Genomic DNA, 72089 nt, shown 5'->3' with positions numbered 1-72089 from the left:
GGCACTGAAGAGCCGGGAGATGGGAGGCTGAGAGGGCCGGACGAATTCTGTCCCGAATTACCGGTACTTTCTCTTCGGGTAATGAGATGGTGCCCTTCACTGTGTTGAAGAGTGCGCCTAGGAATACAAGAGACTGAGAAGGAATTAACTGACTCTTTTCTAGATTCAGGATCCAACCGAATTCTTGAAGAGTGGAAATAACCTGATCCTTGTGCAATAACAGACGGTCTCTGTCCTGGACTAGCAGCAGAAGATCGTCCAAATAGTGGTGAAGACGAATCCCCTTGGATCTCAATAGAGCCACTACGGCCAACAACACCTTTGAAAGACTCGGGGGGATGTCGAAAGCCCGAACGGAAGACATACGAACTGAAGATGTGGTTTTCCTACTGAAAATCGCAGAAACTGCTGAAAATCTTCTGCCACAGGGACATGAAAGTAAGTGTCCTTTAGGTTTATTGAAAACATCCAGAGGCCTGACTGTTGTATTGTTGACAAGGTTTCCATCTTGAACCTTTTCCTTTTTGATAAAATGATTCAGATGTGTAAGGTCTATGACTGGCCTCCAAGAACCGTTTTTCTTTTGGACCATAAAAAGAGGAGAATAAATTCCTCTCCCTCGTTGATCATCTGGCACGGGAACGGCAGCGCCTTGAGCCAGTAAAGATTTCATGTAGGCCAACAGGATCTGCCTTTTTTCTTCTGAGGTCGGAAGGGAGGTGGGTACATACTTTAGTCTTGGGGACCTGCTGAAGGTCCAAGAATGACCTGAAGAGACCGTTCTGACGGTTCAGAAGTCCTGGACTGAGGCTGCCCAGACATGCCGAAAAAGTAGAAGATGAGCCCCCACCTGGCCTATCTGAGCGGGCCCAATCTCAAAAAGATTTGGTTGGTTCCCTCTCTCCTGTCGCACTGCTCTTGGCGGATTTCTTGAAAGGAGGACTGCCTTGACTTCCATGACCTGGAATATTTTCGACCCGGTCTATAGCTACGGGCCTCCCTGGCCTGCTCTTGATATTGCTTTTTAGGAAAAAATCTCCTCTGGCTTTCTAAACGTCTATCCTGAGGGAGAAACTCCGACTTCCCACCAGAGGCCCGGGTTATGGCATTATCCAACTTATTCCCAAAAAGGGAAGAACCCTCGAAAGGGATATGGCACCACACCTGTTTAGATGCTGGATCAGCCAGCCAGGGACGGAGCCCAAGAGCCCGTTTGGCGGTTACAGCTGAAAGCATAACCCGAGACACTAAGCGGATGATGTCAATCGAAGCCTCCCCCAGAAAAGCCGATACAAGCCGTAACTCCTGGATAGGAGAGTTTTTGCGACTTCATCCGAAATGTTTCTGAGGGTATCATCCACCCTGTCCGTCCAGACTTCCATGGCCTTAGACATTGCCGCTAAAGCCAATGCTGGCTTGCATGCCAAACCAGCAGTGAGGTAGACTCTCTTTAAATCGGAATCAATCCGCCTATCTAAGGCATCCTTAAATGAAACTGTATCTTCCAATGGAAGGGTTACATGTTTTACTAGTCTCATCACCGCTGCATCCACGAGAGGAGCTGAAACCAGATACTTGACCTCATCCTCCTTAAAGGGATATAACCTTAGGACTTTTGAGAGCATACTATTCTTTTTCTCAACTTTTAGTCCATTCATCCGTGATGACCTCACCAAGTTCAGACAGGAATGGAAAGTTAAGACGCTCCCTTTTAAGTTGCTTAAAATACTTCCTTTGTTTGGAAGGATTAGCCAAGTTCACAGCCTCTCTGATAGCCTCTCTGATAGCCTTCACCAAGGGGGAGAGTAAGGCAAAGTCAAACCCCACACAGGTACTATCTTCCTCAGAAGCTCTTGAGCATGCGACTCCCTGACTGGAGACTGAGGTGACTCTGACTGAGGCACAGGAGCCTGACTGGCACCGATCCCCTTGAGGGATTCTTCACCACATTTTCCACAAGGGACCTTAGATGCTGGTCCGTACCCCCTCTCTCACTAGAGGCTTTGGAAAAGCAGAGGTCACACAGGGATTTCCCAGTAGGAACTTGCGATCTGCATCCCCAGCAAGTATTAATAACTGAACGGCTGGATGAGCCTTGGAGGAGCGAGATCGATCCTCGCTACGGCGCCCGGATCTTGAGGGTGAGCCGTGATGTTTAGACTTAGAATATGAATGCCGGTGGTAAGACTTAGAAGAATCGCTTCCTCTATGCGTTGAGCTGCGTTGCTGTTCTGAACTAGATGGGTTAAGACAGAGATAGAAGAGACACACAGATAAGGAAAGATAACAGACTGACTAATACTGGACCCCCCCCCAGACAGTACCTATTATGAGAGGGCTGGCCAAATACAGGCAGAGGTGAGTCCATATCTCTAGGGGTTTCCATAAATGCTGCAAAGACATATAAGTAAGGCTGAGAGCACCATACACACACACGCCCACCCCCCTCTTCCCAGAAGGCCACCTACCTCCACAGAAGAAATCCTGGACAAGGGGAAGTCATATAATAGCCTACAAGCAATCCCAAAGCTTGCAGGCTATTTCCTATATTTAAATAGGGCACCTTAGTGACGCCATCATCGTATCCTGTGCGCCGCTACTGCGCATGCGCGAATAGCGTCATTTTGCCACTATCGCGCATGCGCGAACCAAGCCTCGTTCCTGTGCCGCACTCGCGCATGCGCAGAACGAACGTATCTAACGAAAAACCAGGAAGTGAGCGGCGGCCGGAACGCAGGCTAATCCAGCCGCCATGCCTATACCCTTATACATGAAAACACAAAAAACGAACGGAAATGAAGGAAAAGCAAGGAACAAACACAAACTGCTGCCATGAAAAAGAGGAACAATCTTACCGCTCCCACACGATCGTCTCCAGGCCGAAGGTAAGAACAAAACATACCGGACTTCTCAGGGCAAAATAGGTCACCTGCTATTTAGCTGGGCTATCCGACCAAATGCGCAGCCTGCCTGCCAGTGGCTAGGTTCCTGGCTTCCTCCAGTGCTTATATCCAATGCCCACTCCATACCCCGCTAGTAGCTAGGGCTTAACGGAGTCATGCGACAATTCCATCCAGTCGCAATTTGGCCAAACCAACAATGGAACCGTGTGGGAGCAATCTTCAGGTAGAAAGACCATAACGTCTGGTCCTACGGAGGAGGACAAAAAAAGAACACGGCCATGGGCAGGGAGCAAAGATTTATGGGAGTGGTGTCCTATAGGGTAGTGGAGGCGGGACTTAACCCCCACGTTGCTGCCATGGAGTCTGTCAGGAAAAGGATGTTTGGAGAATATTCTGTACACACAGATCAAATGTTGGGCTTTTTTCCAAAATCACCCCCAGATTTTTTTTTTACATTACATTTGGACTGATGTTAACAACTTTAGCCCCAGAAGAATTTAGCCCCTTCAAGACCAGAGCACTTTTTGTGATTCGGCACTGCGTCGTTTTAACTGACAATTGTGCAGTCATGTGACGTGGCTCCCAAACAAAATTGACGTCCTTTTTTTCCACAAATAGAGCTTTCTTTTTTTGATATTTGATCACCCCTGATGTTTTTATTTTTTGGCTATAATAAATATCCTCCAAAAAAAATAAAAAAATATTTTTTTCCTCAGTTAAGACCGATCCGTATTCTTCTACATATTTTTGGTAAAAAAAAATGCAATTAGCTATTATTGATTGGTTTGCACAAAAGTTATAGCGTTTACAAAATAGGGGATAGTTTTATGGCATTTTTATTAATATATATTTTTTTTAAATGACGGCGATCTGCGACTTTTATCATGACTACAACATTATGTCAGACACATCGGACATTTTTGACACATTTTTGGGACCATTGTCATTCATACAGCAATCAGTGCTATAAAAATGCACTGGTTCCTGTTTAAATGACACTGGCACTGAAGGGGTTAACCACTAGGTGGCAGTGTAGGGGTTAAGTGTGTCCTAGGGGCATATTGCTAACTGTGGGGGGCATGGCTGTGTTTTACAGATCACTGATCTCTGCTCCAATCACAGGGAGCAGAGATCAGTGTCACTGTTGCTAGGCAGAACAGGTAGATGCTTGTTTACTTTAGCATCTCCCCGTTATTCTTCTCTGTGAGGTGATTGCGGGTATCCCCGCGGCGATCTGGTCCACGGAATCCGTGACAGTACTCAGGGAGCTTCCCGTGGGCGCGCCGCCAGCGATGCACGCGCGCACGCCCCCGCCGCCTCTTAAAGGGTAATGTACAGGTATGTGATTCTGCCTGTGTGTGCCCTTCTGCCGACGTATATCGGCGTGAGGTGGTCGGGAAGCAGTTAAAGTACACTACCATCAATATATAGAGTTAAAGCGGAGTTCCACCCAAAAATTGAACTTCCGCTGCTCCCCACTGCTCCCACTTCCAGCAAAGATCTACACCATATCCGGCCCCTCCTCCACCTCCTGCTGTCTTTTGGAAAACACACAGGCCCCAAAAGACAGCAGGGACCAGTCAGAGCGCGCAGCGCAACTCAAGCATACACAGTAGAGAACCAGGCTGTGCAAAGGAGGATGTGCCAGGAATACATTTTGCAGCTCCTCAACAAGGGGGTGAAGGGACAAATTTCCTCAAAAACACATATTTCAGATTTGGATGCCCTACCTCCACCACCTCCACAGCAACCACAGCAACCCCACCCACCACAGAAGCATGCCGGACATTGCCCGTTTCAGCCCCAAGATCCACAACAAGCCCACTGGGCTGGGGATTTTCACCCATACAATTATTAATTTCCTTTTCTTTTGTTTTTTAAATTACGATTTTAGTTGTTATAGTTTATTTATTTTTGTATGCAGAGAATACACTTTTGGTTTTAGTTATTGAATTTTGAGCTTTATGGCAGATAACATGTCTAATTTATCTAAGTTTATTTTTGTAATAAAGCACAAGAAAAAAAATGGCCTCAGCTGATGTGGAAGGGAGCGTTGACAGCGATGGCCTGGGTTTGGTCTGGTCTGTCATAAACTGCAGGCTGTGGTAACACCACAGCCTGGGGACATACCAGTCACCTGCTGCTGCTCCCAATCTCTTGGAGTCCAGGACATTCTTATGCTCCCTTTAAATGTACTCCTCAGGTTCCCAATTTCTCTTCACAGAATTGAGGTCTGCTCTGGGGTACAAAGGCTTCACCAATTTCAACAGTTTTTCTCCATCTCTGCCTTCCTCTTGATTTTTATAGGACCTTCTTGTGATCCCCATTAACCACTTGCCGCCCGCCATGTAGCAAAATGACGGCGGCAAAGTGGTGTTAATATCCTGACCGGACGTCATGTGACGTGATCAGGATATTAAGCTGCTGCGCATTGTGGAGATCATTGTTGTGGTGTGTCAGTCTGACACACCACAACTACGATCTCAGTAAAGAGTCTCTGATGGAGACTCTTTACAATATGATCAGCCGTGTCCAATCACAGCTGATCACAGTGTAAATAGGAAGAGCCGGTGATCGGCTTCTCCTCACTCGCGTCTGTCAGACGCGTGTAGAGGAGAGCCGATCGGCTGCTCTTCTGATGGGGGGGTCTGTGCTGATCGATTATCAGCACAGCCCCCCCAAGGATGCCCACACTGGACCACCAGGCACGCCATCAGACCACCAGGGATGCCCAGCACCAGGTATGCCCCCCTAGACCAACAGGGATGCCAGTCAGTGCCCACAATGGATGCCAATCAGTGGCCATAATGGATGCCAATCAGTGCCCACAATAGGTATCACTGATTGCCATGCATTATTGTTTGGCACTGATTGGCATCCATCCCTACAATACTGTACACTACAATGCCGCCTCTCAGTGCCCATCTGTGCCACCTATCAGTGCCCATCCATGCCACCTATCAGTGCCCATCCATGCCGCCTATCCATGCCAATCCATGCGACCTATCCATGACAATCCGTGCCACATATCAGTGCCTATTTGTGCCACCTATCAGTGTCTATCTGTGTTGCATATCAGTGCCATCCATCAGTGCCCCCTTATCAGTGCCTGTCACTGCAGCCCCGTCAGTGCCCATCAGTGAAGGAGAAAACTTACTTATTTACAAAGTTTTGTAACTGAAACAAAAAAAACATGTTTTTTTTCAATTTTTTACATTTGTTTAGCAGAAAATAAATATCCCAGAGGTAATCAAATACCACCAAAAGAAAGCTCTATTTGTGGGAACAAAATGATCAAAATTTAGTTTGGGTACAGTGTAGCATGACCGCGCAATTGTCATTCAAAGTGCGACAGCGCTGAAAGCTCAAAATGCATCTGGGCAGGAAGGTGTATAAGTGCCCGGTATTGAAGAAAAAAATATTAATTTGAAAAATACTTGGCTGTGTTTTACTTAAAATGACAGTTTGGGAGTATGCAGGTACATTTAAAAAATACAATGTAAAATTAACAAGGGACATCAACATAGTTGTATCTTTTTGATATGAAAAACTATGGGATAATGGTGTTGTGGTAAGTTAACCCCCCCAAAAAAAATTCTTCTTGATATCACTATAAAAAAAAGCCTTTTTAGATACGTTTGGTAGGACTCCGTCAGTGTTACCAGCAAAGCAGCTTCATTATTATCTCATTATAAAGAAGAGATTGTGCGCTGTATTTCTAGATTTCATACTTTGCCGCATCACGAATGTGAATTCTCCATTACGAACACCAATTTTACAAGATCGACCGCTTCCAGCTCGTCCTTGCTTTCCGAGACAGCATGTTTGTACTTTGGACTTTTGTGCGACGGACTTTTGTTCACACGCTCAGAAAATACAACAACAGACATTTGTCTGCGGAAAATTTTAAAGCCTGCCATCCAACATTTGTTCATGGAAAATCCGACAACAATTGTCCGATGGAGTCAGATTTTCCGCCAACAGCCTGTCATCACACATTTCCCATTAGAAAATCCGTTCGTGTGTACGCGACTTTACATTGGAAGTTGCAGTCTGTCCAAACTGAGGTGTCCTCTCATACACCGAAAGACAATGTAGTCATCAGGGAAAAAAAAAACAGTTGGCAGCTCCATACCGTCAAAAAAAAAAAAAAATTCTTGTAAAGCCTTCACAGTGAGTACAGTACTGCCACTGACTGTACTCACTATGAAGGCTTTACAATAAATATATATTTTTAGATGGTATATAGCTGGGATGGTATAGAGCTGCCAGAGGCTTCAAAAATTGTGGGCTCACCCAGTTGTGTTACATTAGCAAATTAATATTCATTCATGTCTTCCTGTTCCTCCTCTCGGCCATATAGAAAGCGCATCCTGAGTCCCGATTGTCCGGGAGTCCTGGGACCCAATTGGCCACGAGTCCTAACTCCTAATTGGCCAGGAAGAGAAGCGACCACCAGGACTTGGGAGGACATGCAGAGGGAGAAGCCGCAACCTAGATGGGGTAACTGGATGGGATGGTAGGGGGCCCTGGCGGGCGGCGGGCGACCGATCGAGCGATGGGGGGAAGCGAAAATCGAGCGAGCATGGGGGGTGGGTTATGTGGTTGGCCGCCCCCCCCCAAATAAAATTGAGCACCAGCCGCCACTGTAATGAATACACAGGTCCTTCAATCTCCCTCAAAAATATACATTCCTCTCTGAAGTCATGCAGGCTTACCCTCACATATGTCAGAACTCAATAAACAATGTGCCCACCTAAATTAGTATTTTCAGAGTCATATCTTGCATTTGAGAATTGTAGTTTTATTAAAAAGAGTTATCCCAAATAAGATCACATTAACTGTGTACAAATCACAGCTAAAGAGAATTATCTTATTTTTGACACAAGACTTTTCAAATAACTAGATCATTTTGCATACACAGTTCCAGCAGTGGTAAAAATATTTAGTTACATGGAGCAAGCTCTGATATCTATACAGTGAAGAAGTTCATAGGAAAAAGTTATGTAGCTTTGCAGTTTCTGTCTCTTCTTTCAAAGCTTGAACTGTCAAAAAGCCCCTTGTTCAAAGCCTGGCAAGGGTAATAGAAGCCTAATGAAGCTACAGTACAGGTTATCTAAAAGGATGGTCAGCGGGGGAAACACAGCTGGCATACAATTCTAGAACTGTGACATTTTCTCAGTTTGGATAGCAGTAGTGAATGTGCCTTTCTCATATTCCATATTCCATGCCGATCTCTGAGTTATCCTCCAGAGCTGGAATCTTATAAGCTTGTGAGTCTTCCAGCATCATGTATACTTGCCAATATCTTAATGCCATTTGCAGTTACACTTTACTGCTTGGCAGCCTTATCTTAAACGGTCTTTAACTGATGAAGTGAAGGTCAAAAATAATTCTGGAATAATTTTGACTGAAGAATAGAACAGTTTTAAGAATAGATGCCTAAAAGCAACCACACATTTTCTAGTTATGGATGGAGTGGGAAAGAAATGTCTTTGCTACTTTTAGGGAGATTTTTTGCTTCCTGTCCCTGTCACACATAAGGCCTAAAGGCTATGACACCAATTTATAAAGCTACTCAGACCCTTCTCACAACCTTAAACAGATATTTTCAGCATAAAATGTATGATCTCTTATTCGGTATTAGTATTCATAAACCTATCGCTTATATCCAGTAACTTATAGTTACAGTAAATCTTTAGCAACATTTTTTCTTTCATTTTGAACAGGGTAGCCACAGCTATCTGTTTCTCATATAAGAGATTTCCCCTCACTTCCTGTCCTGTAGCCTCCATAGGAAGTGCAAGGAAATCTTTCCATCATGAGGGATATCCTCGCTTAGGGCACTTTCACACAGTGCAGCTCTATTCCATTCAGATCGATGTCAGTTTTTTGATATCCATGCTCGTTCAGTTTGTGTCTGCATTTACACAATGGACAGGGACGGACCTGTGAAGGCTCTGTGGGTGCCTGAATGTAAATGGACTTGTGTCCGTTTACATCAGGCTACCTCCAACCCTCATAGGTCCGTTCAGGAAAACGGAAAAAGGATGCAGTTATTTTCCCCCATACAATATCCATCTTTTATTATTTGCCTTTCTTCTATATTGCTATGCTACCAGTTTTTAGGAATGATCATATGGAATGTGCCAACTAATCCTTATTAAAGTGGATGTAAACCCAATTTTTTTTAAAGATTAAGATTTCCTATCATTTGAGCCCAGTCTTGCCACAAAGAGTTATTCCATCTTTGAGCAATCCTCTTTTATTGTTCAGTGAGATAAATCTTGACAAACAGAGAAAAACTTTGCCAAATCCTCCCCCTTGCTGTGAGTGACAGGTGATGTACATATCTCGTGCACTAGCCTAAGAGACAGGCATTATTTTTGAATTCCCTCCCACTCCTTTCTTCTGCTGCTCTGCCAGAATTGGATGTTCCCCACCTCAGCATGATTTGGCATGCTGAAGTCATGTGGTTACTTTCCTGTCTTTTCACTGGATGTTAGAGATCATAGCAGAAGTTCAGTGTAAGAAATATACAGGAGAAAATGCATAATGACAAGGGGAGTGTAGAGGTGGGTGGGGAGTCTACTGACATCACGACTCCACCCACCGAGCTCCAGACAACAGACCCACCCACAGAATATGCAAAGATACATGCGGGAGACATGTATATCCTTATAGATAAACCCATATGGTAGTAGTTTGGAAAGGATGACATTGGGTTTACATCCATTTTAAAGCTTGCCAGCCATTACAATCCATTATCTATAAAAAACAAGTCACTTTTATAATCTAAATAAAAATAAACACCAGAAAAACAACCAAATTAAGAGATACCTCCTTGGATATCCCTGTCACATATTCCAAGAGGCTGAAAGAGTGGGTGCATCATTGGGGGGCTGGCTGTGAGAACCCAGAAGAATTAGCTGGCTCCCAATGACATGGAAAGGAAGGGTGGTGGCATTGGTACTGCCAAAATGGGGAGGTGACAGCTGGGTTGAAATTCCATTTTAAAGTAGAACTTTACTCTGCAAAATTTACTAAGGGGCCATGGCTCCACCCCTAGTAATAATATTAGCCTTTTTTTTTTTCTTTTTTTGGGAGGGGAGGGATTTTTTTCAGTTTTTTTTATTTATTTGTTTTACTTTTTTCGAGGGCACCCTGCCCCCCGCTGCTATTTTTTATAATGATCATTGAAAAAGTCCAAAAAGGTGTTTAAACACAGATTTCTTGTTTTTTTGCATATCCAACTTTTTGCAGATCAAATTTAAAAGCCTCCTAGCAATAGGTTCCTATCTAGAGAACTGGTTTTAATTAATTGGTCTCTGATTATGTATTACATTAAAATGCAGTTCTAGGAATTAAATAAACCTACCCTTGCGGTGAACCCATCCCAACCTGCAAGGGTTAAATGCTCAATAACTTTAGAGGATGAGGAATAAAGTACTTGATTTAGGGAATGAGGAATAATTGTACTTGATCACATTACCATTCAATTGCAGTTTAGAACGTTTTATAGAGGAGGCTTCAGGGGACGGGTTGCACAGGTAGAGGAAACCTGTCAGAGTGAGGAGTAAGGGAAGTATTTCACCTTATTCCTCATCCCCTACAGTTAATGAGCACTTAACCACTGCAGTGTAAGCAGGCCCAACCTGTATTTTTTTTTATTTGTCAGAATTGGACTTAAACTCAGCCTATTGTCACACTTGCAAATTTACTCAAAGAACTAAACATTTATTGTTATGTTTTTGATTATAAAGTGAACATTTCTGTAACACTATATACTGAATACATTTACTTGATTTTAGCTACAAACAGCAAAGCAGAAATGAAATATATTTTTATCTACCTTTTACTTTGATTCCAAACATTTTGCTAAACTCTATTAAAGGATTGGTCCTTTAGCAAAGGAAGCAATGTTACCTATTCTCCATTGGTTGCATACCAGCAATTAAAAGAGAAGTAAAGGAGTTTTTCCCCCCTATTAATACTTGCCTAGGTGGATGCAGCATGGGTCCGATGCTGCATCTGTCTTCCGGCCACTCTACACTGAGAACCAAGCGATCAAACATCACCGATCATTCAGTATTCATAGCTCCGTGAGCAGAGAGCTGCAGACTGTCAGTCACAGCTCTCTGCTCTGCTTCCTCCTCGCTCACTGGAGCGCTGAGTTGTGTTGGGGCAGAGCTTCTGTCTCAGGCTCTCAGCGGCTTGCTGAGAGGCTGAGCTGGGTGTAAGTCCAGGAACCTGGCGGATCCAGACTCTGTGGTCGGGATGATGCAGTGCCTGGACAGACATTGGTGACATCAGCAGAGAGCGGACTTCAGTCCGCTCTCTGCTGAAAATGGTCACAGGACTGCAAAACAAATTGCACTCCTGTGATCCATAGGAGAAGTAGAGCAAAACAAGCTTTTGCTGGACTTCTCCTTTCAGATGTTGAAACTCTTACATTTATTGGAAACATTGCATGTAAAGGTGTAGCTCAGTACCCCATGCCATCTACGTCTTTTGATTGCAAAGCCTGGCTGCAAAACACTTTCTCTGTGTGCAGATTATTTCAAAGATGTAGAAAGCATAATGTGAGTTGAGTGACACAATTGATTTTATTTACTAAAACTGGAGAGCGCAAACTCTGGTGCAGTTCTGCATGTCAACCAATCGGCTTACAAGTTTTATTGTCAAAGCTTAATTGAACAAGCTGAAATTAGAAGCCGATTGGCTACCATACCCAGCTGTAACAGATTTTGCACTCTTCAGTTTTAGTAAAGCAAGCCCAATGAGTTGCATGGTGCTGCTGATAAATGGCTGGAAGTTTTGTTTGTTGTTTGCTGGACAACCAGAGCGCAGAAAGAACTCAAACATGCTGCTATGCATTTATCAAGGTATACATGGTATAAGGCTGTTTAGTATTTATAGAATAATTCAAGGGTCAACTTCCAATTTTATTTAAACATGTCATGTTCCTTATGAAAAGACAGGGTTATTAGCTTTCAATACAAGTGCATGGACCTAGAAACAGAACAAGTATGGTGCTGAGATGCTGATGCCAACAACTGAGATGTTGTAGTATAAATGTATTTATACCACACAATATTTTCTCACAAAGTGTTTTGCAACATGAGATATCTAAAAACTGCCATCTCTGCATTTTATTGCATTGGTTTATATTTCAGAACACTTATTTAGGGTGTTGGTTACAAAGGGCCAATTGGGGAACTCGGTGAACTTTTAAAATGGACCATAGATCTCCATGCTAGTTCACTTCTCATTTCAAAGCAGTGGGCCCCCTTCCAGTCAGTGATAGAATGGGAAAGTAGGTAAGCTTGTAGTATCATGGAAATGGAAATAATGGCATTATTCATCATCATGATATACGTGATCTTATTGGATTTTACAAAGTGTTTATTTGAGAGGTTAGTGAAGATAGGCCGACCCCAGTAAGACTTAGTAATCGAAGGCTAAACAAGGCCATTTGCTCCATGAACTTCCATTTCATAGCTTGCTGTGTTCCCTGTATCATGTATCATTTATGCAAACCTACAGGTCTATTCACATAGTAAACTTTTTAACTTGTTTACGAAGTGGATTGATTTGCTTGGCAGAGCTAATAGATTTGTAGAAAACAAAATTGTGCCATGGAGCAGCACTGTATCCTGTAAATCTGGGTTATGGCACTTTCTCCTAGTAAAGCTTACATTCTTCGGAAGAGGCCTGTAGCTAAGCAGATATTTTACTAGCAAATCAGTGCAATGCCCTCATCATAATATTGTAAATGCCCTTATTAGGACTTTACAAAATCATTACTCTTATTATCTCGGCAGTAAATACAAATAAAGTCACCTGACTTTGGTTTTCCAGTGCAACCATTGGGCAGTGTGCCACATTTCCGCATATACAGTACTATACACTTATTCATTGGCTCTATTTTCTTACTGACCATAAGGGGACTTTTGCACACCCTACAATGAGGGAGATGCAGATACAGGGTCTGGCTTATCCCTTTACAAGTTTATGGGGATGATCAGTTCTCTCAGAAGAGCTAATAAATGGTCTGACGCTAACATCCATTTGCTGAAGATTAGTCCAATTTCCTGTAAACCAATTTGCACAACACTTAGTGCAATGTCATCCTTTATTATTATTTTTTTAATTCAAAAATTTAGAAATCAGAAAAAAAAAACTTTCTTCATGTAAGGGGAACTAAAGTTTGTCCCTCAGGCTTAAAGTGTACATCATTCCATTACAAAATAAACATAGTCACTGCTTGGAGAATTGGTTTTCGTTTAACCCTATTTATATAAGGTATAATGAAACAACTTGATTTATATCTGGACTCTGCAGGGTTTTCGTTCATTTTTTGTTTCATGCTTGGCTTTGATACAAGTTGGATGACATGGAGGAACAATGGCTCACTGACAGCATGATGTCATTCCCTCACAGAACACACATGAAAACATGTAAGCAGCAAAAAACACCAGGGATTCTGCTGGGGGTACTCATTACCCAGCAAATAACTTAATGAGACTGAGTACAATGATTAATTCAAGTATAACAGCACAGTTAAATCAACATATATGGAAATTAAATACATGTGTTGTTTTGTATATAAAAGTAGACTAAAATACATAAATATGTTACAGTTCAAAATATGCTATTTCACAAGTCTATAAAGAAAAAAGTCTTTCAACTGAACCAGAGTAAACATATTGCTAGAACATCATCTTAAAAAAATGTACTTTCCTAAAATGAATCTGTTGTAGATACAGTTGTATCATAATATATCAGATAAAACAATATATAATCTATGAAACTGTATCATAATTAGGCTGGCAACAGTCAGATGTTAAATCCAATCAACAAAATGTTTTACTTATTGGGGGGGGGGGGGGCGTGGCGAACGAGCTCCAAGATGGACGCTTGATTCCGGAGCTCCGTTCGTCCTCCAGAGAGACCTCGCCGCATCAGAACGCATCGGCCAACAAAACACCTCCGAACCTACGGAACGATCGGCGGAACGGCGGAGGCATGTCTAGGCGACGGAAGAACGTAATCCAACCACAGAAAATGGCTCAGTTCTTCGCTGCGAAAACCCGCGGATCTCCACAAAATGGCGGCGGATGGCGCCCTCACGACGCGGAGCCACAGGCCGCACACAGCAGCAACACGATCGGAGGAGGCTCCCTCATGTCCAAAGGACACGCAGAGATCCACAGTGATCCATCTTCAGGGACGCCGAGTCCCACGACAAGGAGCCCGGCCAAATCTAAGCCTAGACTGCTCTCCCCTGACAGACAACAGGACATGGAGGTAAGCGCTACCTCAGGCACCAAGGCTGCACAGGCCTCACATACGCAGGCCCCAGATCCCATAGCTAACTTTCCCACAAGTGACCAGCCAATTTCTGACACAGTACTGAAAGAAATGTTGATTTCCCTTCGGTCAACTCTTCACAGTGATATGGTACAAGGCATTAATCAATGTCACAGGGAAGTGCAAGCTATGGGAGTCAGAGTGGACAGAGTTGAGAGCAGGATGGAGGATTTCTCCACAACATATAACGTAATGGTGGACGCACATTCAGCACAGGGGGAGGACATAGCTTGGTTAAAGGATAAGGTCGCTGACCTTGAAGACCGCAGTAGACGCAACAATATTACATTGCGTGGTATACCCGAATCGGTCCCTGCACAGCAACTTTTACAATACACTCAAACGCTATTTTCCTCTCTACTGCCTAACCTGACTGCACAAGACTTAATAGTGGACCGCATACACAGGATCCCTAAACCCTCCTTTTTACCAGAAGGTACGCCTAGAGACACTCTCCTGCGGATTCACTTTTACCACGTTAAGGAACAGATCTTTCAAGTAGCTCGCAACCCTGACAATATACCTCCTCAGTATGCTGACTTGATAATCCTTCCGGATCTCTCAAGACACACTCTGCAGAGAAGGCGCAATCTAGCTACCATCACCAAAGCTTTAAGGAACCACAAAATTCCACATAAGTGGAAATATCCGGCCACACTGGTAATCACGTACAATGGGTTTACAAGATCCGTCAACACCTTGGAGGATGGCATAGCAACCCTGACACAATGGGGAATCCTGCATGACCCACATCCAGTTTCAACTCACCCACCACAACCTTCCCCCCTCAGGGAGGAATGGCAGTTAGTCACGCGTAGACGTCACGGCAAACATCAGGCCGGGAGCAGTTCCTGAACAACTTCTGACTTTCAAGTTATTTCTCTCTGGCTGACGGAGTCATTTCTCAGTCTCCGATCACCCTAATGTTCAGTTCAGCAGACATGTCTGCACGCGGATCAGTTGTAAGATCCTTTTTTACTATGCAACAGTTACTTGTTTTTGCCTCATGTGTTTGTTTTTTCTTTTCGTTCTCCCTATCTGGACACGGTGGACCACACGCCTGGAACTTGACTACACATACAAATGAACCGCTGGCACCATTTCTTGCTTTGACAAAGGAAGACGCAGTGAGTACCCTGCATCTGTTACATTACAAACTTTTCCCGCACCACCCCAATGACCATTAAGTGTCTATCCCTTAACGTGCGCGGTTTGAATCACCCTGCCAAACGCTTTTCATTATGGCGGGAGGCTCAAACCCAGAAGGCAGACATTCTCCTCATTCAAGAGACTCATTTCCAACAAATGAAAACACCTACTTGTACGCATAAGGATTTCCCGCACATTTTTCTAGCATGTACTCCTAACAAAAAAACTGGCGGGGTCATGATAGCCATCAAAAACACAGTGTCTTTCCTTCCTAAGGACTCATTCATCGATGCCAAAGGCAGATTTATCATTCTTACAGGTGACTTTGATTCCCAGCCCCTCACCTTAGTGACGTTGTACGCTCCTAACCTTCACCAATTGAGATTTATCAAGCGGGTTCTCAAAAAGGCTGATTCCATGTTATATGGAAACCTCCTCATTGGAGGGGACTTTAACCTCATTGCGGATCACAATCTGGATACCACAGCAACTCACCAACGCAGGGCTTCACTTCTACCTAATCTTTTTCACACCAAAGACCTTTTCGATGTCTGGAGATGTCATCACGCTATGGAACGGGACTATACTTTTTTTTCCACAAGACATTGCTCCTATTCACGTATTGATATGTTCCTGACTGACAAATGGCTTTTGCAGAGGGTTAGATCCACTAAGATACATGATATTTCATGGTCAGACCATGCTGCAATTTCCTTGTCCTTTGCCACCCATGGCGCCGCCTCCTCACCACCTATCTGGCGTTGCAATACTCGGCTCCTTCAGGAACCTAAGCTTGCACCACTTATTTCTCAGCATCTCAGGGATTTCTTTCAAACCAATTCTACCCCCGATATTGACCCATTTCTTCTTTGGAACACTCACAAAGCTTTCATGCGAGGCATTCTTATACAATTAGGGGCCAGGGAAAAGAAAAAATACAATGCACTACTTCAGGGAGTCCTGAAGGAGATACACGAGTTAGACTTACGCAACAAGGCCTTCCCTTCACCCGCTACAACGACTATGCTCGCTGATCTTCGGAATAAATTAAAAAACATACTAACTCAAAAATTTGATAGACACCTCCGTAAGTTACAACTTAATTCCTATGCAAATGCTAATCGTGCGGGAAAATACCTAGCACATAGAATCAAAGCGGCGCGCACCCGTTCTAAAATCGCTCACCTACTACACCCTCTCACCAGCCACAAAATAGTAAACCCCCAAGAGATAGCAGACCAATTTGCAGAATACTATGGAGCCCTCTACAACCTCTGCGATGACATGAACACTCCCCAACCGTCCATGCAGGGCATTCAATCCTTCTTACAGCATATCAATCTCCCTTCCCTATCCGCAGATCATATCACCTACTTAAATGCTCCGTTTACGTGTCGGGAGATACAGAAAATAATTAGTTCAATGCCTTCCGGCAAATCCCCAGGCCCAGACGGCTTTGGGAATGAATATTATAAAGTCTTCCAAGATTTGCTATCTCCATACCTTTTAGAAGTTTTCACAAAAGCTGAACAGACCTCCTCTTTCCCCCCTGAGATGCTGAGAGCCCACATAGTTTCTACCAAAACCGGGCAAAGACCCTACCACTCCCTCCAATTTTTGGCCGATTTCTCTCCTAAACTCTGACACGAAAATGTACGCAAAAGTACTAGCCAATAGGTTGATGACTATCATACCACATCTCATTTCTAAAGACCAGATGGGCTTTGTGAGGGGGCGGCAAACTTCGGATGCCACCAGGCGAATTGTTAATATTATTCACCATGCGAGGTCCTCGCGAACGCCTTCTCTGCTTCTCTCTGTGGATGCGGAGAAGGTGTTCGATAGGGTGCATTGGACCTATATGAAGGCTGTGTTGGATAAGTTTGGTTTCCAGGGTCCAATACTTAATGCCATCTTGGCACTTTATTCCGGCCCATCTGCACAGGTGTACACAGCAGGTCTATTGTCCAAATCCTTTACCATTACCAACGGCACTCGCCAAGGGTGCCCTCTTTCCCCCACCATATTCAACCTTATTATAGAACCATTGGCAGAATCTATACGGGCAAACGACCTCATCAAGGGCTTTACGTTTAATAAATCCAAACATGTTATAAACCTGTTTGCTGATGACATTACACTAACAAAATGTCAATACTGCCACAAATACTCTACATCTTCCGCTCCTTACCAATCCCGATACCCGCTCAATACATTAAAGCATTGTCCAAAAGTATGTGGAAATTCACATGGGGGGTAAGAGAGCCAGATGTCCTCATCGGGTTCTTCTACCCCACAAGGCGTTCGGGGGGGCTGGATATGTAGATCTTACAGATTACATGTGGGCCACTAGACTTGATCAACTCAAATACTGGTTCCGCTCTGCAGAAAGTCCACAATGGGTGGACATCGAATCTTCTTTGCTTCCTGTAGACAGGCCTGCGGACTTTCTGCTCAGCGATGCCTGGGACCCCTGGGTGACCAGTCATATGTCTCCGACTATACAGGTGTCATTACAAGCATGACGCTATCTCTTCAAATGTAAGAGTGTGGCAGCGACTAGGTTACAATACGACCTACCTATAGAACTTCTATCCGCCAAACTCCCCTCGCTACAGACATCGCGCCTTAAAGCGAAAAATATATGCTATGTCCAGGACTTGTTCCAGGGCACAGTGCCTATGTCGGTAGACCACATTGTCTCAAAATTCGAACTATCGAACTCCCTGTGGTTCTCATGCGCTCGTGCTCATTACTTTTTGAATTCACGCCCAATACCCCTCATTTCAATACCCACAAAAGCCTGGGATTTCTACTCAAATTCGAAACCACCATTCAAAAACTAGCGTAACCAAGTATTTTTCGCAGTAATTTTCTTTCTGTGCTATGCTAATGAAACCTGAAAACTATTTGACATAGAAAGTGATATGGTCGCTATCACTATTTTTAAATTTTTAAAAAAAGGCCTCTGTTTAATAAAAATAATGATTATTTACATGTTCATTAGCTGCATCACAGATTTTTGGTGTTTTAGAGATACACTTGCTGATAAATCTTCAGCATCTGACGCACATCTGTCCAGGTCTGCCAAATGCCTGCTTTCCCTCTGTGCTCTGAAGTTCCTTATGCCAGTCCTACATCTCTACTGTGTCCTGTAGGGGTGTAGGGACCAATGGAGGAACCACTGAGCACAGCTAGGGGCCTGGCACACGTCTCTCCTTGAAGTATTGGCTGTCAAAACATTCTTCAACACACTTACAATCTCAATACAGTAAAGATCAGTAGTCTGGGTTGCAGGGCAGGTATTCATTCTTTCCTTTACAGGGAGGCATTTTTTAATAGAGACTAAGCTTTCTAATAGAGGTATAGCCAACGTTTTGTTTTTTTGGATAGAGTGAGGAAGGATGTGCTCATATTTAAAAGATTTGTTCTTATTTCTTATTATTGACTATTGACACCTGGGACACCTGGCAACAGGGACCTAACCAGCAAAAGAAACCCATTTTTTAAGAGAAGTGGGGGAAGAGTCTGTGTCTCTATGTGGACATCTCATTTAATTTTCGGTCTCTGCAACCACTGCTATCTCTGGAGCAAAATATATTGGCCATTACACAATAGAGAGATCAATGAAATGGCATAGCATTCATACAGGTCTGAATGTAGGCTGGAAGGACAGTTCCTTCCAAAGTGAATACATCAATGCAGATGGGAGGGGCATCAAAAGTAGGTGCCATTTATTTCTTGAAATATAGTGATTAGGCTTTTCTATTCATTTATTTTTTATTTTTTTATAATTTGTCACCAATGGTAATGAGCTTCCCGAAAAGACACATTAAACTGTGATCCTGTATCTTTGAGATGCTTAAAGAACACATTCCTTCTTAACAATGACCTGTATGACGTGTGGAGATGCCTTCATTCTTCACCTGATTTTCTACCGCAGATAACGCATACTCATGAATAGACTACTTCTTGGTTGACAATTGGCTCTTGCAGCAGATTTCCGATTCTAACATTGACCCTATCACGTGGTCAGACGATGCTCCAATCTGTCTTACAGTGGACTCTACCAGACCGCACGTTACTGCAAAACTGTGAAGAGCCAACACTTATGTTATTAATTCAACCCCTTATGCAGACATGCTGCAACAACAACTAGATTACTTTTTTATGCATAATGCTGGTTCGGTGGATAGCCCAGCCACCTTATGTATTGCCCACACAGCGTTCATGAGGAGGGGAGCACTAATAAAAATGGGGTCAATGCAGAAAAAGAGGAAGATGCTGCTAATTGAAGAGATCCTCCCACAAATAGAATCCACTGAATCACTTAATAAAAGTTAGTAAACAGGTCCCAAGGCTAATGTGCAGGCATTTCTCAGTGTCCGTTCACTGACAAGGATCCCAGAACACATGCTAAACCCCCTTATATTCCTCTTGCATGCTGTAAAGTAGCTTCAGAGTTCTGAAAGTGAGTGTTACTACCTGGATACTCTTGGAGTGGCACAGCAGCAACACTCCATCTTCAGAGCAAATACAATTGACAACTGTTATGCCATGGACACACGATCGAACTTTCCGGCAGACTTGGTCCGGCGGATCGGAATCCATTGGACAATTCAATCGTGTGTGGGCTCCAGTGGACTTTTTTTCCCCAAAAGTCTGACAGACCTAGAAATAAAACATGTTTCAAATCTATCCGACGGACTCAAGTCTGGCGGACTAAAAATCGGGAAAACCGTTCCTCTGAGTGCCAGTCCGACAGACCAAATATGACGCAAGGACAGCTATTGCCTACTGGCTATTGAACTTCTTTGTTTAGTCCCGTTTACGTCATCGCGTTCAAAACTAACGGACTTTTGAACGGACTTAGTCCAGTCGTGTGTGGCCTAATCCGTTTCATTCAGAAAGTCCGTCGGATCTCTGCCGAAAGTCCGTCAGGAAGATCGTTGGTCCTAGTCCATTGAAAAGTCCGGTTGTGTGTACGCGGCATAACAAACCAACAGACAAGGTCATTAACAAAGAAATGTGTGACAATGATGCAGGATCGATGAGAAAACAGAGAGTGTGCAGTCTTAAAAGTGAAGCCAGATGGGAAAGGGGATACAGTGAAGGAATGGTACAGTTTAACCACTTGCCGACCGCCGCACGACGATGTACGTCCATTTTTTGAAGAGGGATATCTCGGTAACGGCAGCAGCTGCTGCCACAACCGAGATATCCATCTCTTCAGGCGGCGGTCGGCTGTACGATAACGGTGGTCTCCGCGGTGGATTCGCCGCGAGATCACCGCTATCGGCGGCGGGAGAGGTGCCACCCCCCCTCCCGCCGCCCTCCCGCACCTTCCGCCGCTTACCGGAGCCGTCGGTAGCGGCGGAGGCGATCGGGTCCTTCAGTCTGCTGGGCATAGAGACAAGTGAGGCTAAGATGGCCCCCACTCGTCTCTATACCATAGGAGGGCGGAAGCGACGTCAAAACGTCACTTCCGCCCATACCTCTTAAAGGTATATATTTTTTTTTAATGTCAGATTTTCTTTTTTTTTTTTTTTGCATTTTAGCCCAAATATGAGATCTGAGGACCTTTTGACCCCAGATCTCATATTTAAGAGGACCTGTCATGCTTTTTTCTATTACAAGGGATGTTTACATTCCTTGTAATAGGAATAAAAGTGATCCTTTTTTTTTTTTTTAAAGTGTAAAAATAAATAAAATAAATTAAAATAAATAAGAAAAAAAAAAAAAATTTTTAAAACACCCCGTTACGACGAGCTTGCGCACAGAAGCGAGCGCATACGTGAGTAGCGCCCACATATGAAAACGGTGGTCAAACCACATATGTGAGGTATCACCACGATCGGTAGAGCGAGAGCAATAATTCTAGCCCTAGACCTCCTCTGTAACGCAAAAAATGCAACCTGTAGAATTTTTTAAATGTCGCTTATGGAGATTTTTGAGGCTAAAAGTTTGACGCCATTCCACGAGCGGGCGCAATTTTGAAGCGTGACATGTTGGGTATCAATTTACTCGGCATACCATTATCTTTCACAGTATAAAAAAAATTGGGCTAATTTTACTGTTGTCTTATTTTTTTATTCAAAAAAGTGAATTTTTTCCAAAAAAAGGGCGCTTTTAAGACCGCTGCGCAAATACGGTGTGAAAAAAAGCCATTTTATTCTCTAGGGTGTTAGAAAAAAAACAATATAAAATGTTTGGGGGTTCTAAGTAATTTTCTAGCAAAAAAAACTGTTTTAAACATGGAAACACCAAGTCCGAAAAAGAGGCCTGGTCCTTAAGTGGTTAAATAGTAGTACACAGCCTGGAACATATTTCTCTATATATGCCTATGGAATTGAAGTTACATACACAGTACTTACAAGTAGGGGGAGAATGCTTCCTCTCACATGAAAGCAGAGGTGCTTAAGGACTTCCTGCTCAGGCACTCATTGCTGTCACATACGTGTATGTACGGGGGGTACAGAGGACGTCATGTGTAAGCTCCGATCTTTGCCTAACCTGCATAATGCTGACAGCACAAGTTATACAGATCATTGTATTTGTGAAATTCATATTGTGTTGCATGCTCTGAAATGCGTCGCCACCCTGTCTTCTAGGGTGAGTGTTCCACCGAAGGCTTTCCTTCTTTGTGTGTCACATCTCACCCCTAGCTGCTGCTCGACACAGGGAACTGGAGCCACAGGGACAAGAGCCCTTCCAGGAATTCGATTACCAGATGAGGCTGTTTATACTCACATCCTGTAAGTGTTTTTAAACTGTGCCGGTCATTAACCGGTTCCTGACTGGCTCACGCCAATATACGGTGGCCGAATGGTACCACTGAGTGAATCGCTGTACCCGTAAGGTGCTCGCACCCGCTGGCGGGGGAAGCTCCCACACGCCCCTGCCATGCCCGCAACAATCGGATTAGTTACAGAACTGATCATTCAGGTCCAGGCCAATAATTTCTGGCCTGGACCTGCTGATCGGTTCTGATGAATGAAACACTTTACGTTCCAGAGAGAGTAGAGAGAATATCTCACAGTAAGTTGCACCAACACTACACTAACACCAATACACGTAGGTACACTTGTCACCCCCCAATCGCCCCCCCCCCCCCATTTAACCCCTTCACTCCCTGTCACAGTGTCCCCCAGTGCAGTTGTTAGATTTTTTACTGATCACTGTACTGATATCGTTTGTGACACTAATCAGCATTAAGGCAGTTAGTAGTAGGCCCAAGTAGCTTTTGATCACCATATTAGTGTCGCGGGTGGCACTGGTTAGTTCGTTATTTTTTTATAGCGCCAGGGTACCCACCATATATTACCTAATAAAGGTTTAAACCCCTGATCACCCAGTGGGGGACATCAGTTAGGTTTTATAGTCAGTTAGGGTCTTCGTCACCCCAGGCAGCATCAGATTAGTGACAGTAGCACTAAAACCCACGCATGCACCATACACCTCCCTTAGTAGTATAGTGTCTGAACGGATCAATATCTTTAGTTTAGTAGTGCAGCGGTAGCGGGATCAGCACAGATACCTGCTAGCACCTGCGTTTAGCCCTTCCGCCCAGCCCAGTCCACCCAAGTGCAGTATCAATCAATCACTGTCACTTACAAAACACTAAACACATACCTGCAGCATTTGCAGAGTCAGGCCTGATCCCTGCAAACGCTAACAGTTTTTTTGTTAGCTTTTGAAGCAATCGCTGACAATCAGGTGCTCTTTTTTCCTGTGAGTTTCACTAGTTGTACCATTAAATTTAGAGGCTACAATGTCCAATCAAAGGTACACTAGTAAAGAGGCCTACATGTTTCTGAGCATGACAGATGAGAGTGAAGAGGAAGTCAGCCATCTGCCAGATTCAGGCTGAGAATACAATCCTGTAGACAGCAGCGCACCCTGACAGATAGCTCTGATGATGGAGTAGTGGTCCCTGCTAAGGTCAGGCATACCTAGCCCCATTTTTCTGCTGTTGTTGAGGTGCAAGAACCGCAGGGCTCTTTTATGGAGCAGAGAGCCAGTACTAGTGCCGCTCATCCTTCTAGTGAACTGGCAAGCGCCAGCAGCCTAGTACATCCTGGTCGTACATCCACCACTGCAGTAACACTTGGTGACATGGAGAGTCCTATAAATGCAGTTCAAGCTGGTGAGGTGGCTAGCACATGTAGTGTCCCGCAGCCACCAAGAAGACATAGTGCCCTTCCTGCTGCATTTGCCAATCCGAATTGGGAGCCCAACACTTCTGCACCTGTATTACCCCTTTCACTGGCCAACCCGGAATTCAGGTGGAAACTGTTTGTTTTCTTCACAGAAGATCTCTATAGATCTATTGTGGACCAAAGAAATTTGTATGCTTGTCAATTCATTGCCGCAAGTCCCCAGTTGCCCCTTGCCAGAGATTGGAGACCTATTACAGTCTCCAAATTTAAGACCTTCCTGGGCCTATTCCTTCTTATGGGCATAACTAAAAGAAATGAGTTGTGGTCATATTCATCCACTGACCCAATTCACCATATGCTCGTATTCTTAGCCTCCATGACCAGGACACGATACGAGCAGATCTTGTGCTTCATGTATTTCAATGAACTCTGTTGTCCTCGGCGTGACCCTGAATATGATCAGCTCTACAAAATTCAGCCCCTCATAAACCACTTCAACCAACAGTTTGCAACCTTGTTTACTGTGTTGATGAGTTCCTGATTACGTTTTCTGGGTGCTTGTCATTCAAACAGTATCTTCACCGCAAGCGTGCCAGATATGGGGTCAATATGTGTATGCTCTGTGACAGGGCAACATGCTATACATATAGTTTTATGGTTTACCAGGGAAGAGATAGTTACGTAGAGCCGGAGAACTGCCCAGATTACATAGGGAGCGCTGGTAAGATTCGGTGGAAATTGGTGTCACCCTTATTCAGAAAGGGGTACCACACAAGCGTACCACTTTTTAGTCACTTGTTTGATCATGGAATTGGCATATGTGGCACCGTGCAATCTCATCGCTGGGGCTTACCCCATTGGCTTACAGATTACTGTCTGTTGGAAGTGAATAAGAAGTAACGTTATATATCTAAAGTTCTACACATTTGTTGGTACAGCCGAACTCAGCCATACTGATGCCAGGCAGTTTCACATGTTTAAGAGCAAGGAATGTGACACAATTTGAATAGCAGAATGAGTTCTATTCAGCCCACCTGGAATGTACTGACTTCAAAGATAATATGGCGCCGGCTTGTCTGCAAGAACAAAGGACAGCTGGTGGGGCGTCCGAGATCAAGCCACAAGATTTGCAATCCAGTCGGAGCAGTTGCAATTCATGGGCAAACACTGCCCCCCAGAGGCCAAGTATGGCAGGACTGTTAGCCTGGGGGAGGAGACGCCCCAGAGACGCTGATTGGTCTACGGGAGAGAGTAGGATGGGCTATGGGGTGTGGTATGGCTGAGGTATGTTTAACAAAAAGGATTGCAACCATGAGGTGGCCCTCTTTATTCCATCTGGAGACCCAGTCATGAGGATTGAAAAGTATAAGGCTTATATTGCACTTTGATTGTATGCTATGTATTATTGTAACTTCTACTGATACTTGATGCACGTTTTCTTATTTCCTTGGGAAATAAATGAGATTTAATTGACCTTAGACCGTGTGTTGATTTCATAGCCAATGGTGGTAGTATTGCGATATTAACGATAACATGTACTTGGCGTAAATGATAGATTAGCTGAACTATAGGGACTAGACAAAGGAATACATAACTGATAGTAGTAGTACTAGACTGAATTGATCAGTTACTTCATTTGGCACCCCAGAAGGCGTATAAAACATATTTTTACACAGAATCCACAAAAATCTAAGGTATTTTTGTTTGAGTCCCTGTAAGCACAGATGCTCAAAGCCACCCAGAACTGGAAGTCATCTTTAGTGTGGACAAGATTAGCGCTGGCTCGCGAATTCTGAAACCACGCTTGGATGAGCAGGAAAATTCTGTGAGATATTTCACTGGTATAAATGCACGCGTAAAACCTGGTGAGAACTGTGACTGATATATATATATGTACGTATTGTTGTGTTTGCAAGCTTGTAACCAGAGGGCAAATTGGCGCACTGGCGAGATAAGGGACTGATCATCCCTGGTTATGTGATATAACCGCAGATTGACAGGATAAATCATACAATTTTGAGGGAAAAGTGGAAATATCCACGTGATTGTGAAAAAAACTTTCTGTCCCAATAGAAATTCCCTATGACCTGCTATCGTATAGGAAGGCATTGAATAAGAGTGTGTTCTCCTAAAGAAATTCGTGGGTAAACGGATTTGTATTTGTTTTTTTGTTTTTTTTTGTTTTTTGTATTTGGAGTGGGACTACAGGTCAAAGCTAGCTTCTAAGCAGCTTCATCTGTGTATTTGGATCTTTGGTATCTGATTGTTTAGTGTATTGCTAATGCACAGTGTTGGTTAGAGAGTGGCAGGAATTACCATACATCTTTGAGGAAAAAGTGGGGGAAATATAGGTTTTTATTTCTACACACGTGAGAGTGAAATAGCTCTGGTCCAATAGAAGACCAAGGCATTGATTAAGAGTGTGCCTTGTGTCTTGTATGCTGTAGAACCACAAGGCACTGGAAATTTAAACGGGTTCGTATCTGTTTTTTTTTTTTTTTTTTTTTCGTTTGTTGGTAGGAATCTGTCTTTGTGGGGGTTATATAGTTGTTTGTCTATTGTATAAGCAACTGGTGGAGCAACCTGGTGTGGATAGGCTAATTAGCATATCAATGGAAGCCATTGAAGGTTTCATTAGCAAGCATGGTGGGATTAGATTTCAACTTACTCACAAAGGTAAATTAACATATCAGTTTAATGAACTTTTAAAACAATGTAATACACATAACAGTCGCATATTTAATAAATCAAAAAAAGGCAGGAAACAGAGAATGGCCAATGCCTTATGCATGTTAATGAGAATGAAAGAAATTGCGGAACAAAAAGAATTAGAATGGTTTGCTGATAGAGAAAAAGTGATGGAGCAGGTAAGTGATATATCAATGAGGATTGAAAAGGCTGATGCGGATGCTTGTAGTCGGATTAAACAATTAGTGGCTGAGAAATGTGTATTGCAACAGAGATTAGATGAATTAGAACAAACGTGTAAATTAAAAGAAAGTTGCATTGCCTCTTTGAATCAAAGGGAGGCTGAGAATTTGCAGGTTATCACAAGGCTTAAGGCACAAGCAGCCATAATGGAGTTATCCTCCAAGTGTGCAATAGTGGAGGTACCCTCCACACATGCTCAGTGTATAGAAAAGCTAGAAGTGAAATATGAAGAAAACCTGTATGCTATTATCACTGCAAATGATAGTACTGTGATGGGAATCGATGTGGAAGAAGCAAATAAAGGTGGGATAACTGCACTTGAAATTGACTCAGGAGTTGACACTTCGGATGACTCCTCAGACAACGAAAGTGTAAAGTCTGTGCATTCCAATCGCAGTAATATTATCCAGCAATGTGGGTTTCCAGCGCCATATGCTAAAAAAATGGCCTATGCAGGGAAACCAGAACTAAAATGTTGTTTGTGTAAAAGGGGGGGTCACATTTCAAAATATTGTCGGGCGGCAAATAATGATATCGAAAGGAAATTATACCCGAAAACGACCCCAAGGCATCATGTGTGTTATTCAGCCAGGTGGGGTAGCCATCCACAGCACGGAACCAATAGTAATCAAACCCATTTCCCGTGTAAAACGCAAATGCGGGGTCTAGAAACTAAAAAGCAATATGTAGGACAGTTGCTTAGAGTCAAAATGGAGATAGACGCATGGTTACTCAAATATAGCACTGGGGGAAACAATGTTAGCAGAACTTAGTGAGCTGCAAGCATGGTAAGAGTATTCTGGTCAATGTTTCCCAGCTATGAAAAAGGTTTGATGTAAGTTTCAAGTTCAGAATATGATAGAGGACCTGGATATAGATATACATTTTTTTTGTTTTGTACTTTTAGGGATAAACCCCTGAATTGGTATTGTGGTTTTTCTTTTGTGTGGTTAAAAGATGTTTCTGTTATGAGTTTTTTTTTATCTTGTGTTTCTTTACTCTTCTCTTATTGTCAGTCTTTGTAAACTTTTCCTGAGTAATATCCAATAATGCTGATTAACATAAGAATTGTATGTAATCACTTGTGTGTTCCTTTTTCCAGAGACCAGGAAGAAGTTAAACTGGTTCGTATACGGACATTTGCATTTGTTTGCAGGTCTCTCAAAGTGAGAACAATGGGAAAAATATAACAGAACAGGGGATAGGTTATTGTAAATGCATAATCGATTATCACATGGTACCATGAGCTCATTAGGTAGTAATTGTTTGCAAACAATGAAAAATAATAGTACTAAAAAGAGTTACAAATGAAGCTAAAATGTTGTGATGATACATATGCTTTGTTGTGTTTTTCGTTTTCCCCATTAACTAATTGTATTTCAGATTGGAATATGCACACTTTGCAGGAGAAAAGTCCATGGATGTTGTTAACTAAAAGTTGAGTGTTTGTCATTGTTTTATGATGGTTGTCTTGTCATGTTGTTTGTGTGATCATGGCCAGATTTTTAATTTTTTTTAAATTTTTTTTATTTTTATTTTCATTTTTATTTTTATTTTTATTTTATTTTATTTTTTTTATTTTTTTTTTTTATTTTTTTTTTCTTCTAAAAATTTTTATTCTGATATTGGTTTAGTCCTCTATGTTAGTTATATTTTTATTCAGGTGGAAAAATAGTAGGTCTAATCCACCTGAAAGGGGGGGAATTGACAATGCCCTCAGTTAGAACCAGTCACCTGAAAAGGGGTAGTGCATACATCGTAAAGATACAGATAGATGCATTGTTTTTTTTAGTTTGTAAAATTTGAAGTTTTTGAGAAGCAACACTGACGTTCAGTTTTAAACGTTTTTTGATCATACCATGGGGATCCATTTTACAGTGGGTATAGCCTAAAGAGGTCATGGTTGTTTGGATAGTTTGGTCAGAGTTGCAGAAGCCAGGAATACTGAGATCCTGGGCTCCAAGGAGGGAACTATAAGTAAACATGGTAAGCGAGCAGATATTGTGGATAAGAATTTGATACTGCTCTTGTTTTTCACTTCCAGAATCCAAGTGGAGCGAGAATTGGAGAGGCTTCTGGAACATGGATGACAGATGATCATCTGGTTGGCAGTTTGTCTGTGTCACACCATACCACAAATTAGTTCCGATAAACATCAGGAGAGAAGGAAAACTGAAAGATTCAGATTAATACCTGTTTTTTCGTATGGACAATTTGTTGCTAATGCTGAATCTGAAAGACTGTGCCTAGCAAGAGAACTCTTGAAATATTTTTGCTGAAGTCTCTCCTGATGAATGCAAACATGTTATTTATACATGTGCAATGGGTTGGAGGTTGGGGAAGAGTTATGACACATCCAATCCGTCAAAACATGAAAATGTAAAATATGTGTTTTTTTGTTGGAAGGAGGAATTGAAAGAAGAAAGGTTTTAATGTATTACATGTATTGATGTAACGGAGACAATATGGTGCAGGTACCCAGGAGGTATACTGGCGCTTATGCATAATAAGGTGGCTGTTGGTCAGACTAAAGGGTGCCAGGTGATACATCAATGGGGTGAAAACTTCCTCGTAGGGGTGGTGTCTCAATCCTAGCGGTCCTAGAGGGAAGCTTTCGGTTACAGGACATGCGGGACACCAGAACTAGACACGAGGAAGATACGCCCGGTTGGTGTCTCACCTGAGAGGTTGAAACCCTGCACAGATAATGCCAGTGAATACACACAGGAGCATGCTCCGTTAAAATAAAGGGAACAAACGCTGGCTACCAGGGTACCGTAGGACTTCACCACATGGTGCTGCAACATCTCATGGTGGTTGACAAAAACCTATCACCCTATATGTGCTGAGTATACACTGAATCAGGTGCGGTTATTGTACCAGTGACTTACTCCCAAAGATGAGAATGAGGTCCATGCAGGATGCTTATTGCTGAGGAGTAACCCGAAAGAGGAGGGTTGTATTCAGCACTATATTGGGGGGGAACAATAGCTGGGATGGGTGTTGTTAATGGAGTGGACATCAGCCTCCTGAGGAACAAACTCACAGCCATAGCTTCAGAGAAGGAGCGTGACTTTGTTACCCCGGGAGATTGGTGGTATCCTTGATAACATTCAATGAAGTCACAGAAACACTCAGGTTAGAGTGGCTCCGGATTTTGTCAACCATGTTGAGAGGTTGGTAGGGAGGACAGAAACCTGTCATTGGCTCTGGCGCGCACTCTGTGGCAGGTGGAAATATCAGCCAACATCAAGCTGATTGTACTGTCTCTGTATGAAGGGGCAGTGGCCTGATGAGTTAGCATCACCGCTCAGTAAGATTTTGCCAAAACACGTTGCTTACACTAATCCAAAGTAGTGGTCGAATGCCTGTATGGGTGGTGCTAAGTTGGATTGTGAAAGGTGTTATGCTGTATGTTCTCATATACAGAAGTGCAGACTTGGTCTGTATATTTGGTGGCATCAATGGGCTTACTGACTGGGGACTCTATCTTGTTGCATTTGAGGCTATATCACACATGTGATCAGAGAAGATGAACGTTGGAGGCAGGTTGATATTTCCCTTTGTCGGAAGCATGACCATGACGTCCTTTGTAGGCCAGGTCAATACATGGGGAGGAACGAATAATGTTGGGAAGTTATTTCTCTCTGTATTCTGGATGGAGAGGTCATTGCTGGGAAGAAGGCACCCAGGTATTATTTAGGACATAGGCGAGTTTTTGTTTCTTTGTCCTAAAGAATACCGGTGTAGTGTTAGTCAAGGGACTAGAGGGTTCCTTGAACCTAACCGTAGGTAGAGGTGCATGGTATACAATGGGCATGATCTCTGAAATCCAGGCACAGGGGTGGAATTGTGTGGGTTTGGTAATTGTTGTAAACTTATATGTGTAGTTAAGCGATATTTATCTAGAAGGGTCTCCCATTTGTCTATGCAAGTTGAGGGATGATTTGACGGTGAGCTCTCTGTGTACAAATTGGAGACGTTGCTGCCAAGTCAGAGCCCTGCAACGCCGCTGCGAGCAAGCCTGCCTAATCCCGACCCGTAGTTACAGTAAAAGGTTATAGGAGGTTGGGAGCAGGGTGCGTAATACATATATATGTATATATCACGGTAATAAGTTGATTTATGTTCGTGGTATAGTGTGACCTATGGGTATTGTAGGCTAGTAATATGGGCAAGAAAGGCCCTCCTCAAGACTCTGGGTCTGAAAGCTGGGTGATATGTTGCTCTGAATGGGTGCTGGTGAATGGTGAATGAATGGACACCCCTTGCCTGTACTGCCGTCCTGAAGATACCCAAGATACAGAATGGTGACATGGAAGCTGTCGCTGAAGAATGGTGGAGGTGTGTCACTCAGTGGCAAAGCGGCACGTGTTGGGAGACATCACATGGTAAAACAATTATGGACTGCGCCATAGGACCTTCTTCTGCACACGTTGAAAACACAGCGTGGTAAGACAATTGTGTACTGTTCCATGAGAGATGTCTCTGGAGCGCTCGTTGAAAACAACCATGCGTTACACAAGCTAAGGACTGTGCTACAGGTACTGGTTCGGAAGCACATGTTGGGGAACCACACACGTTAAGATAGTTATGGATTGTTCAAAAGGAGCCGTGTCTGAAGAAGGGTGGTATGCGCCTTTTAGGCGCAAAGCGGATAATGTTGGAAGTGAATAAGAAGTAACGTTATATATCTAAAGTTCTACACATTTGTTGGTACAGCCGAACTCAGCCATACTGATGCCAGGCAGTTTCACATGTTTAAGAGCAAGGAATGTGACACAATTTGAATAGCAGAATGAGTTCTATTCAGCCCACCTGGAATGTACTGACTTCAAAGATAATATGGCGCCGGCTTGTCTGCAAGAACAAAGGACAGCTGGTGGGGCGTCCGAGATCAAGCCACAAGATTTGCAATCCAGTCGGAGCAGTTGCAATTCATGGGCAAACACTGCCCCCCAGAGGCCAAGTATGGCAGGACTGTTAGCCTGGGGGAGGAGACGCCCCAGAGACGCTGATTGGTCTACGGGAGAGAGTAGGATGGGCTATGGGGTGTGGTATGGCTGAGGTATGTTTAACAAAAAGGATTGCAACCATGAGGTGGCCCTCTTTATTCCATCAGGAGACCCAGTCATGAGGATTGATAAGTATAAGGCTTATATTGCACTTTGATTGTATGCTATGTATTATTGTAACTTCTACTGATACTTGATGCACGTTTTCTTATTTCCTTGGGAAATAAATGAGATTTAATTGACCTTAGACCGTGTGTTGATTTCATAGCCAATGGTGGTAGTATTGCGATATTAACGATAACATGTACTTGGCGTAAATGATAGATTAGCTGAACTATAGGGACTAGACAAAGGAATACATAACTGATAGTAGTAGTACTAGACTGAATTGATCAGTTACTTCACTGTCTTAGGCTGGGGGAGAGAGCCTGCTTGAGAAGTAATAATTTACTCGCAGTGAAGTGTAGGGATGATAAGAATGTTTTCGTTCTGTCTTCCCTTCACGCAGATACGACAGTCCAAATTCCAACAGTGACTGGTGTTATGGAGAAACCCCTATGTGTCCATGAATACAACCTTAATATGGGGGGACCTCAACAACCAGTTGATGGTGCCGTATATAATTGCCCATAAGGCCAGACGCTGGTACAAAAAAAGTGTCTGTATACTTATTCCAATTAGGTCTGCTGAACGCTTATGTGCTATACAAGGCGTGAGGATGAACTGGATCCTTCCTTAAATTCCAGGTGCTTAAATTCCGGTGCTGTGGTCCAACTTCCCAAAGCAAATGTAGTGAGCCAGCTGCATGAGAGTAATTTTCCGTATGTCCTCGCTGGTACCCCTACCCAAAGATCACCCCAAAGAAGATGTCGTGTCTGTAGAAAACACGAATATAGGTGTGACTCCCGCTATTATTGTCCCTCCTGTCCTAACCAACCTGGTCTTTGCATCAGTGAATGTTTTGAACGCTACCACACACTAGTTGAATATTAGCATAGGCTACAGCACTTCATAGACTAGGACACACTTTCACAGGGTCTCCAAAGATGCCATCACATTTTGAGAGACCCGAACCTGGAACCGAACTGTTACAGCTATGCTGTGTACACACGATATGATTGTCAAGCGGACAATCCGCCCATGTGTGGGCTCCGGCTGACTTTTTCTTCCCAAAAGTCCGGCGGACTTAGAAAAAAGTTTTGACTCAAAATTATCCGCCGGACTCGGCAGTCCAGCGGACAATCCGCCCATCTGTTTGCTAGTCCGCCGGACTTTTGAAATGAATGGACTTGCCCACACAAGGAGAAAAGTCAGTTCATTTTGAACGTGGCTCCAGGTAGACGGAACTAGCGAAGGAAGTCAATGTCACCACCTCCATTGGCGAGAGTGACACCTCGCGAGCCCCGTCACCTGGTATGGATTTAAAGGGGAAGCCCTACGCTGAAAAAACAGCGTGGGGGTCCCCCCAAAGTCCATACCAGACCCTTATCCGAACACGTAGCCTGGCCGGTCAGGAAAGGGGGTGGGGACGAGTTAGTGCCCCCCTTCCTGAGACGTACCAGGCTGCGTATGTCCGATCGGAGCACCTTCAGGCTTTCTAAGGGTGTACATTTTTGATTTCACTCCTCACTATCTATCAAAGTTTCGGAGGCCATAAAATGCCCAGATAGCCCAAACCCCTCCAAATTACCCTATTTTGTAAAGTAGACACCCATATCTATTTGCTGAGAGGCATGTTGAGTCCATGGAATATTTTATATTTTGCCACAAGTTTTGGGAAAATAACAATACATTTTTTTCACAAAGTTGTCACTAAATTATATATTACTCAAACATGCCATGGGCATATGTGAAATTACACCCCAAAATAAATTCTGTTGCTCCTCCTGAGTACGAGGATACCCCATGTATGAGACTTTTTGGGAGCCTAGCCGCATACAGTACTCCAAAAACCAATCACTGCCTTCAGGCTTTCTAAGGGTGTAAAATGGTGATTTCACTCCTCACTACCTATCATAGTTTCGGAGGCCCTGAAATGTCAAGATAGCACAAAACTCTCCCAATCGACCCCCAAGGTATTTGCTAAGAGGCATGGTAAGTATTTTGCAGCTCCCATTTGTTTTGGAAATTGAAGAAAGAAAAATATTTTTTTTTTCTTTTTTAAATTTTCAAAACTTTGACAAAAAGTGAGATTGGCAAAATATTCAACGTGCCTCTCAGCAAATAGCTCAGGATGTCTACTTTCCAAAGTCATTTGGGGGGGGGGGGGGGGGGGTTGTGCTACCTAGGCATTTCATGGCCTCCGTAACTGTGATAGGTAGTGAAAAAATTCACGCCCTTAGAAAGCCTGACGGCAGTGCTTGGTTTTCAGGGTCCTGTACGTGGTTAGACTGCCAAAAGGTCCCACACATGTGGTATCCCCATACTCAGGAGAAGCATCAGAATGTATTTTGGGGTGTAATTTCACATATGCCTATGGCATGTTGGAGCAATATATAATTTCAGTGTCAACTTTGTGTGTTTTTTTTTTTCTTGCCATTTTTCAATCACTTGTGACAAAAAAATAAAATATTCAATGAGCTCCACAAACTGCTCAGCTAATTCCTTGGGGTGTCTACTTTGGGAGAGGGGTGGGGTTGTACTGCCCTGCCATTTTAGAACCTCAAGGGGAAGAAGCTGCCTTCCGAAGGTTTTTACCTTCATGCAGAAAACCATCTGCCTTTACAACCATTTTAAATGTCAATATTCTGAAAACACAATGTGAAAATCATTTTAGTAGCAAAATGCTAAAAGTTACTGTCAAAAAACTGTCAAATGCCAAAATTGTGAAATATGACCTAGTCACAAAGGATTTAATTAACTCATGTCAAGAAGGAGTTAATAAAGATCACAACAAAGTTTATTATAGCAGTTAGCAACTATGCCAGATGTGAGCTGGTGAACGAACTTGTGAGCATGGAGACAGAAAAGTTTAAAATTGCTCTTTTTCAATGTATTGGAAGTAGTTGGCATTACTAAAACTACTAATGCAGTGCATTAGTAAATGGCATGCTTAGAGATTGTTAATATGTTTGGTCTCAAGTTCATACAGACCTAATCATACTTTATACAGCTTGAAGAAACTTTGTCAAAAGGTATAAATACTACATACTGGACAGTAAGGCAAACTATGATAGTGTTGGTTCAATAAAAACTCGGGTATAGGCGCTAGCAACAAGTCCAATCATACGAAGGCTATCAATGTGAGAAAAACAATAAGTGAACTAATCAGAGACAACTGTTCAAAAGCAAAAACAAATAAAGTCCATATAAGGGAGGTAGCCACAAATATCTTTCAATATTCTGATAATCTGAAGCCAGGAAATAATGTCAATGCCGCTTACCAGATTCGTAGGATCTCAAATTATAGAGACCAAAAATGCCTGTGCATAAGCCTGCCGGCTGGAATACCATCCTCCTATGATTCATTTCAGGGGTAGTACTCCTTCGGTTGCAGTGGGATATTACATTTTGGACAAAAGACTTCCAGACAGGAATCATTCTATATTTTTTGGATAGTCCTAAATGGTCTCGTTCAATAGAGGACAGAAGAAGAGGACTTCATAGTGTAATATATACAAAAAAGGTTTATTTTTAAAAGTAGCAAGCGCTTACATTCAAGAACACAATAAGAAAAAAATATATTTTAAAACAGGTGCGGCTCAAGCCAGCTGAATGTTTGGCGTGATGACATCAAGGGCTAATGCTCCACCCAACGCATTTCCCCATACAAGGCATCGACTGGGAACTTTACGCACAGGGTGCAGGGGTCAAGAGTAAGTAATGCAGAAAGTCCAGGGTTCAGGATTAAGTAGTGCATAGTGAGTAAATGCATCTTATAATGGTGATGATATTGTGTGCGACCTTACTGGAGCACTCCCTTACATAAACACACTTATTTGATGTTGCCTAAAGTCGGCCATACATGGATCAAAATTCGGCTAGTACAGCATGGACCGGATGAATTTAGATCCATATACGGGCAGGCTGGTTGCATAGAAGTCATTTTCAGTCATCAATTCCCCAATAAAATGTGAAGAGACCCCAATAATCTGCAGTAATTGTGAAATTAACTCCATTAAAATCATATCTTGCCTAGAATACCTAGGACCACAACCTACTGGTGAAAGATTACACATAATAAAGATGGCATACACAGCTTGTCAAATCATTGTACACAGGAGAGTTACATATTGTCATGGTAAGAGGTCACTTCCTTTGTAACATCTGGTCATATGAAATGTGAGTCAGTGTCCAGTCATTTGTTCTGTCTGGATCCTCTGGGAATTTATATTAAACTGATTTAACACATTTTGGTGTGTTTCACTGAACCAGTATTTGTACTGCCTTTGAACTGAAAAGTAACAGATGCACAAAGTTATGAGTCCTGTGTTCACGTCATTCTCATAACCAATGCCTTTCCTAGAACTACTAAAATGTTGCATACATTATGGCAGGTAGGATGTTAATGCTGCAGATGTTCAGGGATCCAGATTTGATTTAGATATTCAAGTATGTTCTTTCCAACTGTACATAATGCATTCACATGACATGTAAGGGAAACTGTACTTTACACTTAAACGGACCCTGACAAGTAAAAAAAAACAATAAACAATAACAGTATTACAGCTGTCAGCAGGTATAAACTAGCAGCACCTGCATACACTATGCCTGCAGTAAATTTCATTACCCCTTCTATGAATGCTATGTCGTTTTGATTAGACAAAGCTCTAACAGTTTAATGTTACCTAGCCCCAACTGTCCCTGATTTCAATTGACTGTCCTTGATTTGGAACAACGTCCCTCTGCCTCTCTTTCCTCCTCATTTGTCCCTCATTTTGGTCTAATCTATTGTATATAGTTGTGCATAAAATGAAGTTTTTATCTTTCAAAAAGTATTTCCCAGTGCTAAACCTTTCATCCAATTTCTACATTGGTGCCATTTATAAATGTCAAAAACCATTATTAAGGAACAGTAGAAGTAAAAAAAGGCACTTGTAGGTTTAGCTAATCATTTTTTTTTATATAATTCTCCTTAAAGGGTGCGTGGCAGGAGACATCCTATGTCTACATACTTTTACTAATAGGCGTCCCTCTTTCCTATCTCAAAAGGTTGGGAGGTATTAGAACTTGCTTTCCTGCTCTCTTTCACACTACACGTATCCATTGGCCTATTTTAAAGACCATGTGCCTCACTGGCCACAAGGAAAGCATGGAAAGTAGGAAGTATGCCGGATCAAAGTGGCCTAGAATTTGGACATGGAGGAGGCAATAAACATTTCTGCAGGAAATGGGGGGGGGGGGGGGGGCATGTCTTTAGCTGATATTGTGAAAAGCAGATTATATTAATTACATTTTTTCCTCAAACTAAAGCCAGCCATAGATGGTGTCATTTACTTTCCTGCAACTACTGGTTACAGTTCAGCTATAACAGCCAAAAGCAATAATTGCATGCAAAATCCAGCAGGCTGGTTGTACCCAAGTTGATTAATCGATCAACTTGGGTACATTCAGCCTGCCCATACATACAGCAAGATTCAAACCATCTCTGGCTGGCTTAAGAGGATTTTGTATGGGTCTGAACCACTTGATCCTTACAACTTTCTGTAATTCTGGAATGAGGAAGATCCCTCCAGCTCAAGGTCCCATCTTAGCAGCCAAGACTCCGCTGTGAGCTGCAATGCCTTCTCCGTTTTCTTATAAATTCTCCATGAAAGGCCAGTGATATCAGCTTTATGATGTAAGTGTACGATGCTTCAATCAGGTGTAGAATACATACGTTTTCTGAAGTTAAAGCCTTGAGCACCTACAACAAAAGGGGGCATGGACTGGAGCAAAGTGAAAGCAGTCTAAAACAGGAAAAGCATTTACATTTAATCAACATTTAGAACTATTTTTTTTTTAATATGCTTTTTGCAGAACATGGCAAAGCGCTGTAGAATGCTCCTTGTAATTTTGGAATCTAAATGATACTTAATAATTGTTAAAAAAAAAGAAGGTTTGCCAGGCAAAACATTTACAGAGTGATAGCATAAATTCCATTTGAAAGGTTCATGAAAGAAAAATAGCCATTCCTTGATTTATGTGTAAAAGATGGCAACATTAAACCACTTCTAGAAGTTAACAAGCTAAAATGTCTCACTGATGTTACTTTATTATCATAATTCATTTTTGCCTGGCTTGACATTCTGATTTGTGTTGAAACTGTTCAGAACTAATCCAGGCTATCCTTTAGAAAGTTATAAAATGATAAAAAGGTTTTTATAAAATGCATTTTAGAAAAATCTTCAACTGTGCCAGTTGTTAAATGTTCTTAAAGCAGATAGGACATATAAAAAGTATACTTTTGTTAAAAATTGTTAATCATATTTTTATTCTACCTAGGCAGAACCAAACACATCAATATTTGCCTTGACATATTATATGTCATAATAAAATTTTGATTGGATTAACATGACACTAACAAACAAAGAAAACAAAAGAGTACAAATGCCTAGTGCCTTACTAGATCTGCCTTTAGAAATATGTAATGAGTGCCTACTCACAAAAGCCAGCGACTAATACAGCAATATAGACCAGACTCAAGTGTCGTAAGGTAAAATATCAATATAAACCTGGTGTCACCAAGACTCTCCAACCAACGTGTTTCCAGGAACGAACCCTCTTTGCAGCAAAACAATGTTTTTATCACGTTAATGATCCTTGCTTTGCGTCCAGGAAGCCAATGTACATGGAGAATGTACTTTAATTGGGGAAGGCATTCATTTAAAATGGGTGTGGTTCTACAAGAAGCATATTTTTTGCCTATTGTACAATTTGGATAGCGTTGAAAAGCTGTATCTTAACACTCTCCCTCTCACTGACACTGTTTTCTCTTAAGCCTAGTACACACAGACCGAATGTTGGGCAACATCAGCCAGTTCAATAGAAACATTTGGTCCGTGTGTATGGCAGCTGATCCAACAGAAGCCGGCCGACTGAAAAAGGTCTGATGACCGGCTCCCGGCTGACTGAGAGCACTAACTAAAGTCTTCTGGCGGGGCATCCCCCTGTCAAAACACAATAGCACAGCAGGCGAGATCACTGTACTAACAATGGATTGTTAGTACATCTGCTCCGACCTGAGCTGTCAGTTTTTTTTTGTTCAATTAAAAAATTCTAGTAGTGTGTACAAGGTTTTAGTACTGCTGAGAGCAGGACTTGGCCTAAGGAGTCACTCTCCCCTATCCATGCCACACAAGCACAAACTGAGCAATATACTGAAATGCCTTGGGAGTAGAGAAATGATTTGTATGTGAATGTGCCACAGTTGAATTTTCAAATGAATGAACTGTCCCAGGTTTTGAATATAAATAACCAGTGTTACAATATAACACGGGCAGGGCTATTGGACAGAAGTAGGGACAGACAGACTCAGCAAGCTTCAAGCTGTGAACCCGGGACACAGCCTTGGACACAGTCTTTGAGGGACAAGCTGAATACATTTTTATTTATAATATTTTAAGGTGCTAATCCTTTTACCCTCAAAAAATAGCATAATATACCAATCCTATAAAAACATATCTTTATTATGAATTAGCAAAATATATTTAAAAAAATGAACTTGTAAGTCCTCATGAAAACATAGTAGATGCATATAGAAGCATTCATAGCGACAGCTACCCCATACACTTCCTAGTTAGAATCAGTTCTAATTGTCACAATGCAACAAATAGTAGATAGAAAGGTAACAAAGATGACAATGGAAGGTGCAATGTCCCAACTGGACTACAGCAAAAAATAGTGTCAGTACTACTACCCCGTTAAGGAGTCCTCATTCTCCTCATCTCCACAACATAGGCAAGGATACTTAGTAGTCCAGGAGAAGAACTGGGAAAAGGGGATGGGCTGATCGTGAGATAACACAGGTAGAGTGAACAGGTTATATGACAGCTCTGAATTCCTGATATTATCAATAGGTATTTTTGGTGCAATCTAGTTTTCATCCTCAAAGGCCCTCATAAAGGTCATTGTCCTTTACATGTACCTTGGGCAGCATTAACCGTGTATATATATGTAGCGCTGATATTTTTGCCTACTAATGCTATAATATGTAAACCCATGGGCAATGTTATTCCATAGTATTTGGTGCCATCTAGTGACCAAAACTGGAAATGGACTTGGATGATTTTCCTTTTCATAGTTTTGGAAAGATAACAGGAAGTGACTGTGTTTACTTTTTATTTGTGACCTATCTACCCAGAATGCCAGGTGACCTACCCATGATCACCCTGTACTGAAATGCTTGATGGATAGGCTATAAAAGGACCCTGCATGGCCATCTTAGGTCTCTTCTGGGCGCATGGCCTACCTGTGAGGACCTGTGAAGAGGTCTCCCGAGAGCACGGCCTACAGCCACTACGGAGCGCAGCTAAGCGAGACGTTGCCATTCATCTGATAGCTGAAGAGACTGCGTGACCGGATCGGGAGGGATCCAGAGACACCTGTCGGAGCCATCGGCGGGACCCAGTGCATCTTGCAGGACGGAGTGGTGTGACGGAGGCGGCAGGCTAGAAGCAAGACACAGTACACTGGAGCGGAACTACTGTATTTCATCAGATCCTGTTGGGGAGCGGGCTGTGGCCCACAGTTTATTACGCACTGGCATACAGTTAGACTTCCATACAGAGGTACTGGGACCTGTAGTCCCACGGAGGAGAATCTAACAAAGACAGACAGGTCTAAAGCCTACTTCTCATCACACTTTAGTACCGTGCCATACCAGAGGTAATAACAATTATGCCGCGTACACACGATCAAACAATCGGGTGGAAAAGTCCGGCAAACTCAAGTCCGTCGGACAATCCCCCCGTGTGTAGCCTCCGGCAGACTTTTTTGACCCGAAAGTACGGTGGACTTAGAAAGTAGTTTTGCACTCCAATCTTCCCGCCGGACTCGCATTTCGACGGACAATCCGGCCGTGCGTATGCCAGTCCGCCGTACTTTTGAAATGAACAGACTTTTCCCGCCCGGAGAAAAGTCTGCTCATTTCGAGCGGATCTCCAGGTAGGCGTGGGGGTTCCCCCCAGGTCCACATCAGACCCTTGTCCGAGCATGCTATCCGGCCGGCCAGGAAAGGGGGGTACAAGCAAGCGCCCCCCCTCCTGAGCCGTACCAGGCCGCGTGCCCTCAACTTGGGGGGTGCTTTGGGGAAGGGGGGCCGCGCTGCCCCCACCCCAAAGCACCTTGTCCCCATGTTGATGAGGACAAGGACCTCTTCCCGACAAACCTGGCCGTTGCTTGTCGGGGTCTGCGGGCGGGGGGCTTATCAGAATCTGGGAGCCCCCTTTAATAAGGGGGCCCCCGGATACCGGCCCCCCACCCTATGTGAATGAGTATGGGGTACAATGTACCCCTACCCATTCACCTGTGAAAAAAAGTACAAAAAAAAAACACAACACAGGGTAAAAATAGTTTATTGCGCAGCTCCGGGGGTCTTCCGTCTTCGAAGAACCGAACCCCGAAGTCGGAAGAGGCTGGCGGCGAGGAAGAAATCCGGGCTCCTCTGCTAGCAAAAGAGCTAGCAGAAGATAGCGGAGGAGTCCGGCGACAAGACCCCCAAAGACGGAAGACTCCCGGAGCTGTGCAATAAACTATTTTTACCCTGTGTTGTGTTTTTTTGTACTTTTTTTCACAGGTGAATGGGTAGGGGTACATTGTACCCCATACTCATTCACATAGGGTGGGGGGCCGGTATCCGGGGGCCCCCTTATTAAAGGGGGCTCCCGGATTCCGATAAGCCCCCCGCCTGCAGACCCCGACAACCAACGGCCAGGGTTGTCGGGAAGAGGACATTGTCCTCATCAACAAGGGGACAAGGTGCTTTGGGGTAGTGGGGCCACGCGGCCCCCCCTTCCCCAAGGCACTCCCATGTTGAGGGCACACGGCCTGGTACGGCTCAGGAGGGGGGGGCACTCGCTCGTCCCTCCTTTCCTGGCCGGCCGGGTAGCGTGCTCGGACAAGGGTCTGATGTGGACCTGGGGAGAACCCCCATGCCGATTTTTTCGGCGTTGGGGTTCCCCTTTAAGTCCATACCAGGTGGCAGGGCCAGCGACGTCTCCTTTGCGGGCCCCGCCTACCTGGAGACCCGCTCGAAATGAGCGGACTTTCCTCCGCGTGTGTGGGCGAGTCCGTTCATTTCAAAAGTAGGGCGGATATTACGGCGGAGTTAGTACGCCGTATTAGTCCGCTGAAAAAAGCCGTGTGTGGGCAAGTAGCCCGTTCGGAAAGTCGGACGGACAGTCTGGCGGGAAGTCCGCCAGACTAAGTCTGTCGGATAGTCCGCTACATGTGTATGCGGCATTAGAGTGCCTCCAGAAACAGTTCCAGGATCCCTTCTGTGTTAACCCCTATTATCTCACTTTGTGGATTACAAATCATTACAGACCTTTATAGCTAGCAGAAGAAAAGAAGATCAAAGACTGTGTGTTATTGCAAGGCCTTGCACCAAGAACTCAAAGTAGGGGGAGCTCCCTTGTTTTTGTGCTATATTTACCTGTTGTTCAGATTCACTGTATTGTTATGTTATGTTGATGTGACAGCACAACCACTGTAATTATCACCTTATCATAACCAAAGTAAAATACCCTTTTAGTTAAGTACATTGGTGTGGAGTATTGTTCTTTCTCCAGCAGGTGGAGCCATTGGATACCCAGGTGACAATCAAGGTATACTGTCATTATATTGTATATTGTGGGGTTATCTTTCACCATTTATTCCACACCAACATTGCACCACAGCTGTGTCAAGGGGACTGAGCCAAGTCAATGGGGGTTTAAAAACAGAGTGCAGGCCCAAACAAATTCAGCAGCTCCTTCGGGGGTCAGTGCTACATATAGCATGTGTGGTTTGGTACAATTTAAAGCGGGATTCCACCCTAAAGTGGAACCTCCGCTGACCGGAACCCCCCCCCCCTCCGGTGTCACAATTGACACCTTTCAGGGGGGAGGGGGGTGGAGATACCTGTCAAAGACAGGTATTTTCACCCACTTCCGGGCATAGACTCCCACGGGAGTCTACGCCATTTCCTGCCCTGCCGCGCTGTCTGCTGGGACACACACGGGTCCCAGTGACAGCGCGGAGATCTCCTATTGCGCGGCGCGGCTCGCGCATGCGCAGTAGGGAACCGGGAAGTGAAGCCGATTCGCTTTACTTCCTGATTCCCTCACCTCGAATGGCGGCGGCAGCAACCGAGGCCCGAGCGGTCGATCGGCCTCGGCTGCCGGCATCGCTGGAACCCGGGACAGGTGAGTGTCCATTTATTAAAAGTCAGCAGCTGTAGTATTTATAGCTGCTGGCTTTTAATATTTTTTTTTGGGCGGAATCCCTCTCTAAGAAAACAAAAAATCAATAGATTTTGAAAATGCTACAGGAAAGCTGTGTGAGTGCTCATATCTTTAGTGATTGTGAATGTAGGCTCTTAGATTGTTTTCTCTCCACCCAGAGAAAATGCAAGTTATTTTCAGAACCATATACAGTTAATAACTGGTTATTATTTTGGTTGAATGTGGGCAGGCGTAATTAATAACAGCACATCAGCGGTTTTGTTAAATGTAACAAGCACACGAACCAAGCAAAGAAGGTTTTTTATAACAAAGGTTAAAAGAAAACACATGCTTTCTAATCAGTGACTTTTTCCGACAAGCAGAGATCCCATTACTCCATCTCCTCTGTGGCACTGCATGCTTAGTCGCTCAGACATGACCCATTAATATGTGCAGCCTTAAAAATACAGTGCTTTTAGCAATTAGTAGTTCACAGTTGGAAAGTTGTTTTAAAGTCTTCATCCTGCTCTAGTGTTTACTCTGACAGAAATGAATCACTTGTGAAAAATAAATTTGTATTTCTTCCAAATGCTTCTCCAGCTGCACTGTAATGAAGTATCTGCAGCTGGACACCCCTGTGGGTTCCCCAGGCCTATTTTATCTAGCTTTCTCTGAAGAAGTCTAGCTTGAGCGGACATTTCAACACATGACATGAAAATGGCATGCATAAGTATATCGCCAAGATAACACATGCTGCTTCTGTGAAAAAATGTAATAAATTAATCTTAGCAATATGGCACTTGAATTGGAAGTTTTGAGTCCACCACTGTTGCAGGTTTTGTTAAAAGATGACCTCAAGCATACATAAAGCGTCAATTTGGTCTGTATTTATATTAAAGGCGAAGTTCACCTTTAAAAAAAAAAATATATATATATATTGTGGTAGTACGGAATTTCCAATCCTGGGACCGGGTTTTGGGACCAGCCAGCAGTCTGGCTGGATGATTGCACAGGTGGGTCTTGGGCTTAAAACAAAGCCAACACCATGGTTCTGGGCTCCACCCTCCCGAGGAGTCCAGGCGTGTAAGGGAGAAGAAGTGTGCATGTCTGCACAGGTCGGTCTGTCAGAGCAGACAGAGGGTCCAAGCTTGTGGGCTGAAAAAGAAGCTAGTAAAGAGTGCTGAGGTACTGGGTGTACAGGAACTCTGTTAAAGAGCCAAGAGGGCTGCAGCAGAAGCCTGAGCAGCAGTGCTGCTAAAGAGAGCCAGGTGGCTTGGTATTTTTGGTTCTACGTACATTATTGCTGTGGAAAGCTGAAACCCCTGTGTGGGCAACTATTTTGTTATCGGACTTTTCTTTCTTTAATAAAAGTGGGCCTACAAGCCTTTAAAACCGCATATCTGGCGTGGACTCGGCTCACTGGTAAGCTCTACCTTTAAGCTAAAATAACCCCCAAATATTACAAGTGGTGTTTGAATGCGGGCAGAAGACGGTGGAATCCGGATCCTTGCCCTACAGTAAGTTCAAGTCAGGAACTATTGGCTGTGTGTGGAAGTGCAGCCAGGCAAAAGGCATTGCGTGTTGCAGGTGGTGTACCTGTGAATGAAAAGTCAAATTTTTTTTTTCTCTTGCTATGAACTGTGTTTGTGTGCATGAGACAGCACAATCAGTGTGTGCAATGTGCAGGTGAGGAAAGCTTGCATGAAGAGAAAAGCAACTTGCTTTAAAAGAGACACTTTCATTTTCCTGGACTGTTTAAAGTTGTTCTGGAGTCTCTAAGTATGGGGCGGTCAAAGCTCCTAAAAGAAGCAAGGTTTGCTGAAATGAGAGACAGAGCTCTGCGGTTGGAGGGGTTGTTACTGCCCGAACGAGCCCCATACATACCTGATCAGTTTATCAAGGAGAAAAATGTCTGGGGTTGTCCCTAGCAACACTGGTGCAATGAGTGCACAGGTGACTGCTGTTATGGAGAGTCCACCAGCATTTGAATCTGCAGTGGATTGGTGCAAGCGGCATTTAGCAGCACTGAACCAAGCTACAGAGGAAAGGAAGCCAACCCTCAGTGCAAGGGGAAAGCCGCTGGATGTCCATAACTGGAAGAGGGCTGTTGTTGCCCCTGGCAAAGCTGCTGCAGTTAAAACAGCTATTGTGAAAGATGTGAATGTGTCACAGCATGAGACGGGATCCAGCAGAGAGAAGCCCATGCTATATGCAAGGAGAGAGGCTGATCAAAGGCTGAGGATGAGAGTGGTTGCCCATAGCAATGCAGAGGAAGCCAGTCGGGCTGTCTCTGTGCCATGGGCTATGTCTAATAAGGATCGTGGAAAGTGGCTTAAGGAGGAGCCAATTTATCATGTTGGAGAGAGCCAGCAAAGTTCTGCTGGGAGAGTGCGGTCTCCCATGGCAACCGGAGTGAAATTTATGCCTGGAAGGAGCTGCAGTAGAGGTTTGGTTCAGCGTCCCCACAAAGAGGCCTGTGCATTCCGGCCAGCTGGGAATCACCAGGAGAGCATCACTTTGGGAAAAAATCGTCCAGTACCATGCCTGGAATGTGGCCAGCTGGGGCATGGCAGGTTTTCTCGCCCTAGGTTATGGAATATGGCCGGAGATAATGTTGCTGAGAAAAAAGTTTTGTCTGTAGGCCCAGATTCCGGTGAAAATATGTTTGCAGTCACCCCTAGCAACAAGAAGTTTCCTGTTGTGCCTGCAGGGGGTGCTAAACGGTGGGAGATGCCTGCTGTAGTTTCATCCCATGGCCACCAGGAGGAGTTGGCCAGTAAAAGTGCAGCAGAGGACTGGTGCATAAGACGACGTACTCAAATGAAGATGGTGACCCCAACTACTGCGGTGGGTAAGACTGTCTTTAATGAAATGATGGCTGGAACTGCTGATTTCATGTATAAAAGGACTGGTTACGAGACTGTCCATGACGATGCGAGAGTGACCCCAGTTAGTGGGGCCACTGAATGTGCACTTGAGAATGACTTTTCCTTATATAGTGGGAATGCAAGGGTTAAAATCCAAATAGAACCTGTGTTGATGACTAAAAGTGTTGTGTCTATTGACTATCAGGCTCAAGTTGACCATGGGCTAGGACAGCCTACAAATGCGAAAAATGCGTTACTGTTAATGAAATGTTTAATGCTGTTGGGAAAACTTTTGCTCTGAAAGAACCTAGGGTTATCAAAAATGGGCCGTTGCCTGTAGCAACTGGTGGTAAGACAGCACAGTTGTCCACAGGAATCTCCAGGGAACTTCATGTGTTGGAGTCAGAGGTTTCCCTGGACAACTGCGATGTCACTCTGGTGGGACAGAATGGAACTGTACCGTGTAATGGTAATGTGTTAGTGCAAGCTGCTAGTACTAAAAATGTGCAGGTAAATGGTGGATTAACACAACCTGTGAAAAATGCAAAGGTGTGTGAGGCTTATGAAATGCAAGCTGAGAAAGGTGGTGAATATGGTGTATTGCAACCTGTGCTACCACAGTCTGACGTGATTTACAATGACTGGTGTTATGAGTCTGCAACTAAGCCAGTCTGTTCTTATGTGTCTCCTTGGGCAGATGGATCGGTGCTGAGGAGTACCGCAGAAGGGAGTGCACATACAACAGATTGGGATAGTTGGAGCAAAAATCTTATCTCCCTGATAGATAAGGCTTTTATGCACAAAGATAAGGTGGACACGGTTTCTGCTGGGCCAGCAGGAGGGGCTGCAGAACAGCCTGTACCTGAGGGCGCGGTGGCTGCTGCAGGGGTTAACCCTGGTGAGCAGGATGAACCAAATAAGGGCACAGCAGAGACATTGTCCATGACCCACAAAACTGAGGTTGGCATGGAGTGTCAACGTGAAGTCACTGGTAATGTTCTGGAGCAGTTCACTGATGCTGAGCCTGAGAAGTTGGGTATGAGTCCAGCAATTGGCAGCGCTCTGGTGGAGCACCAGGCTGTGTTTACCTCCAACCGGGAGGAGGTTCCGTTAACCATTGCAACTTTTCAAGTCTCAGCAAGTGAGTCTCTCTGCATCCCCAGTGTCATGAAAATCCCCAGGAAGGACTTGGGTCTGGAGTCAAGGGCCTGGTTATTCACCAAAGCATTAAAAGAGATGCTTGAACTTTGGGATGTACAGCCAATCTATACTAGTGTGTCTCCTCCACAGTCTTATGGTCTGGTATTGCGGAGTACCACTAGGTGGAACACTGTATGGCAGGCTGTACAGAGCAAAGCAAAACGAGACAGGAATGGTTTATTCCTAAATCTGCTACTTTTGTTAAAAGTTGCCGCTACGTATGCTGCTGGATTACGTCCAGAAGAAATACTTGAGACAGACTTTGGAGAAATGGTAAATAAGTCTAAAATGTCTGTGGTTTCACCTCCTAACAGCCAGATGGGAAGCATTTCTGCTGTTATGGTCCAGTGTGGTCAGTTGGTGAAGGGCGTGTATACTGCACCAGTAGAAAAACCACATGAGGTGGAAGGGCCATGTGTGGACCTGAAAGCAGCAGAGATCCTGACCAGGGCTCAAACAAAGGTGGTTAAAGAGACTGGGGTCCCCAGTCCAGTGCTTGGTCTAGGTGACAAACCTAATAAGGTCCCCGGGACAGGGGAATGGGCAAGGAGCGTGGATAAAAATACAGATGGCATCAGAACGGGTCAAGTGGTAGGACAGCTGCCTGCAGAGTGGGTGAACCCAGGGGAGGTGGCGTCCTGTGAGGTTCCTGTGGGTGATGGCGGCCCTCTGGTATGTGTGCCCTCTGCAGACTCTGCCCTAGCAAATTTTGAAAAAAAAGGCATTGGTGACATGTGCAACATTGAGAGGTCTAATGTTGGTTTGAATATGTCTGTCAATGATGAACCAAATAATGTGTTAATGGTACATGATGATGTGGTGCCCAAAGGTACAGGTAAACCTGGTAATCAATTAGTGACTGCTGAGTCAGGTACCAGAAATAAGAGGTGGGTTTCCATTCTAAACACTATAGAAATAGGCCCCCTACAGTCTCAGAACAGTACTGCTGAGAAAGTTTTGGGGAAACCTGGGAACCTGAAGCGTGGAGGCAGAAGGGTTGGTAGAAAGACCAACGGGAACCCATTAAGATTTCAGGAGAGGAAGTGATTATGGAAATGCACTCGGAAGAAAAGTTGGGAAGGTTGCATCAAAGCTCATAGCAGAGTGACAGTAAGGCTTAGAGGGAGACACCAAAGGAGGCATTGGGTGGAGTTCCCCGTTAGGAGAAGCGAGGTTGGACAGGAGGGTACTTCTGTAAATGGTATCTGGCACAGAGGTGCCAAAAGTAACTTGGGTGTTCCGCCCTCTGGGTCGAAACAAAGGGGGGGGGATATGTGGTAGTACGGAATTTCCAATCCTGGGACCAGGTTTTGGGACCAGCCAGCAGTCTGGCTGGATGATTGCACAGGTGGGTCTTGGGCTTAAAACAAAGCCAACACCATGGTTCTGGGCTCCACCCTCCCGAGGAGTCCAGGCGTGTAAGGGAGAAGAAGTGTGCATGTCTGCACAGGTCGGTCTGTCAGAGCAGACAGAGGGTCCAAGCTTGTGGGCTGAAAAAGAAGCTAGTAAAGAGTTCTGAGGTACTGGGTGTACAGGAACTCTGTTAAAGAGCCAAGAGGGCTGCAGCAGAAGCCTGAGCAGCAGTGCTGCTAAAGAGAGCCAGGTGGCTTGGTATTTTTGGTTCTACGTACATTATTGCTGTGGAAAGCTGAAACCCCTGTGTGGGCAACTATTTTGTTATCGGACTTTTCTTTCTTTAATAAAAGTGGGCCTACAAGCCTTTAAAACCGCATATCTGGCGTGGACTCGGCTCACTGGTAAGCTCTACCTTTAAGCTAAAATAACCCCCAAATATTACAATATATATATATATATATATATATATATATATATAATATATATATATAAATGCACATATTTTTGCAGTAAAACAAATGTGCATTTTAAAAAACAATTCTGATGAACCTGCAGAGCATTGTATCCCTGATCAGTAGATCATGGGTGCAATGCCAGGCTCCTGCAGAAGACACTGCCTCTAATTTTCCTGCCCATACTGCCATATGGGCAGACAGTTATAAAGCTAGAGGAAGTGTCAATGAACTATGAGGGCACTCTCCAGTGCCCTTGCAGTTCATTGAGAACTACAGCCCATCTACAACAGTGGAAGAAAGGACTTGTAGTTCATTTTTTCACAGATTGCTTTGAATGATTGACACAGCTGTGTGGACAGTGCCCAGCACAGCCGTGCTGTTTTTGAATAGTGACAGAGGGTACGGGGAAAGGATCCCTGCCCACTGTCAAGGGTGGGGGCGGGGGCAGGTGTGGGATTGGGGGGGTGGTGTGCGAGGAGTTTTTTATGGCTGTAACTTGTACCATGCTCCAAAAGGTAAACTTAACCTTTAAATTAAACCTTATATATATATAAGTATACATTTTTAATTAACCACTTAAAGACCAGGCATTTTTGTGACAAAGGTTGGGACAAATTAGGACAAACTAGATATGCCCCCAGAGGAACAATACTGACTACACCAGTTAAGAAACTTTCTCCACAAATTATGGTTTTGCGCACCTAACCCTTTAACACTCACTGAATAGGAAATCTGGTGTAGGCAAGCCACGGAGCAGAGGGGTTGGATATCAGTAAAATATAGGTAACTGGCTAAGATGGATTCCAAGCCCCTTTTTATGCTAGAATGGGAGAAGGACCCGGGATAAACCTGGGACCTGGCAAACTGGCACAGGGCATCACAGTATGACTTTAAGGGAATTCTGAATATGGCCCTTGCAGAGGCAAATCTGAAGGTGCTATGAGATGGTATTTGGTCCCCCTGAAATTTTCTAGAATTTATCCCACGTCCTCATACCTGTGCTTCCAAAATTGCAGTCAGGTGGGGTCCATGATACATATATGGTGGGACTGCCTCCAGATCAGGGGATTTTGGAATAAGATTTTCAATATGCTCCGAAAGGTCTCTGGCCTCCCTATACAGAAATCAGCCCATATAGCACTGCTTAATTTCCCCATTCTGAATGCACCTAATTTTGTAAGCAGCCCTATTATGTTCATCCTTATTGAGACCAAATTAACAATCTCTAGTGTTTGGAAACAACAGCACTTTCCTTCACTTTAGTTAAAAGAAAAGTCTCCTGGATTATGGCCCAATAAAAAATGGTAAGCACACTACTAGATACTACGGAGAAATACAAAGCCATCTGGGAACCCTGGACACAATATCTACAGATGGGGCTCACCCCCTGATCTGGTTTATATATACGTGGGATGGTGTAGAGCTGTTCAGGTTGCTACCTCTTCTTTTCTATCTTCTCTCTCTTCTGATCCTTTTTTCTTCTTCCTTTTCATCTCACTCTTGATTTGGTGCTACTACATCCCTGACCTTGGGATTCCTCCATGGGAACAAGGAAAATCCTCATGGTTGTCTCCGATGACTGGGGTACTTACTAAAAATAATCGAGAAAGGTACTAGGAAATAGAATCCATAGGATTCTTCCTGTAAAAGCTTCCACTACCAAATAATTCTCTTCAGGATCTGATACGGTTATCACACATTAGTACCGTAATTAACATAGGATTCTTCTCTTCTGTTTAAAACTTTTTTCTATATCTTCCATTGTATTTGTTTGACTTGGCACTCCAAGAACACCAAGTTCAAAGCCATAGTATTCTCCTGACCTCTTATATGGAAATTGTTTACTGTTGATTTGCTTATACCATAGAATAAGATCCCTTTTAGGAATTTTCCTCAGGATCCAATGCTACCAACACATGTGAATCACTTTGGGAGCCCTTAGAGGGTGGCCTGTGAAATATTCAATTTTGCAGGGACGGGTGGCGCTTACATTTGTTTTTTAATTATTTATTTTATTACATTTTTTAAAAAATTTACGCTGTCCCTATAAAAACATTCTTTGATCACTTTTATTGCTATTGCAAGGAATGTAAACATCCCTTGCGATAACAATACAGCATAACAGGTCTTATTTATGGAGAGAGCTGTGGTCTAAAAGACCCCAAATCTCTCCTCTACCCTTAAAAGTAAAAGATAAAAAAATAAGTTTTATCTTTTTGTTTTAAGAAAAGAAGTAATGTTTACATGGCCTGACAACCGGATCCTCCAAAAGCATAGAGCTGGCGCTGGATGGATCAGTAACGTAAGCCTGGAAATCACCAGGAATTGTTGGCCGGGGGAGGGCGGCAATCTGCCACGGGGATAACTTTTAACTGAAGGTCCAGCGCCTGAGGGAAAAGAAAATACCAGGGGTTATGGCATCTAGCTGCAGCCATAACCCCTGTATTTTACGTCAAACAAATGATGTATTTTCCTAGTTAGGTGGTCAGCAAGTGGTTAAAGTAAAATTATAAGCAATTTAAAAAAAAATTTTGATAGATTAAGACAAGGTTATAACCTCTGCCAGTTTTTCTTTTTTTTTTGCTATCTGTGTCCCTGTTCCATAGCCAAAATAAGAAGTAAGATAAAGTCCCTGCAAATTAAGGGAATTTGTTGCAGCTCCCCCAGGTCACTAGTAGGGATTAGGGATGGCCAAACGGTTCGCCCGGCGGTCGTTTCGCTGCAAATTTTCGGCTGTTCACAGGCCGCCCGACTGGCGGACTATTGCCGCCGTTCGCCCGGCGGACTTCCATGTTTACTGTGTAAAAGAACTTTGACCTACGATGACACATCCATCATGGAGCACAGGACAGCCAATTGAGACATTACAGCACATGGACACTTGGACATTCCCCCTAACTTATAAATAGACCCGATCCGGCGGTCATTTTACATTCTTTCTTCTGTCACTATAGGGAGAGGTTGCTGTGTGGAGCAGGGAGAGACTTCAGTGACCCAAATCGCTATCTATTAGGTCCACAAAAGTTCTTTTAAGGACTGGTATCATGGTATAGGTGTTAGGTGTAGTTCAGGATATAGGTTTGAGGCAGTGCTGTGCTAGTGATTGTTGCAGCAGCCTGAGTGTCTTTTGTCAGTGTAGAGAAAGGGACAGGACGCTGTGTGCTGCAGGGACAGTCAATTTAATCATTAGCTGTTACTATTAGGTCCACAAAAGTGCTATTCAAGTTATTGTTCCAGCAGCCTCTGTTTTGTCAGTTTATATAAGGACAGGCAGGAAGTTGTGTGTGAGGCAGTGAGGGACAGTCAGTTTAATCAGTAGCTGTTACTATTAGGTCCACAAAGGTTCTTTTCAGGACTGGTATGGTAATAGGCTTGTACACGTATAATATTCTTTCTTCCAAATATAGAAAGAATATTATACTTGACTGCTGCCCTTCTGCTGCAGTCTGCAAATCATTCACAACCTACTTGTTCCACAAAGGTCCTTATAAGGACTGGTAAGGTCTAGGGTGCTACAGTACATAGGGTTGAGTGAGGTACAGTCTGCTTTTCCATAAGGACTGGTATAGGTCCACAATACATAGGGTTGAGGTGCACTACTGCTGACCGCTGCCCTATACTGCAGCAGTCCTTCAATAGTATAGGGACTGAGGTACAGTCTGCTAATCATTCACAACCTACTTGTTCCACAAAGGTCCTTATAAGGACTGGTAAGGTCTAGGGTGCTACAGTACATAGGGTTGAGTGAGGTACAGTCTGCTATTCCATAAGGACTGGTATAGGTCCACAATACATAGGGTTGAGGTGCACTACTGCTGACCGCTGCCCTATACTGCAGCAGTCCTTTATCAGTATAGGGACTGAGAGATTTGTCACAGGGTCATTTAAAAAATGACAGGCAGAGGAAGAGGCAGGCCCTTCCGCAGGGGTGGTAGGGGTAGGGCAGGAGCAACAGGCTTGAGCCAAAGTGGGAAGTTGCAGAAGGTGCGTTCAATTACTTTAAAGGACGCACCAGACTTGGTTGAGTGGCTCACTCAGCCTTACTCTTCTGCACCCTCCTCATCCTCTCGATCTGCACCCTCTTCTTCACTCTCTGCTATGTGCACCCCCAAAGACACTACCACCAACAACACCACCACCACCACATACCTTCCACTTGAGTCACAGGAATTATTTTCCGATCCATATCAAGACATTTCTGATGCGCAGCCACTCTTGGTATTGGATCAGGAAGAGGAGGTAGCAACAACCGCTACTCAGCAGTCTGACGAAAGTACCCAGATCAGCCCAAGGAGGAGGTTGGTCCCCGGTGTTGCTGCCTACTCCGAGATCTCTACTTATAGCGGTGGGGAAGGTGACGTCGATGATGACGTGTCTAGTGATGTCACGTGGGTGCCCACAAGAGAGGAAGAGGAGGGGAGTTCAGAGGGAGATATGGACCAGCAGATAGGGAGGAGAAGCAGGAATAACTTACATTGCACAGGAGGGACAAAGCAGACTGCAAATGTATCAGGAGCGAGTCATCGACCATGTACGGTCACATCTGGCGCTCCCAGGACACCGGCACATGGCTCCGTAGTGTGGGCTTTTTTTAACGTGTCCGATGCTGACAATAGCGTTGCCATCTGCAATCTTTGCAGTCAACGCATTAGTCGCAGTAAGCCCAACACTTCCCTAGGGACGACCGCCTTAAGAAGGCACATGAGCAGCCATCACCGAGCCCAGTGGGAGCAACGGAACACACAAAGCCACAATCCATGCTCTCACCGTCCACCCTCATCTTCTACTTCTCCTTCTCCTCTCTCCTCACAATTGTCCTCCCCTCCACCTTCCATCACGCCAAGCTCACGTTTTTCTGCAAAAAGGCAGGCTTCCGTGGGCCTAATGTTCGAGCGTAAAAAAAATGATGACGCCGGATAACCCTCTTGCCCAACGGTTGACGGCTGGCTTGTCAGAACTCATAGCCCGCCAACTACTGCCATATAAACTGGTGGACTCAGAGGTCTTTCGCAAATTTGTGGCCATTGGAACACCACAATGGAAGGTCCCAGGAAGGAAGTATTTCTCAGAGAAGGGCATCCCAAAGCTATATGGCCATGTTCAGCGGCAAGTGAATGTATCTCTGGCACACAGTGTCGGTGCCAAGATACATCTGACCACAGACACGTGGTCTAGCAAACACGGGCAGGGAAGGTATATCACTTTTACTGCCCACTGGGTGAACCTTCTGACGGCCATCAAGCATGTAACCCGTGGCACCCGTGTAGATTTGGTTTTACCCCCACGGATTGCATGCAGGCCTGGCTCTTCTTCTCCTCCTCCTCCTACTCCATCCTCCTCCCTCTCCTCCTCGGCTGACTCCTCCTTTTCCGCTGCTAGCATCTCTTCCGCTGCGCCGCCCAAGCTCCCCAGAACCTATTCGACATGCCAGGTGAGACGTTGCCATGCCGTGCTGCGTCTGTTGTGCCTGGAAGCCAAGAGCCACACTGGCCTGGCACTCCTTTCAGCTTTGCGTTCACAGGCAGATCAGTGGCTAACACCGCTCAATTTGACAGTTGGTAAAGTGGTGTGTGACAACGGTGCCAATCTGCTTAACGCATTGAAACAGGGCAAAATCACGCACGTGCCATGCATGGCACACATCTTAAACTTGGTCGTGCGGCGATTCGTTGTCAAATACCCTGGGGTCCAGGACATCTTGCGGCAGGCAAGGAAAATCTCGGCCCATTTCAGAAGATTTTACACGGCCATGGCTCGCCTTGCTGACATTCAGCGGCGACACAATCTGCCGGTCAGACGACTTATTTGCGATTGCCCAGCGCGATGGTACTCAACCTTCTATATGCTTGATAGGCTGCTCCAGCAGAAACGTGCAGTTAACGTCTACCTGCATGAACTCTGCGGCAGAACAGGTTTATGGAGCGTGCATTGCGTCGTGTCATTGATCAAGCTGTGGAGGAGCAGGAGCGGGAAGATGAGGAAGTCGCAATGCTGGATGAATTACCAGGGGGGGCTACTCTATCTGAGACAAGTCAACAACAGGATTCTGAAGAGGAGTCAGAGGAGGATGGTGCTGGGGCGGATGAGGAGGAGCAAGAAGAGCATGCTTTAAACCTTTCTGGGATCCCTGTTGTTGTGCGTGGATGGAGAGAGGAGAATGAAGAGCACGACATTATCCTGGATGATGAGCAGGAGCCAGGCCACCACACCACTTCCAGTTTAGTGCAAATGGGGGCCTTCATGCTCCAGTGTTTTAATAGGGACCCCCGTATAAAAAGCATAAGGGTCAAGGACCAGTACTGGGTGGCAACGTACTTAGACCCCCGGTACAAACACAAAATGGCGAAAATGTTACCGCCGTCACAGAGGGCTGTCAGAATGCAGCACTTCCAGGCCTTGCTTTGAGAAATGCCGCATTCTGCTTTTACGCGCGCTGGCAGAGGAGCAATTCCCACTCCCAGAGAAGGAGTTGCGGGTACCAATCCAACAGCACCTGCAAGAAGAGGCCGGTTTGAAGATGTGTTGGTGACTTCGGATATGAGGTCATTCTTTCAGCCGACCCATCGACAGGTGTCACCTGGATCCAGCATCAGGGAACGCCTAGACCGTCAGGTGTCCGACTACATCGGGTTAACGGCCGATGTGGACTCTCTGAGGAGTGATGAACCCCTGGACTACTGGGTGGGCAGGCTTGACCTCTGGCCAGAGCTTGCCCAATTTGCATTCGAACTGTTGGCTTGCCCCTCGTCCAGTGTCCTGTCCGAAAGGATGTTCAGCACAGCAGGGGGGATCGTGACCGATAAGCATACTCGCCTAGCTCACGACAGTGTTAACTACCTCACATTTCTAAAAATGAATGAGGCATGGATCTCTGAGGAATTCAACACATGTGACCAGTAGACCATGTATATGTCTATAAACAATTTTTTTAATCGAGCACACAGACCTTCTTTCTTCATTTGGCTCACTTCCTTGTCCAAAAAAAGCACACCATACTATATGCCCGTACCCTCCTCTTTGAAGAGGTTGAGCGGTGTCATATTTCTACTGGGGCTGCTTATTATGAGGGGCTCCCACCATCCCTGTGCTGTGCTGACTTCCTCCTGGGGCTGATTATGAGGGGCTCCCACCATCCCTGTGCTATGCTGACTTCCTCCTGGGGCTGTACCTCTGCTGTGCATATTATGAGGGGCTCCCACCATCCCTGTGCTATGCTCATTATGAGGGGCTCCCAACATCCCTGTGCTATGCTCATTATGAGGGGCTCCAACCATCCCTGTGCTATGCTGACTTCCTCCTGGGGCTGCTTACGGTGCAGGTGTCAGTGCTGTATATCACGGTGCTGGTGTCAGTGCTGTATATCACGGTGCTGGTGTTAGTGCTTTATGTCACGCTGCTGATGTCAGTGCTCTCTATCACGGTGCTGTTGTCAGATCACTCTATCACGGTACAGGTGTCATTGCTGTATGTCACGCTGCTGATGTCAGTGCTCTCTATCATGGGTGCTGCTGTCAGTGCTGTATATCACGGTGCTGGTGTTAGTGCTTTATGTCATGCCGCTGATGTCAGTGCTCTCTATCACGGTGCTGTTGTCAGATCACTCTATCACGGTGCAGGTGTCATTGCTGTATGTCACTCTGCTGATGTCAGTGCTCTCTATCACGGTGCTGCTGTCAGTGCTGTATATCACGGTGCTGGTGTTAGTGCTTTATGTCACGCTGCTTATGTCAGTGCTCTCTATCCTGATGCTGGTGTCAGATCACTCTATCACGGTGCAGGTGTCATTGCTGTATGTCACGCTGCTGATGTCAATGCTCTCTATCACGGTGCTGCTGTCAGTGCTGTATATCACGGTGCTGGTGTTAGTGCTTTATGTCACGCTGCTTATGTCAGTGCTCTCTATCACGATGCTGGTGTCAGATCACTCTATCACGGTGCAGGTGTCATTGCTGTATGTCACGCTGCTGATGTCAGTGCTCTCTATCACGGTGCTGCTGTCAGTGCTGTATATCACGGTGCTGGTGTTAGTGCTTTAGGTCACGCTGCTTATGTCAGTGCTCTCTATCATGGTGCTGTTGTCAGATCACTCTATCACGGTACAGGTGTCATTGCTGTATGTCACGCTGCTGATGTCAGTGCTCTCTATCATGGGTGCTGCTGTCAGTGCTGTATATCACGGTGCTGGTGTTAGTGCTTTATGTCATGCCGCTGATGTCAGTGCTCTCTATCACGGTGCTGTTGTCAGATCACTCTATCACGGTGCAGGTGTCATTGCTGTATGTCACGCTGCTGATGTCAATGCTCTCTATCACGGTGCTGCTGTCAGTGCTGTATATCACGGTGCTGGTGTTAGTGCTTTATGTCACGCTGCTTATGTCAGTGCTCTCTATCACGATGCTGGTGTCAGATCACTCTATCACGGTGCAGGTGTCATTGCTGTATGTCACGCTGCTGATGTCAGTGCTCTCTATCACGGTGCTGCTGTCAGTGCTGTATATCACGGTGCTGGTGTTAGTGCTTTAGGTCACGCTGCTTATGTCAGTGCTCTCTATCATGGTGCTGGTGTCAGATCACTCTATCACGGTGCAGGTGTCATTGCTGTATGTCCCGTTGCTGATGTCAGTGCTCTCTATCACGGTGCTGTTGTCAGATCACTCTATCACGGTGCAGGTGTCATTGCTGTATGTCACGCTGCTGATGTCAGTGCTCTCTATCACGGTGCTGCTGTCATTGCTGTATATTACGGTGCTGGTGTTAGTGCTTTATGTCACGCTGCTGATGTCAGTGCTCTCTATCACGGTGCTGGTGTCAGATCATCTCCTGCACCCTCTTCTTTGCCTACCCTGACCTTCCCTCTCCTCCATTGCCTTCATGCGCTCCACAGTAATGAATTTTCACAACAATTTCACATATAAAAAAAGAATGCTTGTAGTTGTCGATCCCAGATTCACCTCATACATGTGTTATGTCATTGGCCATGTGGTGGGACTTTGTTTGCACAGCTATTAATTATTTTGTGGCTGCAAATTTGACATGTAGGTTTGCAAAGTTCGCCTCCCATTGAAGTCAATTACGGTTCGCGAACTATAGGCCGCGTCCGCGTTCGCGAAACGTCCCATCGGAAGTGTGTCCATCACTAGTAGGGATGAGCCTAAAACCCCCCCCCCCCCGATTTGGTTTGGCACCAGAACTTGCGAACAGACAAAAAATTAGTGAAAACACGCGAACACCATTATAGTCTATTGGACACGAACGTTAAAATCTAAAGTTTTTACGGCTTATATGCAAGTTCTTACCATAAAAAGTGTTTGGGGACCCGGGTCCTGCCCCAGGGGACATGTATCAATGCAAAAAAAAAGTTTTTAAACAGATGTTTTTTCAGGAGCAGTGATTTTAGGAATGCTTAAAGTGAAACAATAAAAATGAAATATTATTTTAAATATCATGCCTGGGGGGGTCCCCTTAGTCTGCCTGTAAAGTAGCAAATGTTCACATGTTTAGAACAGTACATACAGCAAAATGACATTTCTAAAGGAAAAAAATGTTATTTAAAATTAATCAGGGCTGTAATGTATTTCCGGATCCCGGCAATATACATAAAAATCATTGAAAAAAACATTCCATTCCATACGGGATATTAAGGGGAAATCCCTGGCAAATTTTTTGTTTAAATGGTGTGGGAGTCCCCCCCCCCCAAAATCCATACCAGACCCAAAGGGCCTGGTATGGACAGGGGAAACCCATGCCGTTCTTTTCTCAATTCTGTCATAGGACCCCCCTTAACCACTTCAATACACTATATTATATATTGTACACTGCACTATATACCCTGCACTATATTATATATACTACACTGACTGGACCATATACTCTGAACTGAAGTATATATACTATAAGGACTGCACTATATACTCTGAACTGCAGTATATTTACTTTTAAAAAATTGGGCCTTAGGTGTTTGTGGTGGCGGAGCACGGTAACCCCTCACAGTTACTCTTGTTGGGCGCAGGAACGGGCTTGTCTGTTAAATATTATTTCAAAAATTTTAATTACATGCCACTGTTAAACAGGGGCAGAAACATTGGGCCTTAGGTGTTGGTGGTGCCAGAACACAGTAACCCCTCACAGTTACTCTTGTTGGGCGCAGGAAAGGCCCCGCTGGTAAATATTATTTCAAAAATTGTAATTACATGCCTTTGTTAAACAGGGGCAGAAACATTGGGCCTTGGGTGGTGGTGGTGCCCTAAACCAAAAATATTGTTGAAAGCTTAGGCAGTCTTCAAGGGATCCCAGATCCATAGCAAATTCAATCAGTTACATCAGCATCAGCTGCTTGATAGCTGCTGATCCAGGACTGATTCACTTTTCTAAATGTGAGCCTATCAATGGAGTCTGTGGACAGGCGCACTCTTTGATCTGTTACAAACCCTCCAGCAGCACTGAATGTGCGTTCAAAAAGCATGCAGGATGCAGGACAGGCCAGTAGCTCAATTACATATTAAGCAAGTTATGGTCAGTGGTCCAACGTCAAGACCCAGTAACTCAGTGGATGCTCTGTTGGAAAGGTCTCCAAGTCTGCTCTTGCACCTAGATATTCCTGCACCATATAATGCAGATGCTGGTGATGGTTGCTGGAACCTATCAGAACTTGGTGCTGAGGACTGAGAAATTGTTTAAAGGTATCGGTCAGCAGGCCACCTTCTCCACCGCTCTTCCTCTGACCGAAAAGAATCTCAGAAACACGTTTCTGAGGCACCAGGAAATGGTAACCCCCCAGGGTCTGGAAATCCGTTACACACACTTTTCTTCAAGGCCTCCTGAAGATGTTTCATCCTCTGCTCCCTCTGCAAAGGCAGGATGGGTTCAGCAACCTTACCTTTATAACATGGATCAAGAAGGGTTGACAGGCAGTAACGATCCCTCTCCTTATTACCACAAATTCTAGGGTCCTTTTGATAGCTTTGTAGAATCAGGGAGGCCACGCAGTGTAAGTTTGTAGAGGCATTCGATTCTGAGCCCTCTGGGTCACTAAAGATCACATTATCTGTAACTACCTCCTCCCAGCCACGTACAACTCCTTTTGTTTCTGGGGACTGAAAACCATCCCTTGAAAACTGCTGCCTGTTATCCTTGACATCCATGCTGACACAATCCTCCCCCTCTTCTTCCTGTGTGTTTGGCGGACCTGCAGGAACTCTATCTGGATAAAGGGTGCCTTGAGAGCAATGGAAGTTCTCCTCTTCCTCCCGCTGTTCTGCCTCAAGTGCCCTGTCATGGGCACTTGAAGCATGTGCTCCAGCAGCAAGACTAAAAGGACAGTGTCACTGATGCATGCATTGTTGATGCTCATCATGCGTGTGGCCTCCTCAAATGGTGACAGGACAGTGCATGCATCCTTGATCAGTAGTCACTGGTGTGGCGAAAAGAAGCCACTCTCGTCTGACCCTATCCTGGTGCCATACTCACACAGGTACTCATTGATGGTCCTCTGTTGTGTGTGCCGCCGCTGCAGCATTGCCAACATTGAGTTCCACCTGGTGGGCATGTCACAAATAAGGGGGTTGATGGGCAGGTTGCATTCCCTTTAAATGTCAGCCAGCTGAGCACTGGCATTGTATGACTGGCGGAAATGACCACAGACTTTTCTAGCCTGCCTCAGGAGATCTTGTAAGTCTGGGTACCTAGTCAAGAAATGCTGCACCACCAAATTTAGGACGTGTGGCAAACATGGAACATGAGTCAAGTGTCCCTGTCGGACAGCGAAGAGAAGGTTGGTGCCATTGTCGCATACAATCATTCCTGGCTGAAGATGGCATGGCGTCAACCACCTCTGAGCCTGCCCCTGCAGAGCTGACAGAATCTGAGACTGCCTAGGGGAGGAACACAGGATCTGTCTCTTCTCCCCTTTACACACACACATCCCCGTTCTAGCTCTGTCAGGAGTGAACTTGGGTGCCCGGCGGACATTGCGGCTGCCAGGCATGCACATCAGCTCCTTTAGTGATGCAGCGTGCGCGCACCCTTATACCTCTTAAAGCGGCCGCCGTACAGCTACAGCGATTTGCGCAGGGGAGCCATTCTGCCACCTTCAAACGATGGCGGGTGGTCGTCAAGAGGTTAAATGCAATTATTTCTGCAGCAGCTTCTATACACAGTACAGATGTGCCACTTTACAGGTAGACTAAGGGAAGCCCCCAGGCACTAAAACAGGAAAAACCTGCACATACAACTGTAGAATATACAATAGAACACAACGTGTAGCTTACAAAAATATGCTGAAAAATACAAACATGTACAATATTTACGCATTATGTAAACTAAAGCATTACTAGACTTTAAGATTTAATGTCCTTCATAGTTCCTTGTTCAGAGTCCAACTCAAAACATCTCCAAAGTTCTTGAGCTCCTGGCATCCAAGTCTTCCTCTTTGTCCTTTCAAACACATCTGTTGTCCAACCACATGTTTCTTTCAAAAGACCCCAAACCCCTCCTACCAACTTTCTGTATACCAACTTCCTGTCTCAGCTCCAAAACCTATCCAACTGGTTTATTTACATATCAATGGAGGGGAAGAGCCTCTGTAAACATATGCTCTATATTATTCTTAAAATGATTAATAGCCATAGCAACACAACACACAAATCCGTGTTCTGTCAGGGGTGAGGTGACAGATCTGTTGTTCCTACTGCTTAGGAACACCGATCGGTCTCCTCCTCCAGGTAGTCCCACCCCCCATAGTTAGAACACACAGTAAGGGAGCATAAGTCACCCCTTGATCTCCCCCTAGTGTTAATCCCTTCCCTGCCAGTGACATTTACACAGTAATCAGTGCATTTTTATAGCACTTATCACTGTATAAATGTCACTTGTCCCAAAAAAGTGTCAAGTGTCCGATCTGTCCGCCGCAATGTCACAGTCCCGATAAAAAAAAAATCACAGATTGCCGCCATTACTAATAAAAAATAATAATAATACAAATGCCATAAATCTATCCCCTATGTTGTAGATGCTATAACTTTTGTGCAAACTAATCAATATATGCTTATTTCATTTTTTTTACCAAAAATATGTAGAAGAATACATATTGGCCTAAACTTATAAACAAATTTGTTGCTCTTTTGTTTATAGCGCAAAAAATAAAAAACGCAAAGGTGATGAAATACCACAAAAAGAAAGCTATATTTGTGGGACAAAAGGGACATAAATTTTGTCTGGGTACAGCGTCGCTCGACTGAGCAATTGTCAGTTAAAGCGATGCATTGCCGTATTGCAAAAAATGGCCTGGTCAGGAAGGGGGTAAATTCTTCCATGGCTGAAGTGGTTAAAAATAGTATTTTTTCATCATACTTACCTGTAAAATCCTTTTTCTTTGAGTACATCATGGGACACAGTTAGGCTAATATTCATTACCTGCTGGTTTATACTTCATCTCGAGGTGAATGGACACTGGTAGACCAAAGGTCTTTAGACAGGAAGTAATCCCCTATAAACCCCTCACATACAGGAAGAACCTCAGTTTTTTGGCAAGCACCGAATCCTTAAAAAGAGGGGAGGGACCTTTGTGTCCTATGATGTACTCAAAGAAAGGGATTTTACTGTTAAGTATGACGAAAAAATTCTATTTTATTTTTCATACATCATGAGACACAGAGTTAAGCTAATATTCATTACCGTCCTAGAGCAAGAGCATTGAGGGGAAGGAGACACCCTGCCAAACAATAGCCATCAGACCTTATATGGCAGGGGTGAAATATAGGACCTTGAAACAGTAGATCAGGGCGACGTGGAAGCACCACCTTGAAGGAGGATAACATCCTCCCTAGAAGACTCATACAAAGCCAAATTGAGGGTTGTCTGGTGCCCCTTATCTGACTCACCAGATGCTTCAGGGCACAGATCCTTGCGGGTGGAAAGAATACTCTTGCTTGGACCCTATCTAGGATCAGACCTAAATACTTTAGACTTTGAACTGGTCTCAAGGTTGACTTTTTGGTATTTATGATCCAGCCTAAGCTTTCCGAATACTGCACTGTGCATGTTATGCTCTGTTCTATAGTCTGTAGTGAGTGATCTCTGAGCAGGAGGTCATCCAGATACCCGAACACCAGGATCCCTTGGGCCCTTAAAAGACACAGTACTGGTGCTTGGACCTTTGTGAACACCCAGGGAGCTGTAGCAAGCCCATAGGGCAGAGCCACAAACTGAAAAGGACATTCCTCTACTGCAAATCGTAGGAACCTCTGATGAGGCTGAAAGATAGGTACCGTATATACTCGAGTATAAGCCGAGATTTTCAGCCTCTTTTTTGAGGCTGAAAGTGCCCCCCTCGGCTTATACTCGAGTCATCGCTGTCTGCCCGCTCGATCAGCGTGTCGAGCAGACAGACAGCGGCCATTCTATTCAAAAGCCGCGCCTCCGGCTCCGCCTTCGCCTGTGATAGGCGGAACACTGAATTTCCCAGCAGCCTGTGTTCCGCCTATCACGGACATCGTATCATCCTCGTACTACGGACGAGGATGATACGACGTCTGTGATAGGCGGAACACAGGCTGCTGGGAAATTCAGTGTTCCGCCTATCACAGGCGAAGGCGGCGGCGCAGCTTTTGAATTTTACAATGGCCGCCGACGAAGAGGGCACGGGACGGAGGCAAGGCAAGGCACGGCACGGCACGGGACGGGACGGGACGGGGGCAAGGCAAGGCACGACACGGGACGGATGCAAGGAGGCAAGGCACGGCACGGGACGGAGGCAAGGAGGCAAGGCACGGGACGGAGGCTCGGGACAAAGGTAGGCTGGACACACACACACACACACACACACACACACACACACACACATGGATGGAGACACACACAGGGATGGATGGATGGATGGATGGAGACACACACACACAGGGATGGATGGATGGATGGATGGATGGAGACACACACACACAGGGATGGATGGATGGATGGATGGAGACACACACACACAGGGATGGATGGATGGATGGATGGAGACACACACACACAGGGATGGATGGATGGATGGACACACACACACACAGGGATGGATGGACGGACACACAGGGATGGACGGACACACAGGGATGGACGGACACACAGGGATGGACGGACACACAGGGATGGACGGACACACACACAGGGATGGACAGGCATGTCTCACCCTCGGCTTATACACGAGTCAATAAGTTTGCCAGTTTTTTTGGGGGTAAATTGGGGGCCTCGGCTTATATTCGGGTCGGCCTATACTCGAGTATATACGGTAAGTGTAAATACACATCCTTTATATCGATGGAGGCTAGAAAGTCTCCCATCTGGATTGAGGCTACTACTGAGCAGACGGACTCCACCCGAAAGGACAGGATCAGTAGATACTGGTTCAGGGATCTTATGTCCAAAATGGGCCTTGTGTCCCAGTTTGGTTTTTGAACCGTAAATAGGTTTGAGTAAAACCCCATGCCCCTTTCGGGTACAGTAACCTCTACAATCACTCCTTGATGCACTAAATGATGTAGTGCCTGAAGCAGTAAATCTATTTTTGGAGGATCAGAGGGAATGCTGGATCTCAAAAACCTCTGAGGGGGAACCCCCTGCTACTCCAGCTTGTAACCGCGGGATATAGTTGAGGTGACCCACTCATCCTGAACTATTGTTCTCTAAATGTCCACAAACTGCAGCAGCCTTCCCCCCACCCGATGGAGTGGGGTGTCCCTGCAAAAGGAGGGCTTGGTGCTGGGTTTAGCAGAATTTTGGACCCAGGGCTTTTTCTGGCCCAGGCCTTGCGGCTTGCCCCTGGCCTAGTACCCTGTTGGCGGCAGAATTGCCATGGCGCTGAAAAATTTGAGGAACCGGTCCCTGAGGTTTTAAATGAGTAATGCCTGGTGCTTTTCTTCACAGGAAGTAGAGAACTCTTCCCTCTGGAAATCTTTTGCATATATTTGTCCAAATGATCACCAAATAAACATGAAAGGGGAAACCTACCAATAACTTCTTACAAGGAAGCTGACAAGTTCTTAAGCCACAAAAGTTTGCGCATATGTGCAGACAAAAGAGCCAAATGAGAAACCTGTTGTATTGAATCTTTAAGCCATCAACAGCAAAACACAGCGCTCGAGGAATATCTGCCTTATTTTCAGACAAATCATCCTATTGGTTAGGCCTGTCAGGCCATCTGATCTGATCCTTTATGGACTGGCAGATACTAATTGCTGCAACAGCTGGCTGAATAGCTGAACCGGCCAAAGAAAAAAAGCCTTTAATAATGACTCCAATTTCTTGTCAACAGGGTCTTTCAAGCCCTGTGTTTTATCTACCAGACAAGTCAAGTTCTTGTTTAAGGAAGAGACTGCTGCATCTACGGCCCTCATGCTATACTTCTTAACAAACTTTTCATCCATGGGATATAAAAGGGAAAACCTCTTAGGAGGAACCAAAATCCTGTCAGGATGTTCCCAATCAGCATACACCACCTGTGCCAACAGAGGATGTAAGGGGAAAGCCTGTGTGGCCTGAAGAGGCCTCAGGGATCCCAAAGAGGACCAGGGAGGCTCAGTAACCTCTGCAAGAGGTAACCTAAAGGCAGAACGAACCATTTTGGTAGGAGTCAGGATTGCACGGAAGCAGACTCATCCGCCAGGCCATCCGCATAATTCAGAGCTTTAAGCTCTTCCCCATCTTCAACCCATTCCTGCTCCGGACTAGGAGGCTCCGGGGGGGGGGGGGGAGACTGTCACGCTTCTTGCCACCCTACAGGGTGGAGGCAATCATGCCAGCAATCCTGTGCTCTAATCCGGCTAGGGCCGAGGACAGTTCATCCTTAGTGATAAAGGGTGAAGTAGCAGCGTTGACTGCAGGCACAGTCCCAGATTGGCGCATTAGCTCAGATTGGTCTCTGGTCCTTCAGGGGATACAACACTAGGGATGTGATTAGGTTCATCAGGAACTACTGATGACATAAGTGTGCCCTTCACTGTAGTGTTATGCCGCGTACACATGATTGGAATTCCTGCCAGAAAAAGACCAATGAGAACTTTTCATCAGAAAATGCGACCGTGTGTATGCTCCATCGGAATTTAGCTGTCTGAATTTCTGCCAGCCAAAAATTTATAGCATGTTCTCAATTTTCCCACCGGAAAAACTTTCTATCGGAAATTCCAATCGTGTGTATGCAATTCCGACACGCCAAAAATCACGCATGCTCAGATTCAACTACGAGACAGAAGATATAGGCTACTGGCTATTGATCTTCCTTTTTCTAGTCCCGTTGTACGTGTTGTAAGTCACCATGTTCTAAACGATCAGAATTTGGTGTGACCGTGTGTAGGCAAGACAGCTTGAGCGGAATTTTGTCAGAATTCCATCGGGAAAACCATCAGAGCTTTTTCCAACGAGAATTCAGATCGTGTGTACGCATTAGTCCCGCTCTTCTTTTTTGAAGACCTTTACTAGCCACAAAAAGGGAGTACCAGGGTGTAGTATTAACACACCTCAGAAAGGAGACCCCTTAATAGGGCTCACCAAGCCCCCACGCAACAATCCTGCTAAGCACCTTTAGCCTGCAAAGCAACACCTGGTGACACAAGTGACCCGGGTAAGGAGAAATGAACCGCTGCAATTGCCTGGTTCAGAGCCTGCTCTGTGTCCCACAGCTGCCTTCTGAAAGCACTGCATGCTTAGCATACACAGCTTAAATAAGCTTAAATAAGCTGGCATGCGTTATGCGCATGCGTGCGCATGCTGGTCCTGGCGAACGAGCATGGCCAAATTTGCGTATGATGCAAATCTTTGTGTGCCCAGATAAAGGCTATGGCGTATGTGCCGCCAAACAAACTGCTAAGCCCGGCGGCGTTTTTTCGAACGCACATGCGCCATTACAAACCAAGGCGCATATCAAACCATATCATACTACACCATGAGGATTGTTCTTATTGCATATTATCACTGATGAGCGGATGAGAGGAAGGTATCTAAAGATCTATAGGAAGGAATTACTGGATATCTAGTGCTGTCAGACTATCAGTAATTAATGTGCTAAAATAAATGAATAAAATCAAAAGTGGAAGAGCACTCCAATATAAAGTGAATGGTGCTACCATATAAAGAGCTGATGTGCTACTGGATAACCCCAATATTCACAGTGATCATACATAAATAAAAAATAAAATGTATATAAAAATAATGAGATCAATAATCATAATAAACATGCATGACACATTAATATAAATAAAGTCAGTGACACACAAAACTGCATATAGCAAAATCTAAAGTGAAAGTTTATGTATATAGTGAAAAAAATCTCAAAGGCGATAGTGAAGCCAGTGGAAGATCACACACAGGTGGCAGATAGTGTTCAAAAGCACTGGTGATTCCTTGGTGTCCACAGAGCCCGTGTGTACTAAATAATTACCTTACTGCTGTAAGGCGAACAGCGTAAACCATTAAATCCTCAAAATAGGCTGGCTCCTGATTTTGCTTCTCCTCCAGACCACTTTCTTATTTCAAGGTGGATATCAAGGGTAACTTGAAAATACTCATAAAACAAAATATGGAGCCTACTATGGTGTAGTATTTTTCATTTCCAAGGTTTATTTCAAATTCTACTCACATTTTCTAAAATGAAACCACACAATACACAAATAAGAGCAGCGAGCTCGTGTAGGAACGTCACTTCTGGTGTCCGTCTGCTTTCCTACGCATTACGTCACTGTCACGTGACTTCGACCCTCGATTGGTGGGTTGGTGATGTTTGATGATATTTGATCTCTTTCATATTGATCTCTTTTGATCTCATTCATATTGTTCAGGTAGATCTCCACATTTCAGAGGTTGCCTACCCCTTATCTAGGGTATTCAAAACATTTTGGAGAAACTATCCACATTTTGACATACCTCTCCAATTCTTTTGAATTACCCACTCAACATGTAAAAAAAAAGGTCTGAACATCTTCAGCTACTTGGAGTATCTTAGCGTGCAATGGAAGTTGCAGGTGGTAGTGTGTGTGTGTTGTGTGTGTTAGGGGGAGGCCCAGTTCAACTTGTGCATCAGGGCCCATAAGCTTCAAGCTTTGCATTCACATCAGTCACTGCCCACAAGGAGCTTACAATACTGTACAGTTTATGCACACATACTAGAGTCAAATCAGACAAGAGCCAACCTGCCAGCATGTCTTTGGGGTGTGGGGGGAAATTGGAGTACCCAGAGGAAATCTATGTACAGGGAGAGCACGCAAACTCCTGGCAGTTGGCATGTCCAAGATGGCTCTGTGAGAGGTTGCACTGACCAGAGCTCTGCTGGCCTGTGTTCTTTTATCAGCTATTTGGACTACACTATTCTGCCGCTGTTGACCAGATTGCATCTTAATGACCAGAGGATCCACCAGATCACACTGCAAAGCTCAGTTTTCCTCCAATATCTGAGGAGGTTTCCCCGGCCCCGGGTCCCCACGTGGCGAATCCCCCTCATCCTAAATCTAACATGGCCTCGCAGACAGAGATGGAGGACCCTGCTGCCTCCTCACAGCTTGGCTTCCAGGAGGTTATGGCTGCTATCGCCTCATGTCAGACCACACTGACTGGGAAGATTGAGGAAGTCCAGCTTGATGTGGGGCTGATCAGACAAGATCTGGATAAGATCTACTTCCAGGTGACTGTGGTGGAGCAGCGGGTCAGTCAAACAGAAGACACTGTGACGGAGCATGCTGCCTCTCTACAAACACTGCGATCTAAGGTAAGGGAGCTGGAATACAAGATGGACGATGCCAAAAATAGAAACCAAAGAAATAATTTGCCGTGGTGGGACTGCCTGAAGGGGTGGAAGGTAAAAATCCTGCTGCTTTTGTGGAAGACTTACTCCACTCTATCCTCCCCGTTGCACAATTCTCCCTGCATTATGCAGTGGAGAGGGCACACAGGATTCCATCCACCCCTAACCCCGTGGGCTCCCCTCCTCATACCCTGATATTCGAGCTGCTAAATTTTAGGGACAGAGATGAGGTGTTGCGTGCAGCAACAGGCCTTGGTGAACTGATCTACCAGAACTCTAAGCTGATGTTTTTTCCTGATTACTCAGTGGATTATGTTCTCAAGTATGTGCCCCTGGATGATCCAGGAGACTGTGTACTGCTACTTACTTGCCTGTATCTCTGCTGAGAAGTGCTAAGCTCTCTAAACACTGTTCTCAGCCTCACGAGATACACGCCCTCCCTGGTTAACTGTTGTTGCCTATAGTTATGGCAGGGATTTGGGGCTGCAAGCATTACTTACAATTGTGAGGAATGCGGGGTGGGGATGGTTTATACTGCAGTTGCAGTATCCTTGGGGAAATGTTTTGTTTATGGTTTGGGCTAGTCCCTGTTTGGGGTCGGTTGCCCCCTGCATAGTTTATGGTGACATGACATGCATAACTCAATTTTTTCTCAGGTACATTGACTTAATGTTTGGGGCCTAGTGGGGGGTGGATCTGTCCCCTGGGTCAGCTTACTCCATGTCTTATTTTTTGACAGGTACCTATGGACCAGCTTAAAATTATTTCCTGGAACATCCAGGGCCTCAATTCGGCCGTTAAGAGATCCCTGGTGTTCCGGTACTTGCAGAGAGCTGCTGCACACATATGTATACTGCTAGAGACCCACTTGACGGGCTCTAGGGTCCTGACCTAGCAGAGATCATGGGTGGGGGCCGCTTTCCACTCCACATACTCCTGTTATACCCAGGGTGTTAGTGTCCTGGTTAGGAAATCCTTACCGTTTCAGCTCTTGGAGGTGCACACAGAGGCGGGGGGCAGATATGTGGTCCTACATGTTATTATCCATGATAAACGCCTGGTACTGGTTGGTGTGTATCTGCCTCCTATGGCTCAGATACAGATATTAATTGATCTGATGAGTATTATTTTATATTTTGGTGAATTTAATATGGTTTCCTCCCATGACCTGCATAGACTCCACTCCATGGCCCGATCAACCTCAGATCTCCCTCGTTGGACAGAGATATATACGTCGATGGATGTCTGTAGGCTCCTTCACCCACACACCCGGAAATATACATATCATTCCACTGCGTACAAAGCCCTCTCCCGAATTGACCTGGTATTTGCTTCTGCTGCAGCCCTTAATTGGGTTAGGGAGGCTTGTCATCTTTCTAGAGGAATTTCTGATCATACCCCCGTCTGTCCAACAATATACCTAACTGATTCTTCCGGCCTGAGATTGTGGCATCTCTCCAGGTACTGGGCTCTGAACACTAGGATACTGGACCTTTAACCACAACTCGGCCAGTTCTGGTGCACAATGGGATGCCTTTAAGGCTTGGGTGCGTGGTGAATACATTTCCCCGGATCTCTTCAGTGCAGAGGGAGGAGGCAAAGGCCTTGGGGGATCTGGAGGCGGAGACGAAGAGGCGTGAGAGGAAATATGTGGGCTCCCCCACTGAGATCACCTACTATGCGTGGCAACAGGTCCTTAGAGAACTCTCTTTGTGCCACATTGATCAGACTAAGAAATCAATGCTGCACTCTGTCCAGAGGGTGTTTGAATACGGCGATAAAAATGTCCGGCTGCTGCTGTTAAATGTGGACGCTAAGGTTCTTGCCAAAATACTTGCTATACGATTGTCTGGAGTCATTTCTGATCTTGTTCATGTAGACCAGACTGGGCACTGACATCAATATTCAACGGCTTTTCCTGAACTTATCCTTGACTCATCCCCATGCCGGATCTCACGTAGTGGCCTCCCTGGATGCCGAAAAGGCATTTGATTCTGTTGAATGGGACTATCTGTGGGAGGTCCTGCGTAGATTCGGCTTTGGTCCTAAATTCATACATTGGGTTTGGATGTTGTATGGGAGGCCTAGGGTGTGGGTCCGTACCAATGGTTGGGTATCTCAACCTTTTACGCTGTTCAGGGGGACTTGGCAGGGGTGTCCCCTTTCTCCCAGTCTCTTTGCTCTGGCACTGGAGCCCCTGGCTATGTCGGTCAGGGAGTCTCAGGCGATCCGTGGGTTAGTGGTGTTAAGACTGGAAGAGAAGATATCCCTGTACGGGTATCTGAGTTTAAATATTTAGGGGTGGTGGTGACAAGGGACATAACACTATTTCTTCCATAATATCCTCCCACTACTAACCCTTCTGCTCGGTGTGGTCGGGGCTCCCATTGAATCTCCTTGGACGCATTCATATTTTCAAAAGGTTCTGCTCCTGAAATTCAATTATGCTTTGAAACAGCCAGGTATGGGTCCCAGTCTCCTTTTTCAAAGAGGTGGATAGGTGCATCAGTGCATTTATATGGAATGGGACCGTCCCAAGGTTGGCTAAGTCCACCCTTCAACTTCCTACACTGCTTGGGGGCCTTACTCTACCCAACCTTCATGTATATTATTGGGCCACTGTCTTGGTGTCGACATACTGGTGGTTTGAGGGAGCTTGTCTTTCTAGGCTCGCTGATGTATTTGTGTAACTTAGCATATAAAGTAGCCAGGGCATACAAGACAGTGCTGATCCCCACTAAAACCACACTCCGGGTATGGGTGGCAACTAGGAGGCATTTTTCCCAGGAGAATAGGTGGTCCCCGGTACAGCCTCTCTGGGGGAACCTGAATCTGGCCCACTTTGGTTCGATTTCCTACCCTCAGATCTGGGGCAGGTTTGGAATAAAAACTTTACGCGACACAATGCCGGATGGAACGCTGTTGACATATGCACAGCTTCGCCATGCCTTTCTCCTTCCGGGATGGATGTTCTTCAGATACCTCCAGCTCTGACATGCTGCTAGGGCTCAGTTTCCCTCTAGACCCTGTTGAGACGGTTTTATCACAGGAAGATCTTCAGAAACCACTGTCTGTACTGTATGGGACCCTGCTTAAGACTGACTCAACTAAAATTGAGAAACTCTGGAATCAATGGAAGGCTGATATACCTTCCCTAGATAGGGAGGATTTGGAGAACTCTCTGGAGCAATGCCCCAAATTGTTTATTTCATCAAGGGATAAGTTAATACAAATAAACCTGCTCCATAGGGTATATAACACGCCAATTAGGCCCTACAAAATTTAGTCAGACAAAAACCCCCATTGCTCACGTTGCCTAGTTCAGTTGAGTACTCTCCTTCACATGCTTTGGGATTGCCCTAAGATACAGGCCTTTTGGAGGGAGGTGTTTGAGCTGATCAATGTCAAATTAGAATTGTCGATCCCCTTGTCACCAGAGCTGGCTCTTCTGGGGATTCCTGATGATGATCAAAAGGTCTCATCATAATAAATTGCTTATTTCATACTTACTGTTCTATGCAAAAAAGGTGATCATTTGCAAGTGGTCTTCTCCTGATCTGCCTACTGTGGCCTC

This window comes from Lithobates pipiens, unplaced genomic scaffold, assembly GCF_037356315.1.
Source record: "Lithobates pipiens isolate NorthernLeopardFrog02 unplaced genomic scaffold, aLitPip1_a1.2 Scaffold_23, whole genome shotgun sequence".
Lineage (NCBI taxonomy): Eukaryota > Metazoa > Chordata > Amphibia > Anura > Ranidae > Lithobates > Lithobates pipiens.
Note: the sequence above shows the minus strand (reverse complement) of the source record.